Here is a 72089-nt window from a genome sequence, read left to right as displayed (position 1 = left end):
GAAACAAAGGTGAAATCAGTTGTTTTCACTTGCAAATTTGTTTGTTTTCATTTTGTTTCTTGCATTCTGGTTTTTCTTTGGTGCTAATTCTCTATGAAGCATCTTGGCATTACGTGTGATGAAGACTAAAAATGCAACTACTAATGAATCTTATGCAGGACGTGGTCAAAGACTCTCATTAAAACATCTTGCTTGCAATTTTTTAAAGTAGTTGCACATTTCATTTCTTAAAGGTTAATGAACACCATGCATGCTTTGTCTATTTTTAATTTGATTGCATGTTTTAACCCTTAGAACTGGGCCTGCCTCCCAATTTTCCTGGCACTTCGCACAGGCATTGGTGAGAGGGAATGACCCAAAGTGGTGACGGGCTAAAGCCAAGCTCTTCCGAACCACTCTAAATAACCGTGGATGCAACCAAAGTTGTAGACAACGGGTGCTGGAATGGTATTGCAATGATTTATTCGCCGGATCAATACCCACCTGAATGGATGCCCTTACTAGAATCTCTTGTTTTTAGATGCCAAAATCCTTCTATCTGTTGGCTCAGGCGTTGTGATATGCACATGTCGAAGACACCTCTCATGTACTCCTCAGTTAGAGATAGCAAGTTCTTGGGAAGTGGTGCCCCTTGAACTCAAAGCTTGGTATGCCCGAGAAGTGAGTGCATTGTAAGGGGGAGCCAGTGCTACCAAGCGTCTAGCTATCTGGCTGAGTGTTGTATTTTATGGTTAGAGGATTCAATAGATATTGCCCTTGCCAACTATAGGATTTGTTGTGAATGTGCTTGATTGTCTTGAGTCAAAGTCAAACAAACACTTTGTCTTTCGTGATTGTCAAAAGTTAAATCAAAAACAAACTTTCAAAAGTGCTCATAATCAACTTGGGTTTTCAAAACCAACAACCTTCAATTCAAAACAAAATCCAAACAAAAGTCCAAATTTGTCCAAGTATTCATCCAACATTTGAACATGGCTTGTCAAGACATTGAATATCTTTGTTTCAAAATTCATGTCACTTTAGGCTAGGTTTTGCATAGTCCAACTTAGGTCCTAGGACATATTGTCATCTCCCTTCATTTTAGTCCTTTTCATTGCGAGCATCCTCATTTTGCACTTAGGTTCAAAATCATTTCCCTAAGTTTTCATTTCATTGTCATATCCAAGATAGATTTCCATTTAGGTGACATTCGTGCATTATCCTTGTCATGCTAAAATTAGGTCTTGCCTAGGTTGTATTTTGCATATTCCAAGTCGTTGGTCTTCACATATCCTTATCATTGTATTGTCATCTTGTCTTGGCTTCATCTTGTCATATCATATCCTTAGATCATTTTCATGTCATATCCTAAGTCATTGTCATAATCATTGCCTTCTTGCATTTAGTCTCAAAAATTTGGTTTGTCAAACTTAAAAAAATCAAAACTTTGGATGATAACCTAAGTTGTTGTTAGGGAGTCTTGACCTTGTCTAAAATTTGTCCTTTCATTAATATCATTTTTGTCAAACCTAGCTTAGTATCCAAGCATATAGGTGAGACATTGTCAATTTGTCCTATTATCATTTGGTCCTTTGTCCTTTAAGGTCTTGGCTTCATTTCAACTTCCCAAGGATGAGTCTTTAGGTTTGCATTCCAAAACATTTGTCCAAACCTCGAAAAACAACAAAAAAAATAGGTTGCATTACCATTGCTTAAGATTGCATATCATTTCCAAAAATTCTTGACATAATAACAAAAAAATAGGTTGCACTTAGTTGCATAACATTATCAAACCATAGAAACTCAAAGGTCCAAAGCAAGGTCACATTTTCATTGCATTTAGTTGCATCTAGTTGTCATTCCAAAAATTCAAAAAGTCCAAAAACATTTAGTTGCATTGTCATCCTTTTAGGTTGCATTTGTCAATCCCATTAGTTGCATTGCATAGTGACATGTTTGTTGAAATGAGGTCTCAACCTTCTTACGAAGCCATGTCATCACAATTGAGAAATCAATCATGTCAATCCAATCTCTTCATGTCTCAGAACTTGGATCAAACTTATCATGATGATGTAAATGTCCAAATACAAAAACTAGAGGAGAAACTAGCTCAAGAAAAGGAGATTTTGGAACAAAAAGTGAAAAACAGTGAGAAGAATAGATCACAAATGTCCAAAATGTTTCAAAAATTTCCAGGTCGAAATCCAAATATTGAGCCAATTGATGTAAGATCTCTTATTGAACAATCAAACATACCAGATCTCCTCTCACAAATAGAGATGATGAAACAATTTCAAGAAAAGAGACAACAACATTATGTGCCTCCACAACAAGAACAAGAAGGTGTTTACTATCAGTCAGATTTTCAACCATCACAACCAATTGTTCAATAGTTCAAACATTTCCAACAGACACAACCAATGGTCCAACATATACAACCAACACAACCAATGGTCCAATTTCAACAATATGTCCAACCAACTATACAATGTCCACAAATAGTTCAACTGATGGTGGAATATCAACAAGTTCAATCAACATATCAATGTCAACAACCACAACCAAACATTCAAAAACAAAGGTTGCAGCACACACCAAGACAAATTTTGAACATGTCAAACCAATTTGATCAACATCTAGTTCAAAATCAAAACATGTCATTAGACCAGAACCAACTCCTTTCCAAACAAGTTCAAATTCCAGATACAACTATGTCAAAACCTCGAAAGAAAGGTGGCCTTATTGCAAGGATCTTAAGGAAATTACCAAGTGAGTTCTTTGAGGAAGATCAAGATAATACACTTATGTCTAGCAATGCCTCATCCCCCCACAAACATATTGACTCTCCAGTGGCATCTATCCCTACACCTTTAGAAGTTTCACAAGAACCTTCCATATTGTCTTCATCAAATAATACACCTAAGGATGCAATTATCCAAGGGCTATCCATAATTGATTGCCAAGATAATCCAATTCATGATGCACATCCTTGTCATGTTTCAAAAATACAAGACCCAATGCCACCATGCACTTTATTGCCAATACCTATTTTAGAGGACCCCATTCGAAGTCCCTCTTCCTCATGTTCAAGCATTGATTCCTTGCCAAAATCCATCACAAATGTTCAAAGTGTATTCCCTTCATGCCAAAGCATTAATCCCTTGCCAAAATCCCCCATGCATATCCAAAGTCCAACCTCATGTCAAGAGGATAATTTAGAGCATGAAGAAACGTGTCTTAAAAAAGATCAAGATCAAGATCTTAAACCTTATCATCCCATCCAATTGTTGACCAAGATCCCATTTCCCCAGACACTCACAATGATTCACTTATTCCTGTCAATTCTATCCAAGAACACAATGTCCTTTCAAATCCCATTGACATTCCACTTCCTAAGAAAGATCAATATATCCTTTCCATCCTTTCTGATTATCCCATTAAAAGTCAAGAGCAAAGCACCTTTAAAGAGGATTCCAATGATCTTCCTCCTTGTCAAGATCAAATTATTCCTTTAAATCCTCCACAAGATCCTTTTGTTCCTCCATCTCCTTGTCTTAATGCTCCATATACACTCCAAGATCGTATTTCTTTTGATGATCCCATTATTTTTCCCATTCCATCTCTTGAAGAGCCTGTCAGTGAACCATGTGCACTACACAATCCTAGTCCCCCTCATGATTCTAACATGTCAGTGCAAGATGTTCATGAACCCTCGACATGCATAATGGGTTCTTCCACTTTGGTGCAATCTGATCCACTTCAAGATCTCATTATTTCTCTCATATTATATCCACCTCATAATGGACTCACGTCTTCTTCCCAAAGAAAAGAGTATCCTACAAGTCAAGATATTCATAAAGGCAAAGGGGTAGACCTTCATGAGAAAGAACCCCTCCATATCAAAGAAGATCTTAAGGCTCATGTCTACACAACCCACTCTCAAGACGTTGGTATCCCTCCATCAAAATCAAAACATACACCTTCCCCATCATACTTTCCATCCATCTTAGGTCCTTATATCCCTTCATCCTTTATGCAAGGTCAGCAAAGGCATACATCCTTGAGTAAATTTCATCAATCCAAAATAACTCCATTTCATTCATATCCATCCATGCATTCCTTTCCCCCTCCAAGCAATTTGGATGCCAAGTATAAAAGTCATAAGTCTAGCAATCCACATGTATTCAAGGATCAACATGTCCAATATAATCGACATGTCAAGAACAAAGAAAAAATTGATCTATAAAGCAAAAGCAATATCCAAAAGGCCACAAAGGCCCACTGAGAAAAATAAAGGAAAGTCAAAATATATATGGGTTCCTAAATCCCTTATGCAAGCAATTCCCTCCAAGGAACTAAAAAAAAATGAAACATCAAAAACCATGTCGATTCCCAAGAAGCTCCTTGAAGCACAAAAAGAAAAACCTAGATTGGCATCTAAAATTTCTATTCCTCCATCCAAACCTCTCAAATATATTCCTCCATCACCTTCTTCATCCATTTCGGGCCCTTATGTCCCAAAATCTATAGCCTTTCCTCCATCACAATCTCAATATCCAAAACACATCTTTCCTCCATCAATCCATCACCCCTCAAGGTGTGTGCCAATTTTGATCTTGCCAACATTTCTATCCACTCAAGCATAATTCTTCCAATACCCTATCTATTATCCAATGCATATTTTCCATCCTTCGATCCCTTTGATCCCATCCTTTGCATAAATCCTTGCCTTAATTTCATCTCTTTTTCCATGTCCTTATCCTACCAACGTCTTTGAGCATACTTTTAAAGGTCATGGTCTAGTTTTTTCAAGGCTACTATCCAAAAAAAAAGATGCTTGATTCCTTCCATCCCCTATCATGTGTCCATCTTCTATTAAAAAAGTCAAAATACAAAAAAAAAGTGAAAAAAAAAAAGACAAGAAAAAAATAAATAAACAAAAATAATTCGTCCACTGGTGAAAACCTGGCAAATAGGTGCCTTGGGCAAGTACCGTGATGAAAACCTGGCAAACAGGTGTCATGTGTAATCTATGAACTTCTTGCATACCATACTTGGGGACAGGTTTTATCCTATCATATCCTTTTGTCCTTCATTGTTCCATTATCCTATCATACCATGTCATACTCCTCCATTATCTTATTGTCCCTCATGTCCATTTCCGCTTTCCACCTTTGATCTTGACAAGGCTGAGGATCATCATGAGCATCATGCATCTTGTTTTTAGCTTTTAGTCCATCATAGCTTTTGGTCTTTATCCATTTGCTTATTACAACCTTTCATCCATATTCCCTATCTTATTGCAACTTTCTGCCACTATCCCGTATCCTATCGTGACCTTCAGTCCATGTCCCTTATCCATTCTTGGTCTTGCTTATCCTAACCATATCTTATCACTATCCATACACTCTTTTTCATATTTTGATCTTGATCTGACATAAGGATGCAAAATTTAAACATAGTTTCAAAAACCTCTTGACATGTCCCTCATGCCATGTCACTACTTTACATTGTCATATCCAGTCTCTTGTCCCATCACACAATAGCCCTTGAAAATTGCATCTGTATTGTCTCCATGATAAAAGGCCTTTGTCTTCCCTCTATCCACCAACATTTTAGAAAGCCTATTTATTCACCTGTCATATTCCTTGCCTTGCTAGACACTGGGGGCAAAATCATAAAAATTGAAAAATGTCCTGAAATAATCATAAAAATTGAAAAAAATCGTGAAAAACATTCAAAAACATAAAAAAAATCATGTGTTCATTTTCAGCTAAAATGTCAAAATTCAAAAACATTCATAAAATGTCCTGAAAAAATCCCTAAAAATTGAAAAATGTCTTGAAAACAAAAATCTCTAAAAATCAAATAATGTCCTGAAAAGATCCCTAAAAAGTCAAATAAATTTTTGAAAAACAAACGAAAAAAAAAAATTGTAAAAAAACTCGAAATTCCTACAAAGTGGAAGACAACAAAATCCAAAAGCAATTTCGCATTTTGCATTTTGTCAATAAATGGTTCCCTTTGTGCATAGACAGATCACTGAGCATACATCCAGTGATAATCAATCAGACATTGTGCTTTAATGAAATCATGCATTAATAGATGAACTTTTCAATCAAAGCAGACATTCAAATTGATCAAAATTGTCATATCAATCACTTAACATTAATATCATTTGTCCTTGTCAACATTATCATGGTTCTTATACAGGGTGTGGTATACTTGAAACCAAACTCTGTCCTGTCTTTGACGGGGTACTGCATTCCCTGAAACTAGATAGCATGATCATTCTTGTTTTCCACTTTTGACAATGACGATCAGACTGTTTGTTTGACTTGGTTGAATTTGTGCATCTTATCTTTTTATTGATTTATCTTTGGCTTCAATCATGTTCCTATGTTGCTCGATGATGTCACTGAGTGATTTAGAGTGACCGGGATGGTTCATGGTCCCTTTCCTTTTTTGTTGTGTTTGTTGTTTGTGGAATGTTTGTCACAAACTGGGGCAACTATATCATTGGGTGTCTGTGATAAGTACATTCACTTTGTGAACACTGCACATACCTCGACCCTTGATGTATGCACCCTAAGATGCTTCACTCATTCCTTGTGTGCGATGTGTTTGTCTTTTGCAAAAGGGGTTGCATTCCAGCTCTGGCCTTCAATGCCATGATTCTCTGCATCCGCTTTGCTACATTAAATAAAGGTTCTTACCTACTTATGTGCATTTGTGAAAGCAAGTTTTCCTTCATCTCTGACTGTCCTTTGCCTAATTTCTTCTTACTAACATTTCTTCCATCAGTCTGGGCAGTCCGTTCGGTCTAGTTCTCCGATCTCCAAAAATATAAGATGCATCCTGCATTCATTGATTAGTACATTTGCATTATATCAAGCCCATACAAAGCATTTTATCCATTTCATCTTATAAATGCATCAAAAACATAAACATTCATACAGGTTACAAAGATAGTACATAGATAGTGCATAAGACATCTATACATGGAACGTAAACATAAGCCATAACACATTGCATCCCATCATATAGCTGCATATCATATCATATATCAAAACAATATCAGAGTACAAAATTGGACTGTCTGTCCTATGTATGACCTGCAGGCTGCGTACATAATGTCAAACTATATATGTCTACGTCATAAAAAGCACGTGCCTCTATCACTGGGTGCTCCCTCTGTCCTCCTCATCTCTGCTATGTCTTAAGGATGAAGCCCCTCCTATCCCTGGTCCTGGCTGTGGTGGTCCCCTAGGTCCACTCACCCCCATGCTGCTCACTGACCTCCGAGAGCGTGGCTTGCTCTCTGTCCTCGATCATGACTAATATGATGTTGCTCTCTGCTCTGGTGGAACTACACTCTCATATAGAGTCCTCAAATGGCGCATCTCATCTCTTGCCTCTAATAACATTTGTGCCATCTCATGCGCACTAGCATCCCTAATCGACCCAACATACTTGGTCACTCTCTGTTCTGCTTGTTGTGCCTGGGCTATCTCTGTATCTCGACCCTCTGTTAGCCTAGTTATCTCTATCCTCAAGATGGAATTCTGTCTCTCCAATGTAGCAATGTGGTCATGCTAACTCGTGATGGTGGCCCTACATATATGTATCTCCTTTATGCTAGTTGTCTCCTGCCCTATGGGTATATCCTGCAATGACTCATGATCTGCTGGATCTGGCTCATCTCTCTGCATGCACCTAGGACTCTCCTCATCCCCATTGTCCTCCTTAGCCTCATCCTCATCCCCCTCATCCTCATCCCCCTCATCCTCATCTCCCTCCTCATCATTGTCCTCCTCATCATATCCTTCCTCCTCTCCCTCATCATCATCCTTCTCCTCTCCAGCAAGTGGGAAGTCCTCCTGTCTCCTAGGTACCGGAATATCAGGATCTGTCAATGGCATGGGCCACCGTCATGCAAACCATCACTCATACTCTTTTGTCGTCTTGGCATCTACAACATCTAATCTCCAATCCCACTATCTCTACTATAGTTGTGTGAAGTCGGTATATGCTATGTGTGGCTGAATCATCCTCCCCCACTAACGCATCTCTCTGTGAGATCGGGCAAAGTGTGTAGTCCCTATCGGTACATCTTGCCTCTCTCCAAATTGTTGTCTGACTCTCTCTTGCAGATACATCTCAATCACTCTCTGGCAATTCACTGGTCGTCCAATCAGGTATCTCTCCTATTTGCAATACGGTAGCTCATCACTATCATCTGACCATCCAGGGCAATCATGATATGGCCTCTATGTGAAATCTCTCAATCTGTCTAGCTCATGTCGCCAATACAATATGTATCCGAATGGACCCTGTCTCAGCACTCCCCCATAGTAGTATACATATGGTCGATGTGGTACTACCTATCTCTCTGCAAGTGGTTGAGATATGGATATGTGCTCAAATGCCCATACCTATAAAAGTGTGACCCCACAACTCAAAGTCTATACCCTCTGATATGTTATCTAATGCAACTGAAAATATAGCATGGCAAGCACACATGGTCCTCATGCGTATACAGTCCCCTCCATCGCCATCCACTCTAGCACTCTTCCCCATCCAATAAGGAATCCATGTCCTTGTCTGTCACCTGCTAATAGGCATGCCATAACCACATCTATCACCACATATCGCTGATCATACTCTACTGCCATGGTCTCCCAACGGATCTCCCTCTCTGTGATATCAAGGTCATCTACATCGCACTTGAATAATCTACACAAAGAGTCTCTCCCTGTCACTAGGTCGTACACCACCATCTCCCCATGAATCAAAATGTGGAGGATACGCCACATGTCCTCTAGTGTCACAGTTGCCTCTCCAGTCGGAAGATGAAAAGAGGAAGTCTCTGAATGCCATCGCTCGACCAATGCAGTGAGAAGTCCTGTGTTTGCCCTAATCTTGGGCATGTACGTAATATAGTATAATCCAAGTCCTACTAATGTATCTTTGTCTGTACTCCTGAGTCTGTGTTGCAACATGAAGCAGTCAGGTCTGTTCTCCCACACGATCAATGGATACTGTCGACTTTGCATCACAATTGGGGCATAATTTGTCAGTTCTAGGGTTTTCTCCTAAGGGCTGCATTTCCTTGTTTTATGCACCAATCAGGGTTTTTCTTATCTATTTTGACCTATCCTACCCTTATCCCTCTTTTCAAGATCATCCACGCACTGCTTTTGGTCAAATTAGTGTCCTCAGTGCACAATTGCACCTGTGTACCCTATCTTGCACCTGTGTAGCATCAAGCTATGCCTGTGTACCTTACACGGGCAGACAACCTATTTACATAGGCGTAGAATGTGCCCACACAGGCACAGGTCTGCCTTTTTCCCTCCCCTGTGGGCCCCGTAATGTCTCACAATCAAGCAAAATGCATGAAATTGACCATATGGGTTTTTGAGCTACATACCGCTGCTCTTGTATCATCCGATCATCTGTAGGTGCATACACGTTCCCCAAGGTGATTTGACATTGGAATGTTCACCATCTCTCTGCAAGGGTCCTTTTTCCTAAACAACAACTCCTCCACTTTGGCTAGTGCAAATGAACTCTTTTCATTCTCCTTGTCTCTTATATAGATTTTTGTTAGTACCTAGATGGACGTGCATGCTCTCCATCTTATGATGGTCATGGTCTTTTGCGACTTCCACTGCTTGTAATTTGTGCATTCGACCTCTGATTTTTTATCCATTCAAACCTATCATCTTTTGTCATTCTTATCGATCACTTGGCCTCTTTTCTGGATTTTTCCAGCCAATTCCTCGAGGGGGCATGCATATGTCATTGTTATTGTCTAGGGCATTTTCATTATTATTGTTTGAAACAATGCTTAAAATCATATTGTCTCAAAGAGGGGCAAAATGTAGACATCTAAAAATGGTCAACGCTTGTGGAGTCATACTTTAACATTTGCGCATTGCCTTATTTTAGGGTTTTTGTGTCGCATTAACATTTCTTCTATGTTGCGCACTTGGTCTTTATCATTTGCGAGCATCGAGTTCTTCTTCTGCATTCTTCATTTTTCTCGCTTTCGAATTAGGTCTTGTTGATAGCAATTTTCAGTCATGATTTTGGTCGATCCTTGTCCTTGTCAATCTCGTCATTTTTGCGACCGATTCATCATCAATCCTTGTCCTTGTCAATCTCATCATTTTGCAATCGATTTGTCATCGATCCTTGTCCTTGTCAATCTTGTCATTTTGTGATCGATTCATCATCGATCCTTGTCCTTGTCAATCTTGTCATTTTGCAATCGATTCGTCATTGATCCTTGTCCTTTTCAATCATGTCAATTTGGATCGATTAGTCATTGTTCCTCGTCAATTGGCACCTATCAATTTGATCTCCTTGTCAATCTTGGTCAATTTGTCATTGATTTTTTGTCAACCAATCTCAATCATTTATCAACATTGGTCCTTTGTCAATCAGAATCATGATCGAACCTACATTAATTTCTTGTTGTCTTGACCTAATTCCTTGTCCTCTTATTTCTAGGGTTTTATGATTTGTTCATTTAATCCTTTTCTTCTTCTTTATGGGTTAAATAAATCTATTTATTTAGTCCTAGGTCTCTTTCATGAATTAATTAATGGATGAAAACCTATTAATTAATTCACCTAATTTCTATTTTATCTTTTTCCTCAATTTTCTAATTTTCTATTTTCTTCTAATTTCTAATTTCTATTTCCATTTCAATATTGTCATAGTTTGTCATGCATTTTGCATAGCAACTTGTCATAATTTGTCATACTCCTTGAATAGCAAATTGTCATTTGTCATAATGTTGCCATTCTTGATTTGAATTTCCTTTCAAATCTCTTCATGCTAATCTTGTCCTCTCTCCAATTTGTCTATAAATTGGATGAGTTTCTTCAATCAAATTTGAAGAGATCAATTGATGAATCAATCACATTTTTGAGTAACCTTATGCTAAGAATTTCATCTCTCAACAACTTGCTTTCCACATGCATTTTGCACTTGTAGGTGAGATCCACATCAAATTTGGAGGTGAAAGAAGAACAATGGAGCCACATGAAGGAGATATCTACATCAGTTTGCTTCAATTTCATCCAATTTGAATATCTTGTCTTTATGTCTTCATTGATTGGATTAGGATTGCTTTCATTGCAATTTTAGGTTTTGTGATTGTCCTAATTGCTATTTGTTTTGATTCTTCCCAATTTCCTGATCTACAGGTTGTAATATGCATTGATGATCATTGTTTTCTCCTTGGTATAGATTGTGTTGTGCCTAATTCTTGGTCTCATGTAGCCTTTTAATGTGTACTTCTAGGTGATGTGGATGTGGATGTGTATGAATGTGTATTTTGTTGATGTAATATGCTCATCTATTCATTTTATTGTCAGGAATGTATTATCATTCTTATAAGTGTAAATTATTGTGTTTTGTGTGCCTTGTGGATACTAAAATTCTAATGAAAATTTTGTAAATTAGAAGTTATTTCATGTAAGAAGATTTGTTGATGGTGACAGTTATTGAATGAAACTAAGTGAACTGTTTTTCTTACCATTTATGAATTAGTGAAGACTGATGCTTCTTGTTTCTTATTATGAGTGAGGTATGAATTTTGAATGGTTAATGAACTAAAAAAATATTTGTATTTCACTACCTTGCTTGAAGTTTAAGTCTAGGAAATGATAGAAAATTAATGTATTAGGATGTTTTTTCCTCTATTGAATAACCATATTTATGAAGAATTTAACTATTTTTTTTTCATATATATGAATAAAGGATACATATTTTATGACGAATAAAGAAGTTTTAGGACTAATGTGTGCTATGTTTATATCTTAGCCTTCATGACTTCTAGGAGTAAGTTGAGTTTTAGGGGGGAGGATGTAATACCTCTCCAACCCTAACACAACAAAGCAGGTATTATATTGAACCTATACTTATATGAGAATGAAGTAAGTAATGAAAATATAATTAATGTGGATAAACGTATTTGTTAGATCAAAAGCAGTATGGTTAGGATTTCATTGATCGTTAGATTGATGAATGCATATGATGTTAAATTCCTTTCTTATAAATTCAATATGCATATGAAGATATCTAGTGTATAATGTAAAGATATCTTGATTATGCTAACTAGGAGGTGATAATTTGATCTTTGATTATGGTATGTGGTTCTTCTATCCATTTTTTTTATGTGACTTCATTCAGGGAAAAGGAATAATAATAATATATGGTAATACCTCTCATGTTCATTTCCTGGTATGTTTTGTGGACTTATGCTTGAATATAATTACATGATAACCTATTTGGTTTGTGGATAATACCTATTTGATCTATGAAGGTGAACAATTTAGGATCACTATATGTTTTAGGACTTGATACTACCATTGTTGATTTATGCATATTAGGATACATTGATGACATTAGGATGCATTGATTATTGATAGTTTGTCTACTTAATATTTTTTTATATGACATTACAACATATGTTTGTGATCGATTATCATGTACTAACATATATTTCAAGTGATACTCTTGGGGATGGATAATGAGTATCGACATTATTTGATGCTATTGGTTAGATTAAATTATTGTTATGATGTTTAATTTATTATTAGGTGTGTAAGGGATGAAATCGTATCACCTATTTGCGAGAGGCATATGATGCTACAATTCCACTTCATTGACTTGAGTCGATTGGTATATTTATGGATATATATGTTGTGCACAAGTGTTTTGCAGGATGCAATTACTAGGCATCGACTCCATTTGGCTACACAAGTCTGAGAGTGCTTGACAATCCTCGATGGTGGTAATGGAGATAACACATAGGCCCAAGTTGACTTATCCTTAACCATTGTCCTATAGTAGGAAAATCATCGGTTGTCTTGATCTTACTTGTTCGAATTTGCCATAAAGGCAATATTTGTATCTCAATGTCCATTTTCCTGTTTTTGTAATGGATAGTATCTTTTCTTGGTTATGTCCTATGTTTCTTTGTGTGGTGTTTTAATTATGTTTTGAGTTGATAATATTATTTATATGTGAGTACTTATGGTAATTAGTATTGTTATATGTTATAAATTCACTTATGTTATTATTAAATATGAGACTATTAGTATTTGATTTGATTGTAGAATTATCTCCTAACTCTTTATTATCATATGTTTATTAATTGTTATAGTGGGGGAATCTAATCTCTAATGTTATATTATTTAAGTGGGTTGTTATTTATTTATATATGCTTTGTGGGGTAATTAATATTATGAGTTAGTAAATGAATAGTTATCGATTTATTATGGTTTTATTATTATGATGATTGGCTTTTGGATTCCAATCTTTGATTGAAGAGACTTTTGATTGTGTCTTTTTGAGTTTTGGGAGGGTTCTTGTTGGATTTTTGGCTGAATTTTTTTGGGGAGAGTTGATGGTCAAATTTGGGAGAGATTGGTGGGGATTTTGGGAAAGATTCTTCATGCTTACTTGATCAATTTTTTTGAGAGGATTTTCAGGAAAGTCTTGAATTTTTGTTTGGAGGATTTGTTAGGGTTTTGGTGTCTAATTTTATCTTTTTTATGATTGGAATTCTTGCTAGAATTTTTGGGGGTTTTTGGAGAAGATTGGAAGGAGGAATCTTGATCAATTGTGTAGAGATTTTGAATTTGATTTGAATGAAATTTTGGAATCGATTTGGCTTTGATTGCGAGAAGATTGTTCTTGGATTATTATGGATTTTACTACTATTAGAGTGGAGTTTGGTTGGAGGCTTTATTTCAATTTTCTTTTCCTCCTTCTTATTCTTTCATTGTTCTTCAAATTCGAGGTAAGGTGTCTTCATCACACTTTCGTTTAAAAATAAATATAAAAACTCGGTGTTGTTTTCAATAATCATCAAGTATAGTGTGTGGATTTCTTGTTGTGTTGGGTCTTGTAAATGTGATTCAAAACTATGTTATTTTTTTATGGTTTTAATTATATTTATATTTTTTTATTTTCATTTGTAATTCAAACAAATCAGTTTGTGGTGTTTTAGGTGAATCGGGTGGTGTAGTTTTATCATGGTTTTGTGGGTTTGGTAGAGCTTTTGGAAATAAGAGATATATCATTTTTTATTGTGGTACATTAGGTTTCAGACCTGATATTTTTTTGTTTAATATTATAAATTACATTCCTATGATGTTCTATGAGATTGCAATCAATTTCATGTTTCTTTGTGCAAGACTAGTTGACTAGTTTTGATGTTTTCTATAGATTTGGCAAGTTAATTTGTGAATCCATTTTCAGATCTGAAATAAATCACTAATAAATTGTTGAGGGGATAATAAGATCATAAATAAATCCATAATATTCTTTTGGGGACATCTTATTTTGAATTCGTACTTGTGGTTTTGTCTAGTTGACTCCTAGTTAGTTCTAGAGGCTTGTTTTGGGTTTTGGTTTTGTGCCAGTTGATCATGGTTTTTTTGGTTTCTATGGATTGATTGGATTGGATTGGTGATCATGTACCCAATCCTATTATTTTATGATAAATAATCAACACTTATATATAGATTTGTAGATTTAGGACTTAACCCTTTATTGATAGGGTCATGTGGAAGTCCTATTTCAGTTTATGTGATCTTTTCTTATGACATGGAATTGTGATGATTCATTATGCATACCATGGATGTTATGATATTGGATTAATCCTATTTTGAAACCCTAAGGTTAGAGGTGTCTAGGTGTAAGTTAGGTGGAGTAGCTCTCAATGGGGACTGGGGCTCTAATGTGGCTAGCCAAGATAACCCATTGTGAGTTTCTTAATCAAGTGATAACCTAATCTAATGTATTAGGGTGTTGATATAATTTCACATTAATAATATAATTTTGGTGCCCCATTCATGGCCTGGAGTGTTCGTTTAGGCTCAGGATGATATTGGGAAGGCTTGTATGGCATGATCAAACTTCCTTGTCCTCACAAAAGGATTGTTCAATTTTGCATGAGTTCTCCATGGAGGTTGGGGTTTGAAGTTAGGAGAGGGTTTGACTACTAGGATAACCCATAGGAGGCTATGTGATGACACTCTTCCCTAATTTTATCTTAGAACCAAGTTTACCAAGTTTTCATCATGGTACTTACCCAAGGTGCCACAAGAAGTGATTTTCACCATTGGATGGATTTATTTATTTTATTTTATTGGATTTTATTTTTTGGAATAATCTGGATGGATAAGGATTAGGATAAGTGGATATGGAAGATAGTGGATGTGTGAAAGGGATATGGAGGGAGGACTCAAGCATCTAGTTCCATAGATAGTATCCCTTAAAGGTGTGATATATTGAACCAAGATAGCTAGAGGTATGCTCATAGATGTTGGTATAAATATATGGGGAGATGAAATGGATGGAGGATGTAGGGGGATAAGGATTTATGCAAAAGTTTGGACTAACGAAATGGGATTATGCAAAATGGATGTTGAATAATGGATGGGGTTGTGAAATACTTGTGGATAAATGGATGGGGATGTTCGGAAGATAAACATTGGCACACACCTTGAAGGGTGTTAGAGTTGTAAGGTCCCAAAATAGATTTTGAAGATGGGGGAATTTTAGATGGAGGACTAGAGGACTTATGAGTGGAGGGAGCATTTGGATTAATAAGTTTGGATGCCAATTTGGATTTTACTTTGAGATGCATTTCTTCTATGAGTTTCTTGGGAATCCACATGGTTTTTAATTTTTTCTTTTTGGGCCTTTTTGGACTTTTGGATTTTTATTTCTTTTGGATCATAGTTTTCTTTCTTGAGCATGTTTTTTTGAGGGGACATGTTAATCCTTGTATTTTTGTGGATTTCTAGCTTTATGCATTTGATATTTGGCATTCAAATTGCTTCCAATAGAAATGGTACAGGTGCATGAGGATGAATGCCTTGGAGATTTTATGGATGGGATGATGGAGGGAGATTGTTGGAAGGAATTCAATGATGTGTGCTGATGAGTTGAGACATTAGCATCATTTTATTCCTAGAACTCAAGTTTTTCTCATATTTTGATTTATATGATGGGATAGTGATGATGTATTAAACTCTAACTATATGCATTTCAGATGTTAAGCTGAACCTATTAAATCATGTTTTGTCTTTGCCAGTTGTTCCTGCAGCCATGTGATTCATTCCTATTTCCATGCGGATTGTCTTAGGCAATATCATGTATGAAATTAATAGATATTTTGATTAATTAAAATAGATGTGTATGTGCTTGTATGTTATTTCTTTTGAATTGAAGGAATAATTATGATGTTATGGTGAAAGCTCTCCTTTCACGCTAATTGCAGTAAGAGATATTCAAGGAGGTGACTGAAAGATCAAATCAACGAAGAAGATGATGAGTATAAGGAATGACAGAGGAGAAGTAGGCACGCAATACTCATTGATGTCTGACTCAAGTGGCAATTAGTATTGTAAATACCACTGTGCTATGTTATGATTGTGGTTTGGTTTAGATCCACATTATTAGTGGCTTAACTCTAATTGTTTCCCTTCATGAATATTATTCGCCTCTTCTCATCGGTGTGATTTGTGTTGTAGGAAGTATTTGTTTTCTTTTAAATAAGGATATTTGTCTCTTTTTAGAGGTTAGAAAGAAAGAGAAGAGAAGAAAAAGAGTAGAAGACTTAGAAATAAAGTGACTGAGCATTTTGAGTTTCTTTTGGATTCTGAATAATGTATTAACTTTTGAGGAATAATGATTTTTGAAGCCTGGAAGCACTCATCCAAGGGGGGCCACTTGGTGAGTGTTCCTATGCCTTTGTTAAAATTAGTTTTCTTCTTTATCTGTAGTAGACGTTCTCGCATTGACTATTCCTGTAGCCATTGGAAATAGATCCATTGACTATTCATGTAGCCAAAGCAAACAGAGTAATTTCTCTATGTCATCTTTGGACTTAGTATTTATTGAATGAAATTTATGTTAATGTTGAGCTTTTCATGTAGCCATTCAGTTGTCTCAATTATTTCTTACCTTTCTCACATAGATCTTAGTTGCTATAGTAATGTAGGGTAGCTATCGTAGGAACTTAGTGCACATATAGTGAAGACCCATTTCAAGTATTACGTCCTCGGGTTGACAATCAAATGAACACCAGCTATGGAGATAGTAACTTCACAAAGTGAAAGTTCAAACTTTGGGTTGAGACTTTAACTATAGTTATTATTCTTATTGTTGGGCTAAACATGTGCCTTTGTTGATCTTTCTTAGGGATTATTTGAGGTGATGGAGTGATAGATGGAGGGATGTAAGGACCCAAAATGGATGTGGAAGATGGGGATGGTGTGATTTTGATTTATATGAAGGGATATTGGATTTAGAGGGAACAAAAGATATACCAACATCTTGAGCATGAGATTTGTAGCCAAGGCCATATTAAATTTTGTTTTCTTTGACTTGAAGAGGTTCCAATATGCCTTGTTCATGGAGGCCTAACCCTTTTCCTTGATAATTCATTTATTGAAAAATTCTTTTTCTAATAGGATAGTTATTTGAAAATAAGATGCGAGTCCATTTTGAGGGGGGAAGGATGTGGAAGGCATTGTAAGCTCTTGGAGGAAACCTGAGTGGATGAAGGTAGAAGAGCCAAGGTGATAGGTGTGGGATTCATGGGATTCATGGATAGCGATAAAAATGCTTTAAAACACTAAAAAAGGTTAGCTAAAATGGACATGGGTCCCACTAGGTATGCCAAAATGAACCAAGGGAAAATCACAAGAGGGGTTAATGGTTAGATTCAAACAAAATATGCATAAAACTACAATGCTTGGTCAGAATAATCTTGTCCCACCTCCTAGGATATATCATTCCTACTGGACTTGGTTTTTAACTAAATCATCATCATTGCACTCCTAAACCAAAGATCGAAAAACTTGCAAACTTTTAAACACTTGAATCATCTTTTTGGGTTATATCACTATATCACATTTACATTGAAAATTGATCACTTATCAAAACAACTTTTAGACAATCGAATCCTAGCACAATATCTAATACACATGTATTCCCATTCTAACTAGAGCTTAGAGATGAAAGATCGCAGAAACGGAAATCAAAACATCGGAAATAACTAAAGATCATATTGGAAATAACTGAAGATCATAGAAACATGGAATACCAAAGAAAAATACAAGTAACAAGACAATATATCAGAGAAATCAAACAAGTCCAAAATCAAAATCCAACTATGTCAAAATCTCACAAGGATTCAAATACATCTCCAAAGAAAGGTGGTTCTTTTATGCAACTCTTAAAGATATCCCTAAAGGATTTGGCTGAGAAAGATCAAAATTGTGCACCTATGTCTAGCAATGACTCATCCCTCCATAAGAAAATTGACTCTCCAAAGGCATCTATTCCTACACCTCTTGAAAACTTACAAGAACCTTCCATAGCATCATCACCAAACAATACACCCAAAGATGAAGTTCCTCGAGGGATATCCAATATACCCATCAAACCTATTTCAGAGGATCATACTCAAAGCTCATCTCCTTCATATCCAAGCATTGATTCCTTGCAACATCCCCATAACTCTCCCTTGCAAATCAAAGTCATCATTCATAGAATGCTCATTAAACATGTCCTAATATATGGGGAAGCTAGCTTGAACATTTTCTCTTTGAGTCTTATCTGTGCTCTAGGTTATTCAGAAGATGCAGTTGATCCCCTGAAAAAGATCACCATTAAAGCATATGATGAAGAAGAATGTTCCTTTAAAGGAATTGTGATATTACCCATCAGAGTGGGACCTTTGCAGAGAGACACAACATGCCAAGTTCTAGACTTGGACTTACCATACAACCTACTCTTGGGAAGACCATGGATACATGACATACAAGTTATTCTATCAAAATGTCATCAGTGCCTAAAATTTCCATACAATGGGAAGGAAATCATGATCTCAGTAGACTCAAATCCATTGCAGTGTTGTAGTAATTTGAAATCAGCTCATGAGGTCATTGTTCCACATAACAGAGAGGCAACATATTCAAGAATGCAATCCAAGGAACAATCATTTGCAAAAATTTTGTCAAACATGGAAAAACATATGTAACTAAAAGATCGAGGGAACGAAGAATATTTTCTATCATGGAAAAACAAACAAGAGCAACTTGAAATTGAAAGAGAAGAAGAAGATGTAGGAGTCGATATAGTTCACACCTATGCAGGGAAAACATTAGGAACTAGTTCACTTGAATCAGAATCACATTCGGCTGACTTGGACTTAATCGAGGATGATTAGGAGCTACTTGTGCAAGGTCATTATGATGAGAGTATCATTCTAGACATAGAAATGCATATTGAAAGCTCTGACATCTCTATCATGACCCCTAATATCTTTGACATAATTCAACATGAGGTTCCTTTATCCTTAATCCCTCCTGAACCTATGGACTAGGAAAATGAAGGACACATACTGCCATTGATACCTTTCCAAATGACCATGCCATATCCTTATATCTTAATCAAATCAAACCCACAACAAATTCCACCAGGGATTCTATGTTGGCATTCTACACTCTTATGAGAATGATGGTGTTGTCATTGATGGCAACCATCTGGCAACATTCTGGCACTCATCTAGTAAAGCCATCAGCAGGCACCGACACCAACATAGACATCTACATACACCGAAAGACACTTCACTGGCAATGGCTACAATGCATACCGACACCCCAGCCGACAGGGAATAAACTTTTGTTTATTGTATTTAATTATAATTATTTTTTGTAAAGTTGACAAGGCATATTGTAAAAGACTCATATATATGCATGAGATCTTATAGGTCATTTGGAATAAGGTATGAATAAGAGTTGTGAATTATGTATAAGGTGATATAAGTGACAACAAAGGTTTTTGGTTATAGAATGAGCTTAAACCGGTATTGAACTAGGCATAGTTGATACTACTTTGAAGTAGTACATTGTATTGGATTTCATAATCCACTTTTATAGTCAGTGTGACTCTTATTGAGTGGTGAGCTCTAGGCAGTTGGCCTTCCTGTATGTGCAGGCCCCTCATTGTAAGTAATATTTATTCATTGGCTAGTGAGTGAATATTGTGGGTCACAAATCCGACCAAGGTTTTTCCCACACTAGGTTTCCTCATTAAACATCTTGTGTTATGGTGTGTTTTCTATGGTGTCTTTACTGTTCCTATTTATTACATTAATTCTTATTTACCGGTACACTATTTTGGAATGCAAAATTCTTAATAAGATTAAATATTCTGTTAACCAGTTAGATATTGATTTACGCCCCCTCTCAGTATCTTTGGGACTATCATTAATCCTAACAATTGGTATCAGAGCCTGGTCCTCTATTTTCAAAAGCCTAATAGTTTGAGGAAGATTCTAACACTTGTACAGATGGAGAACTTAAGAAAGGAATTGGAAGGAGCTCTTGTAGACTATGATTTAGAGAAGTTGAAGAATATCAAACTTGAAGATGATCTAAGGATTGCATAGGAATTCATTCAAGGACTTCAGGAGAATCTTACTATAGCTACAAATAAAAGAAAAGAACTTCATGAGAAGATACAAAGTGATAATGATGAAAAGGAAACTCTTAATGAACTTGTGAACAAATGGAGACAAGAAAATAGTACTATGAGGAATGAAATGCAAGATATGACTATGAGATTTTGTAAAGACATTGAAGACAGGAAGAAGAATGAAGATGACTTGACTAGAAGACTCAATGATGCTGGAAATGAAAATCTAAGACTCAGTCATGAAAATGATATGTTGAAAATAGATCTAATCCACATGCAACATGACAAAACTAAGCTTATGAGACAAATGGGAATTCTAAAAAATGAGTTGGCTAATACAAATCAACAAAAAGATAAATTCAAGAAAAGTCAAAAACCTAATGGAGATACTAATGGACTTGGATTTGAAGTTGGTGAAAGTTCTAGCGCTGCAAACAATCATGATCACTGTAAACCGGTAAGACAACCTAATGCTTACAAATTTAATGGGAAATGCTTTAACTGTAACAAGTATGGTCATAGAGAAAATAAGTGTAGATTTAGAAACAATTAGAACATTAATGCACCCACCGGTCAATTTTCCAAATGCAACAAAGTTGGTCATAATTCAGAAAACTGCAGAATGAATGTGAGATGTTATGTTTGTGGAAGATTTGGGCACTTATCTAATCAATGCAGAACACAAACTGGCATAGGATATGGAAAGGCTATTCAGAAGAATAATGTGACTTCTTATGTTTGTAACAAAATTGGACATATTGCAAAATTTTATAGAAGCAAGACTTCACTGGAAAATAATAAAGGACCCAGTTTGAAAGGCAAAGAAAAGGTAGATGAGGTAAAGCAAGAATTTTCAAAACAATGGATTAGGAAGACAGATCAGAATGTTGAGGAGACTATCTCTTCACCGGTAAAACAAAGTATTAGTCCATCAGCAGGAGATTCTTCATCCCACTGAGAAGTAACCCTTTGGGGGTATTGTAGCAAGTTGAATATCATGCAAATTACCCTTGCTTGATGGTGAGAAGATAGATTTCTTCTCTACTGATAGATGTGTTAAGTTTTCACTTAACCGACGAGCATTTAATGTGGTTGTTGAAGGAAAAGTCATTATAAATCATCGGTTTTCTGTCATTTTTGATTCACCGAGCATTCAAATTAGAAGAGAGTGCGAAATCCGAGCAAAGGCATTCAAGATGAAGGTGCAAAGCGATTTCTTTCAAGCATTCAAACATTATCAGGAAGCTAAAGGTATTTTTCAAATGGCTTCTTCTTCTGAACCTGAATTTATTGCAAACCCTACTATCGTGGAAAACATAAAACACCCTAGGTCCATATTCAAAATTATTCTCAAGATAGCTAAACAAGATGATTCCATAGGTGCATTTTCAAAGATTCCTAAAGGTGTAGCTTATGTTGAAGACCCTAGGATATATATTCATTGCAATATTGAGGAATTAGGTTCTAAGGAGTTATTAAAGATGTTTCGAACCATAATTTGCAATGAAAATGGCATTGTCAAACCTGAGCACAAGATTATTGAGACTTTAGGGTTTGTGGAAATATTGAACATCCCTGAATTTCTGGAGGAAGTTGTGAGAATTGTCCTAAGTAGGGCACATGGAGAATTTATTCTGTTAGATTCAATTGCAAACTCACTCGACAAGCAATTAGGGCAGTAACAAGTTTACCTTAACTGATAGTAGACTAGACAAAACTAAGAAGGTTCCTAATAACAAAGTCATGACCTTAACCAGAGCAACATCTGATAGTAGATCTCTAAGAGTAAATGACATCAAGGACATCAATGTGAGATTCATAAGTATGATTTTAGACTATAAGACCATACATGCAAACATACTCAATTCAGTTTCTATTCTTTGCATTCACAGTGCTTATGAAATGGTAAACAATAATACAAAAATAGATGTGTGTGAATGGCTGAAGGATGAACTAATTGATAACTTGAATAAGATAAAAGGTGATAAGAAAGGGACATTCCATTTTGGTAATCTCTTAGTATGCCTTATGTTGTATTTCACAAAAGAGATCCCCGGTATTGGACAGAAAGACTTTGGATATGACATATTGGTAGGCAAACAATTGCAAGAAGCTTTCACCGGCATGGGTACTGCTAGGGAAAACAATATAACTGAATATTTCAAAGCTTTCCAAACTAAGATTAAAACAAGAGAAAGACTACCATAGAGTGTAGTAAATAAATGTGATAAGGAAATCTATTTTGTAATTAAGAAAGATGAAACATGGATGGAAGTTGTATTACCTAGAACTATATGGGTAATAGAAATGGGTTATGCGGTAGATCTGAACATTGTTGAAACTTATGCAAAAGCCTTATTAGATGCACCTAGAGAACCATCAGAAGAAGTTTTTAGTAGTGCATAAACAATTGAAAGCAATGTTAAAACAATGAAGAAAAGGAAGAAAAGAGAGAAATACATAAGAGATGCTTCTAACAAGGTAAAGAAAATAAAATGAAATGTTATAAACATTACTGGTATAAAGGCAAGTGAACTAGAAGGACTACAACTGGAGGCACACATCTCACTAGTTGGTACATCATCTGATAGTGAGATACCTATGAAATTCAAGAGAGTTGATAGGAAGAGAAAACCCTCACCGGTACCCTCTCCTCCACTCAAGAAAACAAGAACCTTGAGAAAGAAACAACAAGCAGTAAGGCAACCGACAAAGAAACTTACACCTAAGAAGAAATAGAAATAGGTTATACCACCATTGGATAATTTTTTAAATGAAATAATTGATGACGGTAACTTGGCAAATGTGAGCAAATTGTATAACACATTAACTGATTCAGAAAAGGAAAGTGTTGAAAATAGTATAATTCTACATCTGGATATATACAAGAAAGTTTTAATTGAAGTTGTAGATGACTTGCCAAATGAACTATATATGAGGTTAGATGCAAAGAGGATTGCAATATGGAGTAAGATAAGAAACTTAAAATTGAAAAACTTCTAGTTGTACATCTAGTTAACTCTAAAGAGGAAATTGATGACCTAATCTATGAAGCTAACATATCAGTTTTTGCTAGTGATCACCGGCAAGTGAGTTTGATGGTTGGTAGAGTTAATGAGATTGTTGAGGAAACAATTGATAAATGGGATATGTTTTTTGTTGAAAAGGAAAAACAAAAGAATTGAACAGGCTGAAGAAAACATTCAAAGTCTATCAGAAGGATAAGGACAAAGGGAAAAGTAAAGTTGGTGGAATACCAAACATAAAGATAATTGACAACTTACCACCACCCTTGGATACTGCACTAGTACATTTTGATGGTCCACCAGTTACTAATAGTATAGATATAACACATGATGACACTAACCCTGAATCAGAAATTATATTCACCATGAATGTGGATACTCAGGAAGTGAACATTGTTGTGGATAAGGACAATATAGAGGTAATGGATAACATTGCTGATAGTGGTAACATTGCTGAGAAACTGATAGAGAATGTTGAGGCTGAGATTCAAACAGAGCAAACACTGCAAACTGAACAACCATTGGATAATGGAATAAATACTGATGGTATTGATGCTAACACTAAGAAACCTACTGAGACAGAGATACAGATAGTTGAGGACATAGAGAAACCCACAGAGAAACCCACAAAGACACCAACAGAGGCACAGGTACATATTGAGATAGTGAAACTGGCAATCACTGAGAAACCCAAGCCATTGCTAGTTGAAATGCAAACTCAGACTGATCCACTAGAGGATAACACAAGAAAATTGGTTAGTAATGTTGGAAGTACTGAGGTAATTAAGATAGTTGGTCAGACATCTAGTACTTCATTAAGTGAATTCAGGCCTACCAATGTGACTGAGGTACTCCTAGACTCTATCAAGAAGATAACTGACTGTAATGCATTGGCCTATAAGGAAATTGATGATACAATACCAATTCTTAAGATGATTGCACCAAAATGTAATATAGATCATGTAAAGGATTCTTTAGGTTAGTTGGACACATTGTTCAAATTTATTACCAACAATGTAATAACAGTTGATAAGGTGAATGAGGACACCTTCAAAGAGAAAATTGAAAAGGAAAAGGAAAAATTCTTTGAGGATAAAATAAAGAAGTGCACAAAAAATATAAACACACTTTTACCGGTACTTAATACTACAATTTTGGAATATAAGGAGTTGTACAAAGAAACATGTAAGCCACATCTGTTAACAAAGGACATTGAAAAGGAAATAAGCAGAGTACAGAAGGAAATAGATGATATAGCTAATAATATAATTGGTTCCTCCAAACCTATATCTATTATTGAGAAAGAAATAGCAGGATTTGAGGAGAAAATGGAGAAATTTGAGAAAGAAAAAGCAAGGATTAAGGAAAATGCCAGAGAGCTTAAGTACAAACTTGGTCCCAAGCTATACAATCTTATCTCTTTGAGAAATGAAATCTCTAAAGGCATTCCTTCAAGGAGAAAGATCACCGGAGGAGCATATGCATCATCTCACCGACACAATCCAATAGACTCGGGCAACCTTGAATGATAGCAATAGATTTATGCAGAGCTTAAATTTGGTTTTGGCAGACATATTTCAGATTGTAACCAACTGGTTACAAACTTGGAGGTAACATTTGTGCACTCATTTGATAATGTTTTGACAATGTTTGTCATTGATGTCAAAGGGGGAGTAGTGGACAGAGAAAAATATTTAATCAGAGTAGATCATCTGCTCAGAGGGAGCACATATTTTTGATAACTTTTTGGAATAGTTTTTTGGATTTTTCTCATGAGTGTTGCCAGCAATTTCAAAGAGGGAGATTGTTGGTATTCTACACTCTTATGAGAATGAGGGTGTTTTTATTGATGGTAACTTACTGGCAACCATCTGGCAACCTTCTAGCACTCATCTGGTAAAGCCACCAACATCGGCATAGACATCTACATATACCAGCAGACACTTCACTGACAGCGACTACAATGCATACCGACACCCCAACCGATAGGGAATAAACTTTTATTTATTTTATTTAATTATAATTATCTTTTGTAAAGCTGACAAGGCATATTGTAAAAGACTCATATATATGTATGATATCTTATAGGTCATTTGGAATAAGGTATGAATAAGAGTTGTGAATTATGTATAAGGTGATATAAGTGACAACGAAGGTTTTTGGTTATAGAATGAGCTTAAACTGGTACTGAACCTGGCATAGTTGATGCTACTTTGAAGCAGTACATTGTATTGGATTTCATAATCCACTTTTGTAGTTAGTTTGACTCTTATTGAGTAGTGAGCTCTAGGCAATTGGCCTTCCTACATGTGCAGGCCCCTCATTGTAAGCAATATTTATTCATTGGCCAATGAGTGAATATTGCGGGTCACGAATCCCACCGAGGTTTTTTCCACATCGGGTTTCCTCATTAAACATCTTGTGTTATGGTGTGTTTTCTATGCTATCTCTACTGTTTTCATTTATTGTATTAATTCTTATTTACCAGTACACTATTTTGGAATGCAAAATTCTTAATAAGGTTAAATATTTTGTTAACCGGTTAGATACTGATTCACCCCCCCCTCTCAATATCTTTGGGACTATCATTAATCCTAACATTATAATAACGTATCTTCAAGTCAAGTGGGTGCCAAATATCCTAGTTGCAAAAGTGAAAATAAAGAAAAACAATATCAGGTCTAATGCTAAAAACCATTTATTGGAAACATTAGATCGAGAAAAAGTAAAAATAAAGGATGCATCTACCAGTGAAAACCTCCTCGGGGAGCCAAAAGATGGGATATTTGACACTTTACCTGAATACTATCAAGAAAGGTAATCAATTTTGATAGAATCAACAGAGGCAGTTACCATTGGAACAATTGATCTACATCCAACAATCTCTCTATCAGAACCAACAAGGCAAAAATATATGGAACCCTTGAAAAGATGCAAATAATTTTTACCTGGTCATATACAGACATTCCAGGGTTCTATGCATATCTTACAATACATCACCTGAATATCAATCCAGGAGTAGACATCAATAATAGAACACAACATGGATCAAGAGTAGGTATTCTATTCATAACACCACAAGGTCATACAATTTCAAAAGCATACAAATTAAGCTTTCCATGCACCAACAATACAGTAGAATAGGAAGCTTTGGTTACAGGCATCAAAATGGCTATAGAATGGAACATTACACAACTTCAAGTCTTTGGAGACTCTCAGCTTGTCATCAATCAAATTAATGACGATTATCAAACAAAGGACAAAAAGTTAATGCCTTATAAAAAGATGGTTGATGATATAAAGAAATACTTTGTAGAAATAACTTTTTAGTAGATTCCAAGGAATGACAACAAAGAAGCAAATGCCATGGTTACACTTGCTTCTCTCCTTCAGACACATGAAAATCAACAGTGTTATGAATTTCTGGTGGAAGAGTTGTTTTATCCTGCTTATAATTGTCCCGATTCCCAAACTATCTGTCACCTTGCTGGGCATGATTCCTCCCACTATGGCCAAACTTACACATACCTGAAAGATAATATCCTCCCTCCTAACTTATCAAAGAACCAAAAGAGAAACTTTATTCACCAATCCTCCCATTCTACTCTCGTTGTGGATACCTTGTTTAAATGAGGTCTAGACAGTACTTTTTTAATATGTCTCGAACAAGAAGAATATGAGAAGGCCTTACATGAAGTCCATAATGAAATTTGTGGCACTCATTCAAGTGGTCTTACCCTTTTGAAAAAAATCATACGCTTGGGCTATTATTGGCCAACTATAGAACAAGATTCTTTCCAGATAGCTAGAAAATGCAAACAATGTCAAATCCATGGGAATTTGATTCATGCACCAGCACAAGAACATCATGCTTTGGCAACATCTTAACCTTTCTGTCAATGGGGTCTTGATCTAGTAGGAAAGATAAATCTTTCTTCATCTAATGGTCACAAATTCATCCTTGTAGCTACAAAATATTTCACAAAATGGATTGAGGTAGTACCTCTCACAAATATCACATGAAAACAAATTGTTGCATTTATCTTGAACTAAATCATCTATCACTATGGAATACCCATGACCATTATCATTGATAATGGGTGACCATTCAATAATCAGGATGTACAAGAACTATGTGAGAAATTCAAGATCCAACGCAGATTCTCCACCCCTACTATCCACAAGGGAATGGGCAAGTAGAAGCATCAAACAAAAAAAATTGGAAAATCCTCAAAAAGACAATAAAAGATGTTGGAAGAGATTGGCATATTCAATTGAACCATGCTCTATGGGCCTACCGTACTAGTATCCACACACCAACAAGTGCCACACCTTTCTCTCTTGTTTATGGATCAGAAGCAATATTGCCAATAGAAATAGAGATACCTTCTCTACGAGTATCGTTAAAAGGTCTTATCCAAGATGAAGAACAACGAGTATCTAGATTGTAGGAGTTAGAATTGATCCATGAACGAAGAAAAAATGCCTTTGATCATTTAAAGGTATATCAGAAAAGAATGTGCTAAAGTTATAATCATAGGGTCAAACCATGAGTCTTTCAAGTTGGAGAACTAGTACTAAAGGAAAATCCATGCAACCAGGCAGATCAAGAAAAGAAAGGAAAGTTCAAATCAAACTGGTTAGGTTTGTTTGTAGTCACAATAGTATTTGGGTCAGGAGCATATCAGCTATCAACACAAGATAGAGATCAACTCGAGGAACCCATCAATAGCATACATCTAAAGAAATTTTATGTCTAAAAAATGCAAAAAATAAAAAATAGTGAAAAAGCAAGAAAAATAAAAATAGTGAAAAAGCAAAAAAATCAAAAACTGTGAAAAAACAAGAAAAATAAAAAACAGTGAAAAAGAAGAAAAATAAAAAAAAGTGAAAAAATAGAAAATCCAAAAAATCAAATATGAGAAAAAAAAATCAATAAAAACAGATGGTGAAAACCTGGTAAACATGCGCTATCTGTTCGCTAGCTCTTCCATCTATTAGTGCATGAATCCTTCGGCTTGCATTCATTCAGCATTTTTCATATCCATAATAAAGTCTTGTACATATGTAGGCATCTCGAGTGGCTTCTTGCCATGGTTTGGATCATTGGGTATATCATAATGAATTTGTTTCTAGGCTTGGGGCAAAACCCTGCACCTAGTTGGGGGCAAAATTTTTTGATCATTTTGAGCTTAATAAAATAGGTAGAACAACAGTTAGACAACCCTTATCAAGTGATAACTAAGACACATCCAATGTTGAACACGAGATCAAATTATCAACCATCAAGCTATCACAAGGTCACTCTAAGCACATTACACACTTTTCAATGGATGATATCTTTTGGATAATGATTTTAACATGCTTGTTCAACTTTTCTATCTTGATTTTCGCTATCATGATTTTTGAGTAACTCCAAGATGTCTTTGACTAGAGGAACAAGGAAGGAACATGATATTTTTCTTATTTGTTGTCTGTAAATTAATCATTAATATGTGCAAATTTGTCTTGGGACATGATCATCAAAGTATCATCGAAGACATTTCTGATTTGCATATCGAAATGGTTAATACTGCCTATTTTACACAAGCAACACTCAGGTCATCTTGGTTCAATTATACCTCGATGCTTGTGCTAACTTGCCATATCAAAATCCAAGAAAGTTGTGCTCAAGTCATCATGGTTTAATTATACCATTGATGTTTGCGCTCACTTCCCACATTTAAAAAGCTCAATGATGATAAAACGTAATAACCCAGTGACGGGTCCGGTCATAGCTTTGCATTTCATTTGCATTGGCATTTTCATTTAGCTTGCATTTCATTCTTGCATGGGATCCCACATGCTCATTTTATCCAAGGTTAAATCTATCACAGGAATCATCAAGGCATCATCATAAGTGTATACACAATCAGATTGATGACTCATCTCTCTCCAGATATTATCGACTCAGCTAAAATATTATACTCTTCCCTCAACAGAACAAACATCAGCATATCTAAATTTTCCTACAACTTGATATCAACAAACTATCAGTTCTTCATCCAATCAATCTTATCAATTATATCAATCGATCGCATCTAAATCGATCCTATCATGTCTTGTACATGATGTATCTTTCTTGAAACCAGATGTTTTGATCATGTCTCATATAGGATATATTGTTCCTGAAACTAGGCACTTTGATCATCTTTGTCTTATACAGGAGGTGTCATTCCTGAAACCAGACTGGATCTCAATTTTATCAATCTAATCAATCAAGCTTTATCAATAATCAAGAACCACATCACCGTGATTGTAAAACTCGCATTTTCATCAAACACAGTTGCAGACATCAAATCATTTCTAATCAGGATATCAATTTTGCAAAAATTCACAAAACTCCAAAGGTCAATTATCTCAATTGATCTCCTGAGGGGGCATCATCGTACCGCAATTTATCAATCAATGTCTGGGGCATCCTATCAAACCAATATCATCATCAAAATGAGATTATTCTTTGAATCAACGTGTCATCACACCTCGCTTCAAAGAGGGGCAAAATGTATACAACTAAAAATGGTCTCAAGATAATTAATTAAATAAGCAATTATTTAATTAATCCCCCTTCCTAATTTAATTGAATTCATCAGGCAATTTGGGGTGAACTCACAATACTGGTTCCCACCTTTTGACCAACTTTGACACTTAGATGAACATTTTGCAAAAAACCTTCACTTTCCGACACCTATAACTTTTAAATCATTAAGAATTTGAAGATGATGTAAACTAGTGATTTGTAACATCCTTTTTGTAGATTCTAAATAAATTTTTTTCAAATTTTTTTGAATAAAATTTTATTGATTTTTCCATCTCCCTCAAAAGTAGTTTTTTACAGGAAACAACATTTTTTAAGAGTGATGTGCATCCCGAAACGTATAAATTTTTTTTCATAAATGATAAAAACTTATCTCTTTTAAATTTTGGTTTGTAACATCAATACCCAGGGCATGCAGTTGGTTTGATAGTGATATGTTGAATATTTTTTATTTTATTAAGTTTTGAAGTCCGACTAATTATAATTTAGATATAGGTGTACATTTGAACACATAACTTGCTCTATATATATCAAAATTAAGTTAAATTTTTTTTTTTAGAAAGAAGACATCAATACCTAGGGCATAGATATTTTTCAGAATTTTTTTGAATTAGTTTGCTATTTTTCCCAATGCATTGAACAAAGAAGTTCATGTTCGGTGAAAAACCTACATTCATATAAAATAAAATAAAAATATATTAATAAACTTAAATATATTAAAAATTATACTATTTGGAAAGCTTATAATAAGGACTAAATCCTTAAGAAAACAAAACTTCTAAATGAATTCGTTTGACCCCTCAAAAGCTAATGTAAAATTGGTTTTTTATCAGCATTTGATAGATGCAAAGGAGACTCCATTGCAAGTATGATTTAGAAGTAGAGAGGTTCTATCCAAGAAATTTTGATCTAAGAGCCTTTGATCTAACTCTCTTCAATTAATTACTTCAAATGGGACCTGTTAAAGCTTAAATAATTATATTTTCCAAAAAATGTATGATTTCATCAAAAATCAGGATGTACCAAAAAGTGGGAACCAGCTTTGTGAGTTCACCCTTTGATTATTCTCCCTTTCATCTACTTATTAATAAATCTGAGGATTTATTTAATAGGTGCATTTCCATAGTCCCCTTTGATTAATTAATTCAAACTAATTAATCCTCCCCCCACTTCAATCAATTCTTCTAATCCTCTAATTAATTAAAACAAATCAATTTATGAGTTGTTGATAATTAATTAGTCTTTTCCTATTATTTGAATTTTTAAATTAAAATTACCCACATGCCTCCTAACTTCTAACCACCTAACCTACCCATCCCTCTAACCTAACCCATTCCACCTAACCTTGGGTTTAACTAACCTTGTCCTATCTTGCACATTCTAACCTCCTTATCCTAACCTCCTATGGTATGGATATTTTCTTCTTGAGACACATGGCACTTTGGCCACATGTCTCCTCTCTTGGACACTTGCCCTTTTATGAGAAAATCTCCTTGACACTTGTCACCAAAGAGATGACAAGTGTCCCTTCTTCCAACCTCTTCTTCAACCTCCTCCAATTTCACCCTTGATATCTTCAGACTCAATCTTGACCATTGATTCCTGCCACCTCACCCTTGGCCTTGGAAATCCTATAAATATCTCCCATTTTGAAGCAATAAGGATCCCATCTCATTTCATCTTATGCATTGTTACTATAGGCATATATCTTTTAGCATATAATTTGAGCATTGTTATAGGCAATTGCATCTTAGATTTAGTTTAATTTGATCATTTCCTAGCATAATTGTTGAATCGTGTAGCTTAATCAATCTCTTTTCTAGCTTAATTGTATCATCATCATTGATTAATCATGCACATCATTAACTTAATTAGTCTCTTGGATCAATCTAGCATAATCAATCTCATCTTTTCACATCATTATCATTTCAAATCCTTCGTCTAGGTGTAGTCAAGTCACTGGGATTGCTTATCCAAATATGAGAGAAAATCCATACTCGCATCTCTTAGGAGGTGATAGGTCGCTTTGTCATGGTTCATCTTTGTTTGTTTATTATTTTCTAACCATGCTTGTAATGATCTATTGAGTGTTTTGTGTTGTAGCTACAAGTATCACAATTCACAGAGCATGACACAAGTAACACCATTATACCTTCAAGTGAAGCTCTCTTGCTCCTTGTATTAGACCTTCGGTGAAGCTAAAGATGTGCCCCTTATTAGCTTGATTGGATTGGTCTTATGGAAGGATTGTGGATTGCTCTCTACAACACAACAAGATTGGATAATTCTTGATAGAGGGACGGATTGGATGATAATGGCTAAGTGTGGGATGATTTTGGCATTATGAGGGTGTGATTGATGGATTGCAAGACTCAAATGAGCAACATGAGAATATGATGGATGTGGATGATTTGTGAAGAGATGAGACTCCAATTTATAGATTGGAGGATGCCAAAATGGAGGGCTAAGATTGATTTTGGAATGCAGGGCTAGGATTGAAAGAAAGAGTGGGAGAGGATTGAGAGGAAAAGGTGTGGGATTCAAGGGATATGCCATAAATTCATTTCTTGTCTCCACACCTCTCAAGGTAAATGGGGAAGAGCGCCTCTAGTACATTGGGAAATGAAAAAGGAATTAAAAATTACTTGGAGAAAGGAGAGAGGAATTAAAAATTTCAAAATAAGAGGATGTGTGGGAAGACTAAATTAGAAAAGGAATTAAAAATTCCTTGGGAAGAGGATGCATAGGGAGATTCAAAGAATTTGAATTTCTTTTAAAGGATCAAAGTGGGTAGCATTTAAGATTGGAGGATGAGATGGCAGTTGACTCATCCCTAATAAAGGAGATTAGGGATGTGCAAATGATTAAGGACATTGATTAGGTGGCTTAATGAGTGATTAGAGTGCAAGTGGAAAACATAGGAGGATGTGACATAAAGAGAGAGAATGAGTGGAGGAATTTAAAATTGGGGGAAATGATAAGTATGATTAGAAAGGAATTGATTAGGCTAGATGGTAGGATTAGGAAGAGTGATTTGCAGGAATCACATGGTTAGCTTAGTTAATTAAAGTTAACTGACTAAGTAGGGTTTAGAAGAAATAAATGACATTTGAAATGATTTTAGAAGAATGGGGGAATGATTAATTTTGATAAATTAATTATAATGTTGCAATGATAAAATTAAATAAATAAGTTTTAATTAATTTTAAGAGTAAGATGGCTAACACAATTAATTGAATTAACTATGTGGAAAGACTTAAATTAATTAAATATTAATTTAATTAATTTTAGGTGTCTACAGTTTTCACTTTGCATAATGTTATCATTAGTGCATCATAGTTTTCATATTCTTAGATATTGTTTAGAGTCTTGCATAGGTAGTGGCATTAGGGAACCCACAAGAGGACTTAATTTAGGTGAATGATTATGACATCATAACTTCACTTGCCAATCAAGTTGTCACTTGACAATTGAACTTGAACACTGCATAGACTACATGGATAAATCCTCTAAACCACAACACCTGAATCCACATATCCAAAAGTCACCAGACCTCTTTTGGACCTATTCTGACAAACAGTATCACTATTAGAAACAATAGTAATCAACTCAACCAACTGGACCGTAGAACAACAACAAACGTGGTATAGTAATACACATAGAACATAAGAATTATATATATATAACCATAGCACATAGTCTTCACAATCTAGAGGAATGCGAGAAATTCTTCCACTAAGACATTAAATATTGTTTCCTTCATATAAAAACTTCTACTATACCAAACTTCTAGAAACACCACAACATCTTCATCAATACCAAAACTTTCAACACTAAACATAAGTACTCTTTATTGCATATAGAAAAGGTAGGTTGACATTGTAATACCCTAAAAATGGTCATCTAAACCATGGGCCCCTAATCTCGACAACATCACCAAGGTCCTAACCAAAGGCAATTAAATCAATCTTAAGCATATTATTAATTCTTTAAATATCAAATATCACATGGCAAATCAACTACTCAATATTAATTAAATATTTATTTAATTAATCAAATCATTTCCAATAATATCATTTTGATCAATTATACCATTTTAATTTATTAAATATCCTTGCATATTTAATTAATTAATAAATTTGCCATTCAATCATGCAAAAAGGATTAATTTATTACAAAAGATGAATTAATTTATTACAAAGAGTTGAATTGAATTGAGAGAGAAATAAAACTTGAGATATTATTTCTTTTTCTAAATTTAGAACTTGAAATCAGAAAAGCAATTTAATTGAATTATTGAATTATTCTCTAAAATCAGAAGTCAAAGCTTTTCAGAAAAAGAAGTTCAGTTGCATTAAAAAGACCTTTTTCTTGAATAAATTAAAGAATTATCTATTTTTATCAGATATGCATGGAATTAATTTATTATTATTTTCCAATGCAACTTGGACTTCTAATTTGAATGCATTTCAATTAAACTATACTTGGAATCTATCTCAAGGTTAACTGAATATGATTTCTCAATTATTTCAATTAATCCAAAATTAAGCTTTTTCATCATCTCTCTTGTGATTCTCTCTAAATTCAGTCTTCAACTCTCATTCCAATTTACCCCAGAGATTTTTGAGAACACGCTTGGAGATTATTATCATGCTAATTTCACTCTGGAGTCATTGAAGATTATTGTGCTTTTTAGATTGTTTGCATCCATTTTCCATCCATTATTGCTTGCATCCATTGTAGCTTGAATTATTCATCCATCTTGCATCCATATAGCTTAATGTCATATAGATTAAATCCTTCATCTTGGTGTAGTCTAGTCAGTGGTATTGCTTATAAAAATCTGAGAGCAATCTTATACTCACATCTTTTAGAAGGCAATTGGTCGCTTTGCTATGGTTTATTACTTATTGATTATTGATTATTAACCATGCATATAATGACTTAATTGAAGTGTTGTGCTTACAGCTACAGGTTCACTTTTTCACACACACATCTCTAGTGCCCACCGTGGGGCCTAAAGACTACACTTTTTCGGCCTCCAAGACTGACCACTTTTTTTGTTATTTTCTAGATTTCAGATTTTTCAAAAAAAAATTTCGTCCGTACATCTCGTACGACAATTTTTTTAGGCTGAAATGACAAACTATAGGTCTCGCATGAATTGCAAATATCCTATCGTACGAGCAGATCCTCTATCGTACAAGCAAAAATCCTCTGTCGTACGAGTAGACATCATCAATAATCTTCTTTTGTACGATACTAAATCTTCTCTCCTACGAGTCAAGTGTCTATCATACAATTCTTTTTTTTCTGGTAAAAGAGGAAAATCTCATAATTTTCTCATTTCTGATTGATTATTCTAACGACTAACCCTAACTGTTTATCTGTCTATCTCAAAAAAATTCATAGTGTGTAGGGGAAAAAGCGAGACTAGGCTGACATGTCGTAATCCTACCTTTTGACACACATTGTGGAATATGAAAGAGCCTAGAGGTATCACACAATTGGCTACTTCTTTTTGTGAAAGAGAGAGCCACGGGCTACCTATTAGGGTTTCTACTCCTTTGTTGTAATTGAAAGATAAAATGATGCAAGTTCAATTCCTAACCTCAGAGTGCAAGTATGAACTAATAACAAAATTGCAGAATTGAACTTAAACTATGGAAAGTTGTAAACACAGGGACAAGACAAGAATGCAAATGCATACTCGGAGTCAAAATCTAAGTGAAAATGTTCGGGATGGGGGCGCGGGCGCCACTGTCCTGATTCTACCCCTGAAACTGCTCCCGAAACTGCTGTTTTGCAACCTGGAAAGCTGTCCGAACTGCCAAAAACTTGCTCTCTGACAGGGGGACTAGGGTGCCCAGCACCTTTGTCCCAGGGACCAGGGCACCTAGCGCCCCTGTCCTGGCAGGACTAGGGCATCCCATGCCCCTGTCCTGGTCTTCTGCTCTGAAACTTGGTGTATGGTTTGGTCTCCGTCTGCTTCTTCCGGATCTGCAACTTGCGACGTCGTCTGAATCCCGAAATCTGCACTTATATCTGAAAAGGTGTTTTGGGCAGCTATATAGGGTTTTGCCTTAGTCAAACCCCCGCTTTGGTGATTTCCACCTCCATGAATAGCCAAGTTGTATTGTAAAAGTAATGTGTGTGCAGATCTTGTGTGTGTGCAAGATCCTAAAATGCAAGTAAGCAAACTAGAGCAACCTAGAAAGTAAACCCTAATTGCTTGTAAATGATAATGTGAATGCTCCAAATCAAGATGCAAAGTGATCTAAAGCATGAATGCAAATGATATAATGAAGCTCATGCAAAGACATGAAAACAACATGAAATCATACCCAACCCCAAGGGAGGGGTAAAGCCAATCTTCGGTCGGTGATCCCCTATTGCTCTTTAATGTCTTCCAATCCCTAAGTTGATGAATGCTTGATGGATGAATGTTGAATGTTGCTGAAGTCTTTAAAGATCTGCTCTTTTGCTGCATATGAGGTTCCTGAAACCAAAAAATTGGATCCTTTCAAATGAATAAAGAGAGCTCTTATGTATGAAATCCTAGATCTTAATTCCAACTTTTGGCCGACCTAGAGATTGAATCTCCTGCCAATTTCTTGGGGTTAAGCTTTATTTTATGATTGGATCGCACTCCTAAAATTTTGGGAAAAATGTCCGGGACCGTGTACACTCCGGGCGCCACGGTCCCGACAACTTTTCACCAAATTTTCAGGGCCATCGAATATGATGATTTTAGAGCGAATCCCGAAGTTACAGGTGATTTCAAGATGTTTTGACCCCCGAAATCAAGCCCCCAAGCTTAGAATAGGACCTAATTAGGGTTTTTGATTAAATGATGTATTGGAGGAATAAAATAAAAGGGGCACACTTTAATGAAAAGGGCCTGACTTTATGATGTGGAAAATGATGAAATAGAACCTTAGACCTAATTAATTAGATTAATTAAGTGCTAAAGGGGAAATGCAATGCAAAATGCAAAATGCGCCAAGGCGGGTGCTAAACTAGGTGTGAAATTGTACTGCTTTAGCAAGTGCGTACAATTTATGATGTTACATTTAGCCCCCACTTTAGCAGTCATATGAGTACTACGTGCATATGCAAGATAAAGTACAGGAAAGTAAACATTATTTGAAAAAAAGGATATATCCATAAGTCCGTCGAACGAAGCCCCCAGCGGTATCTGCAGTACATAGTTAGGAACCGCACCCTACAAAACACACGTTAGATCACAAAATCACCTAATGCTTACTAAGGAAAGTGATGAAATTTGCGAGTAGCTATATGCCCCCCCCTTTTTCGGCTTGCTTATTAGGGAGGTGAAATAGGGTAGCATGTTTACTGACGATGAATTGTGTGAGAGATTATTGATGATAGATGTTCACTAAAGAGGCTTCATCAGAGCACATTTTGGAACATCAAGGGAGTAAGGGAACGAAAATACAATTCCTACGCAAAAAGCGGTTCAAAAATCGCATTTCCCAAACTCAAGTTATGATGAAACGAGTGATAGAGGAGAATTAGGGTTTTGAAAGAAAAGGTAAAGGAATGAAGGTATATACCTTGAAAGTGACTATTGCATTTGTCACTTTGTTGATTTCTGAGTATTTTTCATTGTAGCGGAGCCCACATAGCCATCATCATGCCTTCACGATGACCAGAGTGTCCCACGAGGATGGAGATCATGCGAGAGGCCGTGATCAGTGACGAGCCACTGGACGAGGTGAGTTGACTGAACTTTAACTTTGACTTTATGCATTTCTATTGACTTTGAGTTTCTGTGATTGAAATTGGGCCCTAGATTCTGACCCTGGGTCCCACCCAGGGCGCCATGGTCCTATCAGGGTGCCATGGTCCCTGTGGGGTGCCATGGTCCTCTCAGGGTGCCATGGTCCCTGAAGGGTGCCATGGTCCTCTCAGGGCGCCATGGTCCCTGGAGGGCACCATGGTCCTCTCAGGGTGCCATGGTCCCAATCAGGACTTGGCGAGGGATGCTAGGGTTATCTTTCGATGTTTGACAACTTTCATGTTTGGCATAGATGATTGTGATGATTGAGTACTGATTACACTTATGTTTTTGTATCGCAGGGTCTCCCGTACATGAGAGAGCACACTGCGGGGCAGATTCTTCGCAGTCTGCGAGATCAGATTCCTCGGCTGACTCAGGCAGAGAGAGATACATTGTCTATAGTAGGTTTGTGGTCTATGATCCTTATGCCGGCCATTCAATTCCATCCTGCGATGCTGAAGTCGCTTATGGAGCGATGGGACCCTGACACATGTACATTCTAGCTTCCAGTAGGGGAGATGACAGTGACACTTGAGGATGCGTACCGCATACTTCGCCTACCGATCAGAGGAGCTACCGTGACATATGCGATCGATCGGTCAGTAGAGGATCATCAGAGGGAGCAGGTATACTGCATAGGGAGAGTCATGCCGAGTGAGATGAGAGGTCGCATCATGGTCAGCTGGCTCTTACATCCTACTGGAGAGGTGCCCCTCATGAGACGTCTTATGATTGCCATCATTGCACTAGCTGTCTGCCCTAATATGTGAGGTACGCACATGCATGGGGGTCTCACATGGTGCATTAGGGCTATGGAGAGACAGAGGAGAGTATACGCCTGGGGTCAGAGTATGCTTGCACATCTCTATCACGACCTCGAGGAGTATGTTTTTGGACAGGGTTGCAGCTTGATGACATGCACACTTCTTCAGGTGTGGATATTTGAGCACTTCACATGCACCAGGCCTGTCAGTTATCTGATGAGTGCGGCTAGCGAGCGACCCAGGGTGTTTTCCTATCCACTTACCAGTGAGTGGAGATTTGGGGATCTATTACATTAGAGAGTGACATTTGACAGATTGACAGCTGAGGTGACAGTATGGAGACCATATCTGCGGATGCACAGATGGGATGGGATGGAGAGGCAGCTAGCATGCTTACAGAGGAACTGCCTACTGAGAGGACGATACCCACATATCATAGTCCCATTCTACTTTGACTGAGTACGGAGGCAGTTTGGGCTAGAGCAGTGTGTTCCAACTGATGTACCCATCTACACTTGACACTCGCGAGTCCTTCCCAGACCCAGAGCAGTAGCGAGACCTACGATAGATGATATCGAGATCACGGATATAGAGGGGTCCGATTAGGATGTGGTCACTGATTATGCTGCAGATCCTAGAGCATAGTGCAGGTATCTGTCATGGTTTGTGAGGACATATCGAGGGCCTATTTTTCCACCGGATCACCCGACAGGCCATCCAGGTCCATGGAGACATGGAGACCGAGATGAGGATCTGGGATCCAGATCGGAGGAGACAAAGGAGGGAGAGGGTCATGAGGAGGCAGGAGATCCTGATCCACCCATAGGAGATCAGCCTAGTGCCAAGGAGGAGGAGGAAGGAGAGGAGGATGACACAGATAGAGATGATGATGAGGATGCAGGTGAGGATGCAGACGAGGAGGAGGATGATGAGGAGGAGGAGGATAGAGATGACGAGGAGGAATTAGATGCAGCTCCCCACCATTTAGGGGATGATACTATAGCCTTAGATCCTCCTCATATTCCTCAAAAGGGGTAACACGAGGCGATATGAAGATCTGCACCCATTGTGCACAGATCATTCAAGCGCGGGGAGCCTAGCAGTTCCCAGTCACAGATGCTACCATATCACGATCCCTACTGGCGCGAGGGAGATCCAGGTATAGTAGGTTTATGTTGATTGATTAATGTTTTGATGATATAGAATGGTACTAATACAAAATCTATTCTACTGCTACAGCTAATGTGTAGGAGTGGCGCTCCTTGATCCAGCAAGCAGTGACAAATATTTCCATGAGGGCACAGATCCCTAGTTCCTCACAGGTTGCTTATAGGCCTCAGGGGAACGCGGGTCGGCATGAGGACTTATTTTCCCCATTTCGAGTACAGGTGGAAATATGGAGGGAGAGAGAGAGAGTTCTATCAGAGAACCTTCAGCAGGCACAGCGTGACCTAGCAACAACTCAGGCTGAGGCTACCTCATATCGCACGATCCTTATGGATAGGGATCATAGGAGTTCCTCTCGGAGTCATTCACAGTCTATATCAGGCTATACACCTATGGGTCCACCTTCACGACCGGATCGGGAGGGAGCATCTAGTCATCACTCTCCAGCCACTAGCCCTAGGGATAGGAGATGATCTCATGATGTAGGATAGGTCACATTTTGGATGTATAGTGACCTACTTTTGTATCATACAAGTAACACACACACACACACACACACATATATATATATATACACATGCTTCTCTTTGTCTCAAACGTGTTATCTTTAATGCCTAAAACAATGTATGTTTTGCTTAAAGTTAATACATTTGGTAGATGTACATGTATGTTCTGAATTTAATTTCCATGTGATTGATTTTTCAATGCTCCATGATTAAATTGATACATGTGTGACTTAATTAAAATATTTAATCAAGTACTACATTGATGATAGGGAAGAAATATGTGTTAAGCCTAAGAATCATATAAGTAATGTGATTTAATTTAAACACAACATGATACAATTCTACTTAACACATAAAGACATTGTATAATATGCCAACATAATGAAAATGTAAATCTTTTACAATTTACATAAATGAATTCAAGACAAACTAGAGAGTAAAGAAACACGCTTGTCAGGAACAAAGCAATATATATTAAACTACATATCATTTAATTCTAATTGCTCTTAACAAAGATATGCTAACATATTATCCAATTTTGAAGAAGTGAAAAGGAAATAGATGAATGATAAGGAATGAGGAATAAAGCATAGTATCTACGTAAGTGCATAGCGTTTATAGGTTCTTTAAGAGGCGTACCCTCTACATCCGCTATTTTGTAAGCACTTGATCCATAATCTTCAATAACAATATACAGTCCGAGCCAATTAGGACTAAATTTTCCCTTTTCTTCAGGTAAGGCATTCACATTGCGCTGATTCTCATAGAGAACTAAGTCACCTACTGAGAAGGAACATTGAATAGCCTTATCATTATAGCTTCGTTGTAGAGTTTTGTGATACGCTTGAATATGCTCAAGAGCATTTATATGCTGTTCATCAAGCATCTCAAGCTGTTGAAGTCTTTGCTCTCTATAAAAGTCATCATCTACTATACCTTTGAGAGAAACTCTAAGTGATGGAATCTCTAATTCTAAAGGCATAATAGCATCAGCACCATAAACAAGATTATAAGGATTAGTTCCGGTAGCAATTCCTACACTTGTTCGGTAGGCCCAAAGAGCATAGATTAGCTGAGTACTCCAATCCTTACCATGCTTATTCACGGTTTTGCGAAGAATTTGTTCAATTATCTTATTGGATGATTCGGCTTGACCATTTGATTGAGGATAGTATGGTGTAGAAAATCGATGTTTGATATGATATTTCTCGAGGAATTTCTTCACGTCTTTGTTCTTAAATGATGTCCCATTATTTGAGATTATAGTGGAAGGTATCCCGAATCGAGAAATAATGTTTTCTAGAAGAAATCGACAAATCACGTCAGCAGTAGTAGAGCGAAGAGGAACAACTTCTACCCACTTTGTAAAGTAATCTATTGTGGTTATAATGAAAGTATGTCCTTGAGATGAAGGAGGAGAGATTTTACCGATGAGATCTAGCCCCCATGCAGAGAAAGGCCAAGAGGCTACCTGAGAACGGAGTTCTTGGGTAGGAGCATGAATTAGATTATTGTGTTGTTGACATTGATGACATTTCTTAACAAATGAAAAAGAATCCTTCTGCATGGTTTGCCAATAATATCCCATACGAAGCAATCTTTGAACCAAGGATTTGCCTCCAAAATGCCCCCCACAGGCACTTGAATGTGCCTCTTCAAGAGCAACAGGGATTTCCAATTTGTTAAGACAATGAACGAGAAGACCGTTATAACCCCTTCGGTAAAGAACATTAGAAAGAATGATATATCTAGTAGACAACTTGCAGATTCTAGCCCTAGTGTTTCTATTGGTGGAATCAGGAAAGGTACCATCGGTCAATTATCTTACGATATGCGAATACCATTCATCTGAGTCTATAAAGTCGCAACATGTCACTAGGCTAGAATCATCTACAATAGCTGGAGAAATAAGGTTGTGAATAACAAATTTAAGATCAACCACAGGGTCCTCTAAAGATACAAGAGAAGCCACACATTCCATTGCGTCTGCATGTCGATTATCTTTTTGAGGAACAGGTTCCATGGTATAAGAATCGAATTTTTGTAACAAAGAGATAGCAAGGTCTTTATATTGTGATAGTTTGTCTTGTCTTGCTTGATATAGTCCTGTTACTTGTCTTATAATCAATTGAGAATCTCCATAAATATGTATGTGCTTTACATTCAGAGCCAAGGCTGCTTTTATTCTTGCTATAAGAGCCTCATACTCAGCAATGTTATTGGTACATAGGAAATTGAGACGATAAGATAAGGGAATGGATTTCTTTGTAGGAGAAATCAGAACAACACCTGCCCCCGATCCCATACGACACTTAGAGCCATCAAAGTACAGCTCCCAAGTTTCATCTTTCTCTGTACACAGAATGAAGTCGTCAGGAAAAGACTCAGGGTTAGGGAAGGAGAAAGGTGAAGGGGCCTCAACTAAGTGATCGGTCAACGCTTGCCCTTTAATTGCTTTTTGTGAAACAAATTTAAGGTCAAATTCAGTTAACATCATAACCCATTTAGCTAGGCGTCCTGATAAATCAGTTTTAGAGAAAAGATGCTTCAAAGGATCAAACTTTACCATGACGTGGACTTCTGAATTTAAAAGATAATGTCTCAATTTCTGAGTCGCAAACACCAAGGCCAAGAATTGTCTTTCTATCGCAGAATATCGGGTCTCATAATCGAGTAAGGTTTGACTTATATAATAAACCAGACACTCTTTACCATCTTTATCATGTTGTGCCAATAATGCTACGAGAGCATGAGAGGAAGCAGCTATATAAAGAAGGAAGGGTTTAGAAGGTTCGGCAGGTTGAAGGATAGGGGGATTAGCCAAATATACTTTTAAATCTTCAAATGCTTGCTGACAATCTTCATTCCATTGAAAAGTGATATTCTTTTTGAGAAGTTGAGTAAAAGGAAAAGTACGATCCGCAAGTTGAGATACGAACCTACGAATAGCCTAAATATTTCCTTGTAAGCTTTTAAGTTGAGACACATTTCTAGGAGGTGGCATGTTGACAATAGCATCTATTTTCTTAGTGTCCACCTCAATCCCACGATGCGAAACTATGAATCCTAATAGTTTTCCACTATCCACACCAAAAACACATTTTCGGGGATTCAAGCGCATGTGATATTTATGAATTCTTTCAAAGATTTGACGAAGGATCTTAATATGATCTATACGGAGAATGGATTTGGCTAAAACATCATCAACATAATCTTCTAAAATCTTATGCATATAATCATGAAAGATAAGGGTCATCGCTCGTTGATAAGTTGCGCCTGCATTTTTAAGTCCAAAAGGCATCATCACCCAAGAAAACGTACCCCAAGGAGTGGTGAACGCAATTTTGAATTGATCTTGAGGATTAATGAAAATTTGATTGTATCCTGAAAAACCGTCCATGAAGGATAACAAAGCATGTCCTACTATAGAATCAACTATCATGTCAATGTTTGGGAGAGGGAAATCATCTTTTAAAGAAGCCTTATTTAAATCTCAAAAGTCGGTACACATTCTTATCTTATTATCTAATTTAGCCACAGTGACAATATTCGAAATCCACGGGGAATAATCAATAGGGCAGATAAATCCAGCCTCCAATAATTTTTCAATCTCAGCCTTAACAAGCAAAGCTACCTTAGGATTCATTTTTCGAATCTTTTGTTTCACAGGCTTAGCATCAGGAACTAAGACAATATTATGAGTAACAATCTTAGGATCTATACCAGGCATGTCAGAATATGTCCAAACAAAGATCTCAGGGAATTCATGAAATAAATCTGCATATTGTTTTTGTTCTTCTTCATCCAAACACTTTCCAATTTTAATAACTTTTTCTTCATTGCCAGGATCCATCTTAACATCAATGGTGTCACTTATGAGAAGATTACTTTGTTGAGGAGTATCCTTTAACTGAGGGAATTCTTTCACAATCTCATCATTATCAATCTCTTTTCCAAAATAAGCTTCAGTGTTCAAACAATAAGGAAGTCCCCTATTGTGATGATAACGAGGGAGAGTATCATATGCTCCTAAAAACTCAGCTAAAGCATCGTCGGTAGGAAAGACATCCAAAGCGTAGGCACATGAAGGATCCCCATCAATATACTTAGGGTGTCTCATTGGTAGAGATGTAGAAATAGTATTAACACTAATACATGGTCTCTTAGAAGCTTTAGTGCACTTGTAAGGATTAAAACCAAGTCCAAAGGTCACATCATAAAGATTATTCTCTAGAGGAACCTTTATCCCTTGTTCGTGAGCACCACAACCATTTCCATGATACCCATGCTTAGCTAGAATATGAAAACCACGGCCATAATGATCAGCCATTTCAGAAAGAGAAGGTGGTTTTTCATAAGACAAAGAATCAAATCCTTCAGAATTAGAGATGTGAGGAGAAGAAGTTTGAGAGGTGGCCACAAAATTATTGCTCATAGGTTCAGGTAAGATTGATTGATTTTTAGCCTCTTCCTTCTTTTCAACTTTAAGCTCTCTAGAAGGGACCCTATACTCACCTACAAAGGTGGGATTATAATCGAGAGACCCCTAGTCATCTTCTACGAGAACCTTTTCAGATCAAGAGCCTTTTCATGTGTCAATTCAGGTTGAGAAGAATCTTTTTCAGGAACTTTAGGCTCATCCAAAGAACTTTGATTATTAGAGGGTGACGATTCGTCCATAGGTAAAGAGTCATCACTAGAAGAAGAAGGCTTAGGAGAACTCCCTTTGGAAGTAGATGTTTGCAAACAAGCTTGAAACCTAGTATCACCTATCAAGGTATATGTCTTATTGTTATAGATAAATTTAACTTGTCTATGCAATGTAGAGAGGACAACTTGCATACTATGAATCCAAGGTCTCCCTAATAACAAGTTGTATGTTAAATTTCCCGACATAACATGGATAGGAGTAGGCAAAGTAACAGGTCCCACCGTGATGGGTAAGGTGATAATACCTAATGAAGACTTAGCCACATTATCAAAGCCTCGAATGGGATGAAAGTTAGGCTCAATAAGGGATGTATCCACATTCATCTTATGCAATAGATTAATGCTACACACATTAAGGCCGGAGCCATTATCTACCAGTGCTCGTCTTATAGCAGTGTCTTTTATGATAACCACAATCATCAAGGGATCATATTGATGTTGAATTTCACTAGTAGGCAACTCGTCTTGAGTAAACACAATTTGAGCTTTAGGATTCATCACAGAGTTAACTAAAGATACTATATTACTAGATGCATTAGGTGGAGGAACATTCAAATCTTTCAAGGCATCTTGTAACATTCCATGATAATCAGAGGAAGTTTGGATCAAATCCCAAAGGGAAATCTTAGCAGGGGTAGCTTTAAGTTGTTCTATGAGATCATATTCCTTGCCAAGAACTTGTGAAATACATGGAGCTTGCGGAAGAGTTGGTTGAGGATTAGGAAGAGAAACTGGAGTTACAGGAGGAGGATTAAGCTGCCTATTATTTCTAGTATGATAAGTATGGGCAACCGCATGATAACTCTCTCTAGTTAATTGCTTGGCATAACTATAAGGACTTATAGGTTTCCTTTCTTGCATAGTGATGATAGGTTTATTCAGAGTAAGAAAGGAATCATGACCATACCCTCCTTGGATAGTAAGGAGAGGTGATTTAGGGGCTTCAAAGGTGGGAGAAGGATAAGCACCTTGGACTTCAAGGAGAGGCTTATTATGCTCATTCAGGTTTATCATGTTAACTAATTTAGAAGTTTTGTTCTTGTTTAAAGATTTCGATAAAGCCACAAAGTCATCAAGAGCATCATCCAACAAAGCATGATCATATCGATTAAAAGGTTTATCTTTTGATTCAAAAGGAGACATCTCTTCATAGAGGGGTTCATTGAAAACAACCATGTTACTAGATTCAGTGGAAGAGTTGATAGGAATGTACCCTTGAGAGGAATCATTCAACTTATCTTTCTCATCACAATGAAATGGCATAGTAACAAGGTTTATGAGTCTTTGGTAAAATGAAGGTTTGGTATCTTTAGGGTTCAAAAAATCATCTAAAGCTTCATCTAATTCATCTTGGCTATACATCATCATGGATATGAACATCTTGTAAATAGAAATCTGGCATTTTGAAATAACAAATGCATAAAACTTAAACATACAATGCAAAGAAACAAAGAAACACACCTTTCCTTTTTTTTTTCTTTTTTTTTTTTGAAAATGAAACTTAAATGAAACACACTAAATCTAGATCTAGATCTAACAAATGCAATGCAAGAGAAAGCAATAATAAGGTTCACGTCGGGTTCACCAAAATGTGTAGGGGAAAAAGCGAGACTAGGCTGACATGTCCTAATCCTACCTTTTGACACACATTGTGGAATACGAAAGAGCCTAGAGGTATCACACAATTGGCTACTTATTTTTGTGAAAGAGAGAGCCACAGGCTACCTATTACGGTTTCTATTCCTTTGTTGTAATTGAAAGATAAAACGATGCAAGTTCAATTCCTAACCTCAGAGTGCAAGTATGAACTAATAACAAAATTGCAGAAATGAACTTAAACTATGGAAAGCTATAAACACAGGGACAAGACAAGAATGCAAATGCGTACCTGGAGTCAAAATCTGAGTGAAAATGTTCGGGACGGGGGCGCGGGCGCCACTGTCCTGATTCTACCCCTAAAACTGCTCTTGAAACTGCTGTTTTGCAACCTGGAAAGCTGCCCAAACTACCGAAAACTTGCTGTCTGACAGGGGGACCAGGGCACCCAGCGCCTTTGTCCCAGGGACCAGGGTGCCCAGCGCCCCTGTCCTGGTAGGACCAGGGTGCCCCACGCCCCTGTCCTGGTCTTCTGCTCTAAAACTTGGTGTATGGTTCGGTCTCCATCTGTTTCTTCCGGATCTGCAACTTGCGACATCGTCTGAATCCCGAAATCTGCACTTATATCTAAAAAGGTGTTTTGGGCAGCTATATAGGGTTTTGCCTTAGTCAAACCCCCACTTTGGTGATTTCCACCTCCATGAATAGCCAAGTTGTATTGTAAAAGTAATGTGTGTGCAGATCTTGTGTGTGTGCAAGATCCTAAAATGTAAGTAAGCAAACTAGAGCAACCTAGAAAGTAAACCCTAATTGCTTGTAAATGATAATGTGAATGCTCCAAATCAAGATGCAAAGTGATCTAAAGCATGAATGCAAATGATATAATGAAGCTCATGCAAAGACATGGAAACAACATGAAATCATACCCAACCCCAAGGGACGGGTACAAGCCAATCTTCGGTCGGTGATCCCCTATTGCTCTTCAATGTCTTCCAAGCCCTAAGTGGATGAATGAAATTGATGAATGCTTGATAGATGAATGTTGAATGTTGCTGAAGTCTTTAAAGATCTGCTCTTTTGCTGCATATGAGGTTCCTGAAATCAAAAAATTGGATCCTTTCAAATGAATAAAGAGAGCTCTTATGTATGAAATCCTAGATCTTAATTCCAACTTTTGGCCGACCTAGAGATTGAATCTCCTGCCAATTTCTTGGGGTTAAGCTTTATTTTATGATTGGATCACGCTCCTAAAATTTCGGGAAAAATGTCCGGGACCGTGTGCACTCCGGGTGCCATGGTCCCGACAACTTTTCACCAAATTTTCAGGGCTGTCGGATATGATGATTTTAGAGCGAATCCTGAAGTTACAAGTGATTTCGAGATGTTTTGACCCCCAAAATCAAGCCCCCAAGCTCAGAATAGGACCTAATTAGGGTTTTTGATTAAATGATGTATTGGAGGAATAAAATAAAAGGGGCACACTTTAATGAAAAGGGCCTGACTTTATGATGTGGAAAATGATGAAATAGAACCTTAGACCTAATTAATTAGATTAATTAAGTGCTAAAGGGGAAATGCAATGCAAAATGCCAAATGCGCCAAGGCGGGTGCTAAACTAGGTGTGAAATTGTACTGCTTTAGCAAGTGCGTACAATTTATGATGTTACACATAGCCTAACTAGTTTTTTGCAGAACACTTGTTGAAGGATATTCTTGTCACACAAAGACAATATGACTACTAATTCGTTATCTTTGCAAGTTGCCTAAGGAGAATCGACTAAACGTCGTGTATTCTTTAAATTCATTTTAGGCACCTAACTTGCTATCTGGTTAATGAAAAAAATCTATCTTTTGTGTTTTAGAAAAATCTGAGAGGTAGGAGAGTATGCTCTTGTCTTCTTGTAGACAATCAAAAATCTAGACCCTTGAAGTATTTTCTTAAGATTGGTTGCAACATCTTTAGCAGGCTTGCCCTCTCGAGGAGCTAATAACTCTATAGCCTTTATGGCCAGTGAGAGGGGAATGACCTAAGTGGGAATGGCTAGATGCCAAGTACTCCAAACCACTATAAAATAAACGTGATTTGATGAAAATCAAGTCAATGACAGTGCTCGGGAATAGTTCTCCGTACCTTCAGGTATATTAAACCTTGGTTTTCAAGGCTGGAAGACCTCTTAATTGAGTTTATACCTCGATGCACCAAATGGATCCCTGACTAAATCCAATTTAAAATTAGAAGCTACCTGGTTCACCTCCGAAAGGGGGATAATCTTTGTGCAAGAGAGATAGTAACTCTCCCAAGATACTTGTCCTTTCGTGCCCCCATCAGCGTTTGGAGTCGGATAATACAACATTGAGAATCCATTGCATGAGACTCAGCGGCCGTATTCTGATTAGCTATTGGGTGTGTACCTGAGTCTACAAACAAGGGTTTTCTTTCCTCACCAAATTCCTTAGGGTTTGCATGTTGTGATTGGAGTCACTATACATACTACTTATTTTCTATGTTTTCATCCCTGAAACAAAAACTGAAATACCAAAAATTGGTGAAGACCAGAAACAACTCATAAGTCAAAACTCTGTCTGTGTCAGAAACTAGTCCATCCTAAGTCAACACTCTGTCCGTGTCAAAAACTAGTCCATCCTAAGTCAAAACTCTGTCTGTGTCAGAAACTAGTCCATCCTAAGTCAAAACTCTGTTCGTGTCAGAAACTAGTCCATCCTAAGCCAAAACTTTGTCCATGTCAGAAACTAGTCCATCCTAATTTGAAACTCTGTCCATGTCAGAAACTAGTCCATTTTAAGTCGGAAATCTATCCATGTCAGAAACTAGTTTATTCTGGTCAAAAATCAATCCATCTCAGAATTAGTCATACTTAGTTATCATACTCAGCAATCGGAAAAACTCAAAATTTCTAGGCTTTGTCCTATGAACAGTCATATGAGTCTGATAATCCATCATGCTACACCAGGTCCTGTGTCGTACGAGTCTACTGATTTGTCATCCTATACCACATTATCAGTCGTACAAGTCTGAGTCATCTATCGTCCTGCACTGTATTATGTCTCGTACAAGACAGAATTGCCTTCAGTCTTTTGTCATCCTGCACATGCCCATTTGTCATACGGTATGAGGTAGCAACTCGTATGAAACAGAACTATTGTCATCTTGTAGCTACTAAATTGTTGCTCGGTCCAAAAAATACTGTCGTACAAGTCTCTGGTTTTGTCATAACAGAACAGTCAAACTTGCCTAAAAATAGCTTACAGCAAACATAATACTGGTTATAATTTTCCTGAGCATAAAAAGATCAAGACAGTGTACCTCTGCCATTTATGTTGCACGATTTGGTCTATCACATTTCAGCTAGTTCAATCAACTACCTAGCAAATTTTAGTCACTTAGATAACGTCTTATATAGGATAGATTGTTCTTGAAACCAGACTAAATCTTACACTATGCTTAGAATCAACTTAGATAACGTCTTAGACAGGATAGATCGTTCCTAAAATTAGACTAAATCTCAGTTGTTTCTCCTAAACAATACTCTAAACAGAACAACTAGCTCTGAAATTGATCTTGACCTCTGCATCACAAAGAACTTTAGGTCACACTTATCCATAAAAATGCCTATTCAAACTAGGAATTCTCATAAGAAAGAAGCCAAAGGCAAAGAATAACCCTTCAAATATCAAGATAATCCATTCTACGTGAAGGATCCACTCACTGACATGTCGTCATCATCAGGCGGACCAATTTTTGATGAACCTGAATCTCCCACCATACATGAGACAAAATACAATGATGGAAACAAAAATGACCGTAATATTCCCAAAAATCATAATGACTCCTCATCATCAAGTGAGACTAATGAAGACGCTGAACCTCCAGAAAAAGAAATCCTTGACTATCAGAAAGACAAAGACTTTAGAAAAATGATGAAAACTATCATGACCCGAGAGAAGGAAGACAATTTCTTAGAACTAGCAAAACAAGGTGCCAAACTTCCTATTGGATATGATGTTTAGACAATTGTTACTAAAAAGGAAGACTCACCTATACTCATGGTACACAAACAGTTACTAGCCTTGTGGATGGAGGTCACAGAACTGAAGAATAAGGACAAGTACCCAAAACAATATTCTCTGGAAACAATATGTCCCTTTCCATTTGACAAGAATCTACACATGCCTCCATTTCCTCCACAAGTGGAAATCCCAAAATTTGACAAATATGATGGTACCTCAGATCCTCAAGATCATGTTAGGGAATTTAGTGCTTCTTGTATGGATTTCATGCACAATCAAACATACCTCATGCATCTCTTCCCAAGGAGTTTAGGGGGTCAAGCAATGGAATGGTTCTCAAGTCTACCCAGAGGAATAAAAACATTTGAATAACTAATCCAACTATTTTTACAAGAATACTCAAACAACATTCAACATCCTATGACTATGATTGATCTTTGTAATACTGAACAAAAAATAGGGGAACCTCTTCTTACTTTCCTCCAACATTGGAGAAAGATGTTCTCTAGGTATCCACGACCTATCCCAGACTTTGAGAAAATGGATATATTTGTCAATAACTTGGTCCCCGAACTGAAATATAGTATACAAATGCAAGTACACCCATCATTTAACAAAATTGCTAGATAATTCCATTCGAATGGAAGATGTTCTCATAAAGAAAGGAGATATCATGCCTTGGAAAGAAACACAAACAGGATCTAGCTCTAAAGAGAAGAACAAGTATTGGAAATTTGCCAAAGACAACAACAAGAATGTTGTTAATAATGGAGTAGTAGACACTGTCAAAGCCAATTCAAAATCCACAATATTCAACTTGGCTAGAGGTACACAAGCACTTAAAGTTGTTGAGATTGCAGCAGAGAATCCGCCAAAGAAAACAAAGAAATGGTTCAAAGAAAAGCCTTGGCTTTCCAAACCTAAGCGTGATTTTACTCCTCTTGAAGAATCATATGAATCCGCTTTCAAAACTCTATTGGCAAACAACTTGATAACACTACCAGATAACTCCAAACCATATAATCCAGATGTCAAACCAAGATGGTGGAGAGAAAATGAATATTGTGACTTCCATCAGAATAAGGGTCATAACATAAACAAATGCATGAAGTTAAAACATGAGATTCAAGATCTCATAGACGCTGGTAAAGTTGTTGTTGGGAATCATCCAACCAATGTTGATCATAAAGCATTTAAGGACCCTTTGCCTATTTACGAACAAGGTGATTCCTCAAAGACCAAAGGAGGTGCTAAGGTAAATTATACTTATGCCAACTAGGACAATGTTATCAACATGATTGAGCCTTCACACTCGAAATATTGCAATGCGATTATAGTTCAAGATAAACCAAATGAATCACGATATGCAAGAGCTCTGACCTGATCTCAAAAGAAGGTCACTCTCCAAGGAGCTAGTTCTTCCACTCTGGCTCAAGAAACATCAAACCCAATAGCCTTGCCAAACAAACAAAAGGAATCAACCTTGGACAAATTTAAAAGGTTAACCTCATCATCATCCTCTGGATACAGTGTAGTTGAATAGTTAAAAAGGACAAATGCTCAAATTTCAATTTTTGAATTGCTACAACTCTTATCTGCTCACAAGGAAATCCTAGACAAAGCATTGCTCACTAACAACGTTCCAAAAGATTTAGACATTGATCGGTTTCAGTCTATGGTGGGTCATCTGACTTCACCACACTATTTGACCTTCTCTAAAGAAGATGGCAATTCATTAAATCGTCCACATAACCAGCCATTGCATATTGAAGCCATGATCCACAAACACAGAGTCAAATGTGTTTTGATAGATGGAGGCACGGGGTTGAATATCTGTACTTATCATCTGCTTACACAACTAGGATTCTTTGAAAATGTCATTGATCCAAGCAGGAAGATAACAATTAAAGCCTATGATGAGGAAGAGAGGACCTCCAAAGGTTTGGTATCATTACCAATCAGAGTGGGATTGGTAGAGAGAGAAGTCCTTTTCCAGGTTCTTGATATTCCATTGTCATACAATATTTTACTGGGCAGGCCATGGATTCATGAAATGAAGGCAGTACTGTCAACGTATCACCAATGCTTAAAGTTTCCCTATAACGGAGTTGAAGTCAGTATTCCTGCTGATACAAATGTCATCTGTAATGCATTAACAAAAGGTGTAGATACTTTTGTGCCTCATAATAGGGCAGCCTCTCCAAATGAAGATCCAGAAATGTTGATGAAAGACTTAGAAAAGAGATTGAAGATTACAGATACCGGCATGGATGGCTACAAGATGGAACTAGTACTATCATTAGTTTCTCTCCCTCCATCGCCAAAATAGCTGGGCAAGCCATTAGAGGCTATGAGAACACAAAATTTGGCTCTGAATACCATATATGATGGTCTCTTTGTACAGTCTTCTACCTCCTTGGCAGATGAAATAGAAGAGGATGTTGTGCTTAACTAGCTCTTTAAGGAAGATAGTCAAAATGAGGAGGTACGACACTGTGAGATTTCCTCAAACCAATATGGTCCTGGTTATAAAATAATTCAATGTATGGGATACCCAAGTACAGGTCCTCTGGGAAAACAAAAGGAAGGTATTACTGAACCAATTTAGCCACAAACCAAATCCACAAATGATAAGGCTAGACTGGGATACAACCCGAAAAAGACATCAGACCAAAAACATGTTTCTAAGTCTAAGTGCTTGAAAAATATATCGCCTTTAACATTACATGAAGCAGACACTAAAAAAACAAAAGTAGAGTGTAGAAAAGAGAAAGAGGAATCAACAGTCAAGAAAGAAGAAATAGTCAGTGCCCAGGCTTCAATGGTATCAGCTACGATAATACAAGAAGTTGAGGTTCCTGAGGATATAAGAGATGAAATAAGAATAAGAGAATTGTTTGCACCATTAAAAGTTCCAGTCACATATACTGGCAGGCAACAAGTAGATGATTCAAAGACTAATTCAAATGAGTATGAATGGGGTCCTAACTATCTTTCAGACACATCCACTACAGAAACTCTAGAAGAATCTAGTGGTGTCATAGATGATACTCAAGAGCTAATGCGCATAGAACTAGAGAAGAAAATACAATAAATTAGACAAAAGAGGCAAGAAAATTATGAACAAGGATTGAAAGAAGGAAGAATACTAGAAAGCTTCTCATCTATATGCCCTTATCCTAAAATAGAACAAATCAGCTATAGCACTACACAGGAAGAGTTAGAAGCTACAGAACAAGAACCAGTCATCAGTCCAGAAGAAGCTGAATTGAGTAGATGACAACAAATCATAGAAACAATGAGATCATGTCAACAGGTGTGTCAGATACAAATGACAAATGAATCACAACATGAAGGAACTTGTAGCATTAAAGATGTTGGTATTGATACCATACATATGCTTACTAAATCACCTGAAAGAGGCTTGGAAACTTCATCTGATGACTTTGATGACTCTAATGATAGTCCTATTCATGATGATATCCACTCAGCCTCAAATTTTGAGTCATCTGATACAAACAATGAAAAGTTTCCTACTAGTCTTATTGCAGTTAAACCATGATATGACGTCCAGTCTAGCGTAGTAAACGACGTTACAAGTATGTCTATTGGATTAGATTGATTAAATATTAACGTGAACTTTAATAATAATGATCTGACTCTTCTTGGTCTTGAGACACTTGCGCAAGGTATCATTTTGGAACTCAACTTTTCAATCCGCAGCTATGATAACAATACTATGAATGCTCTTGAACCTATCCAAAATTTGTCCTTAGTACATCCTGAATTGATTGACTATACTTTATAGAACCAACCCATGGATATACCTAGTTTTGCCAATGACTATACATTATCCTATTATCTCAATGCAATTGAACCTATAAACTCTTCCACCAGTGAACAGAGTGAAAATATGACTGAAGTGGATATCAAGTATCTTAGTCGCAAAAACAAGAAATATAGAAATAAAAGATCTGATGGCGAAAACCATATTGTAGCAGTGTCAGAATCTAAAAAAGAGAAAATAAAGGATGTACCTAAAGGTGAAAACCTCTTTGAGGTGCCTGAAGGTGAGATACTTGGTATACTGCCCAGTCATTTCCAGGAGTGGTCTTCCATATTGATCGAGCCAACTCAGTCAGTGAATATCAGGAATCAAGAGACACCACAAATCATTCACGTAGCTCAACCACTATCAGCAGAAGAATTGAAGGAGTTCACTCAGCTATTCTTAGAAAAGAAAATAAACTTTGCATGGACGTACTCTAATATGCTAGGCTTGGATCCTGATCTCATTATGTACCATCTCTTAATCACGGCAAGAGTAAAACCAGTTAAACAAAAACTCCATAAGATGCACTCGCATGTAGCATTATTGGTCAAAGCTGAACTAGAGAAACTACTCAAAGCTGGATTTATTAGAGCAATAGATTATGTTGAATGGATTTCCAACATAGTTCCTATGTCGAAGGCAGATAAATCTATCAGAGTTTGTACAGATTTTAGAGATCTCAACAAAGCATGTCCAAAAGATGACTTTCTGCTACAATCAGATTAAAATCGCTCCTGGAGATCAAGAAAAGATAGCTTTCATCTATGCATAGGGAGCCTTTTGCTGGAATGTCATGCCATTTGGGTTAAAGAATGCAGGGGTGACCTATCAAAGAGCAGGTACAACTATCTTTCATGACATGATGCATAAGAATATGGAAGATTATGTTGATGAAACCTTAGTGAAGACTATGAAAAGAACAACGCATATTCAAGAGTTAGGTCCTATACTAGACAGAATGGAAAAATTCAAGCTTCAATTAAATCCAAAGAAGTGTGCATTCAGAGTGACATCTAGTAAACTACTTGGCTACATCATTTCAAAGAAGGGAATCAAGGTTGATCCTAAGAAGGTCCAAGCTATAATGGAAATTCCGCCTCCAAAGAACATCAGTCAAATGAAAAGTCTACAGGGACGTCTCTAATCTATTAGAAGATTCATTTCTTAGCTAGCAGACAAGGCTCAACCTTTTACAAAAGTACTAAGAAAAGGAATAATATACAACTGGGATCAGCAGTGTGAACAACATCTTCAGTAGATAAAAGAGTACCTGTCTAATCCATCAATATTGATGCCGCCCCCAAGGTAAGCCACTAATCTTATATATATCAGCAACTGATTCATCACTGGGGGCACTTCTAGCGCAACAAGATGACAACAAAAAGGAAAGTGCTATTTATTACATCAGCAAGACACTGGTGTCTTATGAAATGAGCTACAATATAATAGAAAAAGCATGCTTGGGATTAGTCTTTGCATCACAAAAACTAAGACACTACATGCTAGCACATCCAGTCAAGTTGGTGGCCAAAATCGATCCACTCAAGTATCTTCTTAATAAAGCAACACTCACCAGAAGATTGGCAAAATGGGTTATGATCCTTACAGAGTTTGACATTGAATATGTGGAACACAAAGCCATAAAAGGACAGGTAATTGTTGATCAACTTGTTGAAGCTCCACTTGAGGATACTCAACCACTACACATTGAGTTCCCAGATGAATCAATAATGCATCTTACTCAACAACCCTGGAAGATGTTCTTCGATGGTTCCTTTTACTCAAAATGGTTTAGGTGCTAACATATTATTCATTACTCTTCAGAAGTATTCAATCCCAAAGTCTTATAAGATTATATTCCCTTGCACAAACAACATTGCAGAATATGAAGCTTTGGTGAATGGGATAAAACTAGCCATTGAATGGAAGGTTGTTGAATAACATATCTATGAAGATTCTCAGCTGGTTATCAATCAAATCAACGATACATATTAGACTCAAGATGAGAAATTGATGCCTTACAAGAGGATGGTGGATGATCTCAAGAAGTACTTTGCTTTTGTATCATTCCAACAGATTCCTAGATAAGAGAATAGAGCAGCAGATGCTATGGCCACCTTAGAATTTATACCTAAGTTACAGGAGTCCAATTTTCACTTTGATTTCCTGGTGGAAGAGTTATATTACCTCGCTTATGATTCTCCTGAGACCCAAATAGTCTATTCTATTATTGGACATGACTCATCCCAATACAGCCACATCTATTCCTATCTATGCGATCAAATTATCCCTAAAAACCTTACTCATAACGAGAAAGAAACCTAACTCGAAATGCTTCACGGTATGTTATCATAGCTAACGATTTATTTAGATGAGGTTTGGATGATAAATTACTTAGATGTCTAGAAACTAAAGAATCTAAACGTGCATTATCAAAAGTCCATGAAGGTATTTGTGGATCTCATTTGAATGGTTTTACTTTAGCTTGGAAACTATTACGAGTTGGCTACTACTGGCCAGATATGGAGAAAGACGCCATAAAATTTGCTAAGACTTGTGAGAAATGTCAGCTTCATGGAAATCTCATACATGCCCCAGCAAGGGATCTCATACCATTCATTACACACTGGCCTTTTCAGCAATGGGCCTTTGATCTCATTAGTCAGATATATCTGGTTTCATCCAATGGACATAAATTCATCATAACTACCACTGAGTATTTCACCAAGTGGGTAGAGGCAGTTCCACTTATCAAAGCAACTGGTAAACAAGTTGCCTTATTCATCCTAAACTATATAATTTGTAGGTATGGGATACCTTCGTCCATCGTGATTGATAATGGAGGACAGTTTAAGAATAAAGATCTGGACGAGCTTTGTGAGAAATTCAGAATAAAGCAACATTGGTCATCAATATATTACCCTCAAGGTAATGGACAAGCTAAGGCATCTAACAAAAACCTACTGACTATCTTGCATAGAACAGTGAACAAATCTAGGAAGGATTGGCATCTGTAGCTCAATCCTACACTATGGGCTTACAGAACTAGTATCAGAACACCTACTGGGGCTACACCTTTCTCTTTGGTGTATGGGTCCGAAGCAGTATTACCTATTGAATTAGAAATACCATCTCTAAGAGTTTCATTGCAAGGTCTTGTTACTGATGAAGATCATAGAATATCTAGATTGCAAGAACTCGAATTGCTGGATGAGCGTCGGCAAGTGGCATTTGATCATCTCAGAGTGTATCAGAAGAGAATATCTAGAGGATATAACAAGAAGGTTCGACAAAGAGAATTTCAAGTTGGTGACCTAGTCTTGAGAGAGAATCCAAAAAACTAATAGTTTAGCAATAATAAAGGGAAGTTTGAACCCAACTAGCTAGGTCCCTACATTGTTACTGCAATATTCAGCTCTGGTGCCTATCAACTCTCAAACTCAAAAGGAGAACAGCTCCATGAACCAATTAACACCATCCACTTGAAGAAATTCTTCTCTTAGCATTCTCTGCTCCAGAAAACTTGTATAGTTGGAGAAGGTCCTGACAAAAAAAAATCAAAAAAATCAAAAAGAACAAAAAAAGAGAAAAAAAAGAAAAGAAAAAAATTGCCCTGGTGAAAACCTGGTAAATAGGCACCTTGGTAAAAAAGAAAAATGAATCTCTGCCAAGTAGGTGAAAACCTGGCAAATAGGTGCCTCTTGTACTCAAGTGCTCCATCTATCAACGCAACGTTGGCATTTCTCGCTTTCATGCATCATTTGCTTTCGCTTGTACATATTTTTAATCACTTTCGTGACATCCTGGTTCATTGGAACCCTCATGACTAGAAACTGATCAACGTCCTAGTCTTAGGTTACTCGATAGAGAATATTACATATCCTAAGCAGTGTCAACCAAGTGATTTTTCTGTTAGTGAAACCTGGTCATCCACTCCAAGTCAGTCACCTGTCTCCTAACTACCAAAGAGTTTATCACTGAGTTCACAAGCAAAACAACATAATGGAAAACAATCACTAAACAGTTTGAGCTATGAATGAAAATTTTCTTTGTATGCTGTCTTTTATATTGATTTTCGATTACTGTCCCTCTAAGTAACTCAAGGAAGTCTATTATGACTAAGAGGAGCAAGGATTGGGGGCATAATATTTTCTTTGTTTTCTGCTTGTAGGAATGATCCTGATGATCTGGAAACATATAAATTAGTTGGGTGTCTGTGATAAGAGCCTTCACATCAAGGTGAAATCGCCTCACATACCTTGACTTCGCTTATTTGTATGCTATAGGGAGGTCCATATCATTTCTTTGTTCATTTTGAGGGAATTTCTTTATGATGCAATTCAGGTCCCTACGAAATATGTCCAAGGATATGAATGAAAAAAGGGTCATTACAGACAAGATAATTAATATTGCACATTGAAAAAGAAAGGAACTCTAACCTGCCTGTTGTGTTCGTTATGCTCAGTGATGAATCTTAAGTATTTTAAATCCAATGACTAGGTTTAGGTTGCATTTTGCACATCATTTTGCATATCATTTTGCATTTTTGTGAATCTCTAGTGATTCTGGTATGGTAATAATCTCTTTACCTTCTGAAGGAGAGCTGAAAGCATCATCATTTCTTACGCTAAGTGGTCTTTTTATCATCATTTCTTCGATTGAGTACTTGTGTTTTGAGATGTTTTAGCTCCATACATAACATTTCATATACCTTCATACATTTTATTGTTACTCATTTGCATTATCATTTATTTGCATATAAAAGAAATAAAAATATACATTCATAATCATTTGCATTACATACATTCATATGGAAAAGAAATGCATACATATAGAATAAAGCATATAAGAGACATCTTATAAATGACTCAACACAAGTACGATGAAGTCAATCGGATCTCATGTATATATATATGATGTCAAGTATAAGAGTACAAAATGATGTCCAATTACATATACAAACTCCCATCGGAGCAAGAATCATATAGGATACAAAAAATGGGTGTGTCTACAAAAAAATATATCCGAGCTACAAAAAAAGAATCATCTAGCTGGCACCCACTCCCTCATCACCTGGTGGAGGAGGAGGAGCCTGATGTCTAGGATCCTGGCGTGGTGCTCGTGCTCCCTTTGATTGAGCCATATACTACGAATAGGGCTACACCTGCTGTGCAACAGGAACTGTGACACTATATGCTGCCACATAATAAGCTGCCCTACTGCTCTAGAGAAGGACCTCCTATCGTAGAGACTCTATCTCTTCTCTCAACTCTTCTCTTAATGTTGTGATCTGGCGATCACGCTTGACCCTCACCTCGGCCAACTGTCAGTCTCACTTCGCCAGCTAAGTCTGCTCCACTGTCAACTGTGACTGCAGCTCTGCAAGACGTGCCCTCATTGACCGTCCAGTATCTGTCCCATGCTCTCTCGTAGGCCCCCCATCTCCACCCCCATCTCCACCTCCATCACCACCTCCACCTGACTCCTCTCTCTGCTATCACACCTATCTAGGAGCTGATCGCTCCTCCTCAGTCCCGCCCAATCTAACTCCAACTTGCCCAAGGGATCCACCCTCACCCCTCTGCTGTCCACCCTTAGCTGGTACCCTGCTACTGCTAGCACCTAGATCACCACTACCTCATCATGGAGCCTCATCTCTCTATGCCAGACCCTGCCTATGGCCCTATCTCTGGCCCTGTCCCTGTGCTGGTGCGGGGGCATCCTCCTCAACATCCTCAATATGCGAAGCCTGCTCACCCGGGTCTATAAAACGTGGGAACAGATGCTACTAAAAATAATCTCTATACTGGGGTAATACCCCCACATCTGCTACATCATCTAGGTAATCCCATCTCAGGCAGTGTAACCCTGTCAACTCCTGTATCACCAACGCGTATGATAACCGCGAAGACCATCCCTGTCTCTCCTCATTTGCATATCAAGCATATGCTATATACTCCTACGAGATCCCCTGAGGCCAACCATACTGCCTCATCACTCATCAAATGATGAATCACTCCACAACAGTCTATGGTCTCCCGATCAATGGGCATGTCATGAAAAGGTCCCTGTGAACCCTCTGCCAGTCATCCCATAGCTCCAATCCTCTGTATGGTCTCCATATGATGGCTATCAGGTCATCAAGCTATCGTTTCCAGAAGTCTGTCTTGCCCAGATGGGCCTGTGTGATATATCCGGCATACCTATAAATGATCGGCTGCCCAAGCTCTCTACTGTCATCTACTATCGGCCAACAAATGGGAAGGTGCTCCCAAGCGCACACCTACAAAATGTATACACCCACGACCATGCTCCGCCCATCTCTGTAAAAGATCTCATGCATCTCCCGATACATGTGGGCTAATAAACAAGAACCCCAGCCAAGTCTCTGAGGGGTCTTTATCAACCTCTCTAGTATTCGGCCCCATCCGCTCTGGAAACCCTGCTGCCCTCTATTCGGCATCAAAGAGAAACCGATGAACCCTGCTAGAACACATGCTAGGGGATACTCCTCACTGTACTTGCTCATCAGTATGTCCCAACTCATGGAATGAGTCAAAATGTCTAGATCCCTGAATATATTCCTAAGTGCCTGTAATCCCAATAATAATGCGGTATCATAATCCACCTGATCCCCAGCAAAAGGGATACAAAGAATCTTGTACACATCCTCGGGAGTGATAGTCAACTCCCCAACTGGCAAATGAAATGTATTATGCTCTGAATGAAACCGCTCTACTAATGCCGTGAGCATCCTGTGATTCACACGGATATTAGGTAATCGCAATAAATGAGTCAAGCCGCACAAATCAACATGAGCCTGCTCAACCTCAGCTAAATGATGCACTAATGCCATCATGGGAGGATAAACACATCTAAATAACACAAGAGGTAACCAAACCTGCAAAAAAAAAACCAACAACGAGCATCAGAAAACATTCCAAATGAGCCTACAAGAGAAGTTAAACATCACGCAAATCCAAATAAGTCAAATGCAAAACCAAAATTTCATGTTTACCCTTTCAAAAATGATCACTGCCTTTCAAACAACAAAACATAGTTAAAGCAGCATGTCGTACAAGTCAAGAATGGCTTTCGTACGAGAAAACAACCTCAAATGAGAATTTAACAAACTTCGCATGACAAAATGGTCTTCTAACCAACCTGTCATATGACACAAGGGTGTGCTATGTACGATAATTCTAATGGCTTCACATGACAAAAGACTTTTTACCAGTTTCTCGTATGAGACAGGATCCTATCTCACACGATAAAATGTGATGCCCGACCCCAAACATGCGAAAAACATGAAAAATGAACACAAAATTTCAAAATTGAAAACATAAATAGGCTTAAGATTGATCACTTACTACTGGCTCGTAGTTTTGGGGTCGATTGTGACATCTCTGGCGTTCAAATCGATGCTGACGAGTAGGGACCACCATTTTCTTCGCAAAAGGCTTTTTGAATTTTCAAACTTGGAGGGTTAAAATGATTTTAAAATGACACTTTCGTCCCATATATAGCCTAAAACCTAATTTTTCAACTTGCTCTGATGGTCATGAAAATTGTACCCTTAGATAATTTGCCTGCTCTGATTCCATTTTCAAGATCGAAATCAAAATTCGAGATCATTTTGTTAGCCAATTTCATAATTTCGACCACTTAGTGCTTTTTTCATCAAATGCTCATTCTTTCTTCAAATTGCGCTCAAATTTCAACGCTGAATCTTAATTCAATTTCATTTTACACATCAACATTACAATCAACTCTATGCTCAATTTCTCATCAATCATCGCCGAAATTTTTTAAAATTCCTCATAATCAATTTTTGCTGAAATAATTTATTTTTGCCAAATAATTGCCTATAATCAATCCCTCACTATCTTTCGATTTTGCTCCCGAGGGGGCATACTCACGACCTTATGACTTCACATCTCACAAGTCGAGAAATTTTTCAAATATTCATCAAAAGTCGAGCAAAATCTTTTCAATTAAAGAAAATCAATCCTTACTGCTAAGGGGCATCTCAGCTTCATCGCTTCACATCAAGTTGTGATCTCTCAATCATCTGAATCGAATCAATTACTAGGGGTATATTAGTTTCATCACTTCAAATCAAGTTGATATCTCTCAATCATTTGAATTAATCTCTTAACGTTAATCAGTTTCATCACTTCAAATCAAGCTGATTATTCGTTTAAACTCAATCAAAAGTTTCAAGAGTATCTTTGATCACACTAAATCTAAGCAGGTGTTCAGTATTCGTTTCTTGATCAAGCTGAACGATTCATTCTTTTCTCATTGTGTCTTGATCAATCAAGTTCAAGATCAATTTTTATCATCACTCCCTACATCTAAGTTCAATCAAGTTCTAGATCAGTAAGATCCGCTTCTTGATCAATCAAGTTCAAGTTCAATATCTTTGTTTTCTATCGTTCCTCAGTTCAATCAAGTTCGGGATCGGTATCAATTTAATCAGATTTCATTTAGCTTTGTCGCTTCGAATCAAGCTAAACACCTTGCTTTTCATCTAGTTCGTGATCAATCAAGTTCAGAACTGACATCTCCTAGACATCACACATTCTTTGAATCAATGCACTGCTCACACATTAATTCAAAGAGGGGCAAATGTAATACCCTAAAAATTGTCATCTAAACCATGGGCCCCTAATCTCAACAACATCACCAAGGTCCTAACCAAAGGCAATCAAATCAATCTTGAGCATATTATTAATTCTTTAATCATCAAATATCACATGGCAAATCAACTACTCAATATTAATTAAATTTTTTTAATTAATTAATCAAATCATTTCCAATAATATCATTTTGATCAATTATCCCATTTTAATCTATTAAATATCCTTGCATATTTAATTAATTAATAAATTTGTCATTCAATCATGCAATAATGATTAATTTATTACAAAAGATGAATTAATTTATTACAAAGAGTTGAATTGAAAATAAAACAAAAAGAATTGAATTGAGAGAGAAATAAAACTTGAGATATTATTTCTTTTTCTAAATTTAGAACTTGAAATTAGAAGCAATTTAATTGAATTATTGAATTATTCTCTAAAATTGGAACTCAAAGCTTTTCAGAAAAAGAAGTTCAGTTGCATTGAAAAGACCTTTTTCTTGAATAAATTAAAGAATTATTTACTTTTATTAGATATGCATGGAATTAATTTATTATTATTTTCCAATGCAACTTGAACTTCTAATTTGAATGCATTTCAATTAAACTATAATTGGAATCTATCTCAAGGTTAACTAGACATGATTTCTCAATTATTTCAATTAATCCAAAATTAAGCTTTTTCATCATCTCTCTTGTGATTCTCTATTAAAAAATAAATTTGATCGATAACATATAGTAATATATTGCTTTGAAAAAGAAGTATTACATTCGAGGGGCAGAAAGACAATCTGCAAAAACCAAGGGGTCACGCCCCTACTACAAAAAAACCCAAGCATCTACCTACTAAGACCCATATTCACAAAAAGGGTTGTATACGAATACAAAAAGGACCACACTGCTAACCCCAACCAACCCAACCTAACTACGAAACCATCCCAAAGCTTCCTCACGTGAGAAATTGAGAATAGCCCTACTAGGACCAGCCACCTACTGCTCACACCCACCACCTGGCACTGTTTCAGGCCTTCCTCCACACAGCGACCCACGCTCCACCACCTTCTTTGGTTTCTTTGGGAGCTGATGCTAAACTAGAGGCCTCGCATTCTCATCCAGGGGAGCCTCAGACTGAATGGGAGTCACCTTCCCACGGATGTTGAAATGCTCAGTCGGCCCCAACTGGCGAACAAAGTTCACAATCTCCACCTAGCCATTTCTTGCATCCTCCACCTACGAAGCAACTGGCCGAGAAGCAAACCAAACTACAAAAGGCTGCAACTCCCCAACATCCACACCAATCCTCCTGCTTGGGCCCTCCACCATTCTCAACCCCACACCAATGTCAGAATGGGCCACCACATCCTGCAAACCTCTTGACCATTTGGGTCGTAAAACTAGTGAAGAGATCCGCTGCACTTCCTCCTTCAACTTCCCCACCTCCAAGGCCAAAGCAGTAATTAGAGATGAGATGTCAAGATTTGTTCTAGGTCGCCAATCTTGGGAAATAAATTCCTCTCCCAACAGAAGCCGAATAGCCCTCCAGAAGGCATCTCTGTCCACTCTGAAAATGTTTGTAAGCCTGATGCTCGAAATCGGCCCTCGAAAAGCAGGCAATTGTCCGTCCGACTCCAATGAAAAATTTGCCTCCATTCTCTCTCTCTGCTACACAAAAAACAACCTTGAGCATTCCGTCAAAAACCAAGTTTTCCCACAAAATGCTAGGGATCAATCACACAAGGGACTTAAAGGCCGCCTCCATCTCTTGTCATGAAAGCTTCACATGCTTCACATTAATCCCAACATCATCACGAGTCACTTCCTCCACACACCTCCATCATCAACCAACACTTTGAGGCCACTTGCAACAAGATTGAAGAACACACACCACGAGGGACTTAATTTCCCACAGTGCTAAGGTTGTGAGTGGTCACAAAAATTTGAACTTGGGTTCACTTTTCCAAAGCCATCAACTTGATTCTTACTTAAAAAGACTACACTCTCTATAGTCCTCAAAAATGCTAAACAAATTTTCCAAGGAACCATTTTCTCCCACATTAGAAAGTTTGTCAGCTTCCAAATTAGCCTCCCTGAGGACATGGGTAATTTTAAAATCTTCAAAATTGTTCAGCAACAATTGCATCCTACGCACTTGCTTATCTAGAAACCACGCTTCCAATTGTCCTCACACAATCCCATTCACCACTACCTGAGAATCACCTTCTAAATGAAGTTTCTTGACTCCCAACTTCCCAGCCATAAGGATAGCTTCCACCGCAGCTTGACATTCGGCAACATTGTTCGATCCATCCACCAATCGCTTGGCCACAATAGCCAGAATGTTTCCCTGATCATCTCGAGCAATCACCCTAGCACCCGAGGGCCCTAGATTTCCCCTCGAAGCACTATCAAAATGAATCTTAATCCACCCCTTCTTAGGTGGAGTCCACTCTGGGGTTAGATTGCCCTTACTTTGAAGATTAGCCCTCAGCAACCCATTAGCAGGCCTTGATTCTCTATAAATTTAGTCTTCAGCTCTCATTCCAATTTACCCCAGAGATTTTTGAGAACACACTTGGAGATTATTATCATGCTAATTTCGCCTTGGAGTCATTGAAGATTATTATGCTTTTTAGATTGTTTGCATCCATTGTAGCTTGAATTGATTATTTCTTGAATTATTCATCCATCTTGCATCCATATAGCTTAATATCATTAGATTAAATCCTTCATCTTGGTGTAGTCTAGTCACTGGTATTGCTTATAAAAATCTGAGAGCAATCTTATACTTGCATCTTTTAGAAGGCAATTGGTCGCTTTGCTATGGTTTATTACTTATTGATTATTGATTACTAACCATGCATATAATGACTTAATTGAAGTGTTGTGCTTACAGCTACAGGTTCACTTTTTCACACACACAGACATCAATGACAACACAAGATAGGTTGATATCAATGATAACAAGTTTCCAATATTCTCCCCCATTTCCATTGAGGGCAACACATGTGTACCACCAATAGATCTCTCCCCATTTGACATCAAGGACAAAGGGCACTCTGCTACATTCTCTTTCTTCCAAAGGGATAAGCTTTGATGACTGCAATACTTGCTACTCCCCCTAAGAGAAGTCACCACATCGATCGAAGAGAAAGAGATGAACTCTAGAGCCCCTGGAAGGATGCACCACCTGAGTATATTTTGTTAGCAATACTTGTCTTAGTTGTCCTCAATGTCAAACTCATTAATTCGTATTGGTTTATATGTATTGCATAATAGTGGAAGATATGTATGTATGATGTGTTGCAGAATAGTGGAAGATAGGTATGTATGATGTGTTGTAGAAAAATGCAAGATAGGTATGTATGATGTGTTGCAAACCAGTGGAAGATAGGCATGTATATTGTAGATGGCGGTTTTCAGTTGCTGATAAGTTTATTTCTCTAGAAATATCTTATGTTAGTATGAGGATACCTCTATCTTAATAAGAAGGATTTGGTGTTAGTTGTGGCAATCATCTTTGTGCTCCATTCTCTCATGTAGTGATTTATTTTAGAAGAGCAATCCTTTGCATTCGATTTCTGATGCAAATATGATAGTACAATTTTTTTGGTTTGATTGTTGTCATCAATTAAGATTGTCGTATTCATGATTTTGGTGCTCCCTAAGTCTTGCTTTGGATGTTATTCTCCTAAAATATATTCGATTATGCAGATATTCATGCTCTGGTTTTTCTCTAGTTTCTTGGTTTCTGATGAAAAGTTGTGGATGATTAGTTGTTCATGTCCTTAACCTCATAATGTTGAGTTGGATTGTGATTGTGGTACTCTAGTAGCATGTTGATGCAGGAATTCAAAGATATGCTTATTCAAGGTCAAGACAACCTTGAGAGATTATGTTAATGTTTATCTTTGGTGATTGCAGCGTGTGAATTGACCATTGAAGATATCATTTGGGAAAATATTATTAAGGCCAACTTGATGTATATTCCTATTGACACACACACACACATATGATCACATTATGCTTGATGTATGAGATGTATGAGATGGATGAATTGTGATAAATTAAGTGAAGAATAAGGTGGTAAGAAATAAAGAGAGGAAGTTAATATTGAATGATTAAAGGAGAAGTATAGATCTTGTGCAATGGTGTTTTGAAGTAGGTAGATTATGGTATGTTTTGCAAAGTTTATGAATTAGATCTACTACAAACAATTAGTGTGTTGTCTGGGCTTAATTGGAACTAATCCCATGGACATGTAGATACACAATTCCCAGTTCATTTCTTTTCTTTCGGGAAGTGAGCTATTGTAATATGGGCAATGAGCTCTCCGAGAATTGAGCCATCTGACAGTGAGCCTCTTTATGTAATTATCTTATCTTGAGAGTTAACCCTCTTCATGGTTTTTCCCATTTGGGTTTTCCATGTATAAAAAATATGGTGTCTCTCTTATGGCTATGCATGTTGTGCAATTTACTTCTATTGTATATTTCATCTCTTTCTAAGGACATCTAAGATTAAGATAAGTTTCAGAATCAGAGAATGTTTTGTATTTGGGAATATTGATAAACACCCCCCCCCCTCTTTGTATTTTGGTTTGTTCAACACATTTAGTTTTAAAAAGGAAGGGCAATGATCCCTAGCTTATGTCAAAGATACTTGAAGTAATAGCACTTATATTATCACACAAAATAGGAATTGCTTCATTATATACTACCTTGATATCTTTAATGGTTTGTTTCATCCACATCACCTAATTACAACAAGTTGCTACTACAATGTAGTATGCCTCTGTAGCAGATAATGATACTAAGCCCTATTTCTTACTTAATCAAGAGACCAATTTGTCTTTGAATAAAAATGTACCACCACTTGTACTCCTATCATCTATACATCCAGCCCAATCTGAATCTATATATGATTTCATTATGAAATCAGTATCCTTCTTATATCATAATCCATAGTGTGTAGTTCCTTTCAAATACCTAAATATCCTCTTTGCTTCTTGTTCATGCATTTTCTTGGGGTTGGCCTGATATCGAGCTACCAAATAGACAACTTGCCTAATATTTGGTCTTGAGCTAGTTAGATAAATAATCCTCCAATCATAGTGTAGACATCTAAAAATGGTCAACGCTTGTGGAGTCATACTTTAACATTTGCGCATTGCCTTATTTTAGGATTCTTGCATTGCATTAACATTTCTTCTATGTTGCACACTTGGTCTTTATCATTTGCGAGCATCGAGTCCTTCTGCATTCCTCATTTTTATCGCTTTCAAATTAGGTTTTGTCAATAGCAATCTTCAGTCATGATTTTGGTTGATCTTATCCTGTCGCATCATGGTGCATGCTCATTTATCATCATTTTGGACATTGTCAATCCTAATCGATGATATAATTAGGGTTTTGTCCTCCTGTCAATATTTCAATCATCTTTAGCTTGTTAGTAATCATTTGCGATTATCAACTTGTCAATCTCGTCATTTTGCGATCAATTCGTCATCGATCCTTGTCCTTGTCTATCTTGTCATTTTGCGATCGATTCGTCATCGATCCTTGTCCTTGTCAATCTTGTCATTTTGTGATCGATTCGTCATTGATCCTTGTCCTTGTTAGTCTTGTCATTTTGCAATCGATTCGTCATCGATCCTTGTCCTTTTCAATCATGTCAATTTGGATCGATTAGTCATTGTTCCTCATCAATTGGCGCCTATCAATTTGATCTCCTTGTCAATCTTGGTCAATTTGTCATTGATTTTTGTCAACCAATCTCAATCATTTATCAACATTGGTCCTTTGTCAATCAGAATCATGATCGAACCTACATTAATTTCTTGTTGTCTTGACCTAATTCTTGTCCTCTCATTTCTAGGGTTTTATGATTTGTTCATTTAATCCTTTTCTTCTTCTTTGTGGGTTAAATAAATCTATTTATTTAGTCTTGGGTCTCTTTCATGAATTAATTAATGGATGAAAACCTATTAATTAATTCACCTAATTTCTATTTCATCTTTTTCCTCAATTTTCTAATTTGCTAATTTCTCCTAATTCCTAATTTCTATTTCTCCTATTTTCTTTAATTTTTCTAATATTTCCCCTAATTTTATTCCCTCATTTTATCCTATGTTTATGCTTCCATTTGATGCAATCATGGAGGCTATTGTCTCCCTTCCCTTTTGTCATGGGAATGGCATTTCAATCTTGTCATAATTTGTCATATATCTTGCATAGCAACTTGTCATAATTTGTGCATAATTTGTCATACACCTTGCATAGAAAATGTCACACATTTGTCATAATTTTGCCATTCTTGATTTGAATTTCCTTTCAAATCTCTTCATGCTAATCTTGTCCTCTCTCCAATTTGTCTATAAATTGGATGATTTTCTTCAATGAAAGGGGAATCAATCACATTTTCGAGTAACCTTATGCTGCAAATTTCATCTCTCAACAACTTGCTTTCCACTTGCATTTTGCACTTGTAGGTGAGATTCACATCAAATTTGAAGGTGAAAGAAGAATAATGGAGCCACATGAAGGAGATATTTGCATCAGTTTGCTTTGATTTCATTTGATTTGAATATCTTGTCTTTATGTCTTCATTGATTGGATTAGGATTACTTTCATAGCAATTTTAGGTTTTGTGGTTGTCCTAATTGCTATTGTTTTGATGATTTTCAATTTCTTGATCTACAATTTTCTTGTGAACCTGACATGAACTAACCCCTTAACCATGTTTTGAGTGCTTTTGAGTTGTTTGCAGGTGAAAAACTCAAGAAACAGGGTGACTCGGAGCTCTCTGGACACTTTTGCGCCTGTGTTGAAGTTTTTTGTGCTTGTGTTTGAGTTTTCTGTGCTGGTGTTGAAGTTTTCTATGCCTGTGTTAATAATTTTGTGTCTGTGTTGAAGTTTTATGCTCCTATGTTGATTGGTTTTGTGCCTGTGTTGAGGCATTCTGCGCCTGTGCAAGGCCAAAAACAGAGGTGAAATCAGTTGTTTTTACTTGCAAATTTGTTTGTTTTCATTCTATTTCTTGCATTCTAGTTTTTATTTGGTACTAATTCTCTATGCAACATATTGGCATTACGTGTGACGAAGACTAAAAATGCAACTACTAACGAATCTTATGCAAGACGCAGTCAAAGACTCTCATTAAAACATCTTGCTTGCGATTTTTTTAAAGTAGTTGCACATTTCATTTCTTAAAGGTTAATGAACACCATGCATGCTTTGTCTATTTTTAATTTGATTGCATGTTTTAACCCTTAGAACTGGGCCTGCCTCCTGATTTGCTTGGCACTTGGCACAGGCATTGGTGAGAGGGAATGAACCAAAGTGGTGATGGGCTAAAGTCAAGTTGTTTTGAACAACTCTAAATAACTGTGGATGCAATGAAAGTTGTAGACAACGGGTGCTGGAATGGTATTGCGACGATTTATTTGTCGAATCAATACCCACCCGAATGAATGCCCTTACTAGAATCTCTTGTTTTTAGATGCCAAAATCCTTCTATCTATTGGCTCAAGCATTGTGATACGCGCATGCTGAAGACACCTCTTATGTACTCCTCAGTTAGAGATAGCAAGTTCTTGGGAAGTGATGCCCCTTGAACTCGAAGCTTGGTATGCCCGAGAAGTGAGTGCACTGTAATGGGGAGCCAGTGCTACCAAGCGCCTAGCTATCTGGCTGAGTGTTGCATTTTATGGTTAGAGGATTCAACAGATATTGCCCTTGCCATCCATAGGATTTGTTGTGAATGTGCTTGATTGTCTTGAGTCAAAGTCAAACAAACATTTTGTCTTCCGTGATTGTCAAAGGTTAAATCAAAAACAAACTTTCAAAAGTGCTCATAATCAACTTGGGTTTTCAAAATCAACAATCTTCAATTCAAAACAAAATCCAAACAAAGTCCAAATTTGTCCAAGTATTCATCCAACATCTGAACATGGCTTGTCAAAACATTGAATATCTTTGTTTCAAAATTCATGTCACTTTAGGACAGGTTTTGCATAGTCCAACTTAGGTCCTAGGGCATATTGTCATCTCCCTTCATTTTAGTCCTTTTCATTGCAAGCGTCCTCATTTTGCACTTAGGTTCAAAATCATTTCCCTAAGTTTGCATTTCATTATCATATCCAAGCTAGATTTCCATTTAGGTGACATTCGTGCATTATCCTTGTCATGCTAAAATTAGGTCTTGCCTAGGTTGCATTTTGCATATTCCAAGTCATTGGTCTTCACATATCCTTATCATTGTATTTTCATCTTGTCTTGGCTTCATCTTGTCATATCATATCCTTAGATCATTTTCATGTCATATCCTAAGTCATTGTCATAATCATTGCCTTCTTGCATTTAGTCTCAAAAATTTGGTTTTTCAAACTTGAAAAATCAAAACTTTGGATGATACCCTAAGTTGTTGTTAGGGAGTCTTGACCTTGTCTAAAATTTGTCCTTTCATTAATATCATTTTTGGCAAACCTAGGTTAGTATCCAAGCATATAGGTTAGACATTGTCAATTTGTCCTATTGTCATTTGGTCCTTTGTCCTTTAAGGTCTTGGCTTCATTTCAACTTCCGAAGGTTGAGTCTTTAGGTTTGCATTCCAAAAAGTTTGTCCAAATCTTGAAAAAAAACAAAAACATAGGTTGCATTCTTGCCATAGATTGCATTTTCATCTATTTAAGTTGCATTTAGTTGCATATCATACATCATCCATTTAGTTGCAAAAGTTGCTCAAAAGTTGCAAAAAGTTGCATGACAACTTTTCAAAGTTGTCAAGCAACTTTTCCACCTAATAGGTCAAAAACCTTAGCTTAGCATGGAGAACCCTAATTTTGGCACACAAACTAAGGAAAGGATGCTATAAATAGTTACAAACCCTAAAATGATGGGTTGGATGTCAGTTCTTGTACAGCCCAAGAAAAGAGACC

The sequence above is a fragment of the Cryptomeria japonica genome, chromosome 4 (assembly GCF_030272615.1).
Source record: "Cryptomeria japonica chromosome 4, Sugi_1.0, whole genome shotgun sequence".
In the NCBI taxonomy this organism is placed as follows: Eukaryota; Viridiplantae; Streptophyta; class Pinopsida; order Cupressales; family Cupressaceae; genus Cryptomeria; species Cryptomeria japonica.
Note: the sequence above shows the minus strand (reverse complement) of the source record.